General features: G+C 39.8%; 1 protein-coding gene across 2 annotated transcripts; it reads right to left on the bottom strand.

Annotated features, from left to right (window-relative positions):
• Positions 1 to 3679: 3679 nt before the first annotated feature.
• On the bottom strand, positions 3680 to 40119 carry Gm51425 (predicted gene, 51425). Of its 2 annotated transcripts, NM_001374000.1 has the most exons (5): positions 39959 to 40119; positions 39541 to 39619; positions 7833 to 7959; positions 7530 to 7590; positions 3680 to 6238 (listed from the first exon to the last, which is right to left on the bottom strand). In NM_001374000.1, the coding sequence occupies exons 3-5, from the start codon at positions 7864 to 7866 to the stop codon at positions 4453 to 4455; spliced, it is 1881 nt and encodes a 626-aa protein (NP_001360929.1). In that variant the 5' UTR covers positions 7867 to 7959; positions 39541 to 39619; positions 39959 to 40119; the 3' UTR covers positions 3680 to 4452. The 2 variants fall into 2 exon arrangements, with proteins under 2 accessions (NP_001360929.1, NP_001360931.1); NM_001374002.1 differs by lacking the exon at positions 39541 to 39619.
• Positions 40120 to 64159: the final 24040 nt, after the last annotated feature.

Below are 64159 nucleotides of genomic sequence, written 5' to 3'. Positions count from 1 at the left end.
AATAAAAATACATGTGTAAGGTTACCCAGCATTGATGCATTACTTATATATCAAACATTAAGTGCTATTTAAAAGTCGTTCAGTGTTTAAAAACATTCTCCAAATCAAAAATGAATGGGTTACCATCTAAGACTGGCTATGTACTCTGAAGAAAATAAAGAGGTGAGTCATATGCCTAAATCTATTGCATTGTTGTTCATCTATCATTTACAGTCATTATTTAGGTTAATTTAGGTAAAAAGCTTAATATCTACATTTTCTTCCTCACATACAAAATAAACGAATATTATAAGAAAGCTATGATGTAAATGCTTCAGCTAGATTCTGTGCTTCCTCCCCTTCATTTTCTATTTCAACCTGTAATGCAGACAAGTCGGATGAAGACTCACTTTCATCTGAGAGTGCAATGAGAGTACCATTAGAGATATAAGATGAGAGAGTCAGCTTGACAATGCTTAAGCTGTCATTGTGTTATGAAGTTTCATGACCAATAGGGCATAGAATGTAGGGATCCTTTTTTAAGTGTATATTTCTTAAAATGTGAACTTGATAAATTTTAAATATCTGTATGTACATAGGAATCAAACAAACAGAAACCTAAAAACTCCCGCAAAAATAACTCAGTGACCTTGAAATTGTTACACTTCTGTCTTTATATTACTTATCTCTTGTCCCAGTACAGAGGTCCCAGTGTACACAAATCATTGCGGTAGCAGAAATTGTAAAATGTTTCTAAGAAAATATTGTTGACGTTAGATCCCTATCATCATTTTTCTAACAGTTTTTAAACACTTACTAAAATGTATCATACAAAACTGATTTTGGCCTTGTAGTGGTAGTGCATGCCCTTAATGACAGCATTTGGTAGGCAGGGGCAGGAGGATTTCTGAGTTTGAGACCAGCCTGGTGTATGGTGTAAAGAGAGAGTTCCAGAACAGCCAGGGCTATACAGAGAATCCCAGTCTTGACAAACAAAACAAAAAGTCCAAAAAACCCTAAAACAAGAAAAATATTGTGGAATGCAATATTAAAGAACTTCTAGAAAACACACATTCAATTTTTAAATCTTTCTTCTCAGGTTGTTTTGTTCCCAATTCTAAGAAGGGGCGAAGTGTCCACACTTTGGTCTTCATTCTTCTTCAGTTTCATGTGTTTTGCAAATTGTATCTTGGGCATTCCCAGTTTCTGGGCTAATATCCACTAATCAGTGAGTACATATCATGTGAGTTCCTTTGTGACTGGGTTACCTCACTCAAGATGATACCCTCCAGATCCATCCATCTGCCTAGGAATTTCATAAATTCATTGTTTTTAATAGCTGAGTAGTAGTCCATTGTGTCAATGTACCACATTTTCTGTATCCATTCCTCTGTTGAGGGACACCTGGGTTCTTTCCAGCTTCTAGCTATTATAAATAAGGCTGCTATGAACATAGTGGAGCATGTGTTATTACCCGTTGGAGCTGAGATGAAAGGATGGACCATCTAGAGACTGCTGCACCCGGGGATCCATCCCACAATCAGCCTCCAAATGCAGACACCATTGCATACGCCAGCAAGATTTTGCTGAACGGACAGTGATATAGCTGTCCCTTGTGAGGCTATGCCGGTGCCTGGCAAACACAAAAGTGGATGCTCACAGTCAGCTATTGGATGGAACACAGGACCCCCAATGGAGGAGCTAGAGAAAGTACCCAAGGAGCTAAAGGGTTCCGCAACCTTATAGTTGGTAAAACAATATGACCTAACCAGTACCCCCAGAGCTTGTGTCTCTAGGTGCCTATGTAGCAGAAGATGGCCTAGTCGGCCATCATTGGGAAGAGCGGCCACTTGGTCTTTCAAATTGTATATGCCCCAGCACAGGGAACACCAGGGCCAAGAAGTGGGAGTGGGTGGGTACAAGAGCAGGGGTCGGGGGAGGGTATGGACTTTCATGATAACATTTGAAATGTAAATGAAGAAAATACCTAATAAAAAATTGAAAAAAAAAAAAAACCTTTCTTCCCAATGAATAGCAAAAGTTACACCTGTCATGTATACTGAGCAGTGATATTATAAGCAACACAGCTTTCTATGATCAGAGCTGTAGAGTCTCTTTTTCTCCAGGGGAACTCCACATTAAATGACCCTCAATGCCTAAGGCCATGTTTGTACATCTACCAACAGAACCACAGTGATGGTCAAGCTAAGTCCTGTCAGAAGGAACTCTGAGAGTTTAGACATCCTGTGTTTCCTGGTGCTGCTCCCCAACACATGGCACAGCTTATGGCCTACCTAACCCTTCCCTCCAAGTGGATCAGAGGAGAATTATGGAAAGAACCTGTGAGCTACATGCCCTGGTGCTCCTAATTTCTATATCCTTTCAGAACCTTCTCTACCTGTGACCATCCAGCTTGGAAACAGCACAATATCCCCTCAACTACTGGAGGATTAGAACCAAATGAGTCAGACAGAACAGGCCTCCACAGATCTGCCCTTCCACATTATGGGCAGATACAGCCCTTTTCTTGTAAAGTTTTAGTTTCATAGAACATCCAAGTATTCATCATCCAATGAGCAGGAGTCCTCTGCATTCACAAAATTGAGCAAGTGCCCTTGCAGTAAGATGTAGTATCTGTTGGATTTGTGCCTAAGAATGGATTAGTTGGGTCTTGAGGTAGATATATTAACAGACTTCTGAGAAAGCAATAAATAGTACCTCATATACAAAATTTATCTGCCCCTCATTTTAAAAGTACTTATGTCTAAGATATTGCTATTTAATAGTCTTGAAATATTTACCTCTAAAATGCCTGTGGTCTTCAACAAATATGTCTTCCGAGTATGCTGAAAACTATGTTCACATTTGTAAGTTTATTACATATGGTGAAAATCTGTCAAAATTAGGCTAAAACTTATAACCCAATATTTATACTTAAATGTGGGGAAACTCTGCTTATTAAGGTTACAGTCCACCAATGTCTAACTAGCCTTTTCTGTCAACACATAATGGAAAATGGCCTTCATTTTCAGGGCTTCTACTTTTCTGACCATGTCTGGGGAATTTAAAGCCCTTGCACAGAATTCACCCTGAGGAAAGTCACAGTGACTTAACTGGAATATAGGATGAACTAACTTCATCCTGATTTAGAAACCCATACTCCTAGATTCTCAGATTCCTGAAATGCTTGCCCCTGCCAATGAGGCATTTTGGTATTCTCAGCATTCAGCTTTACCCATTCTGGAAGTTCCTATCCCCAGTCCTGCAAATTATATAAGCCTCCAATCACCAAAAAGGTGTTCAGACTCCCTGCCGCTGGTACTGCATTGATCATTCGTTGTCCATTTGCACTGGGCTTGTGAACCTCAAGTTTGCTGTGTGCTCCCATTGACCCGATGAACCAATATCGCCTTATGATCCTTGAGGCCATGGAGACATACACTGAAAATTCTATACCTAGGTTATTTTAGTTTGCTACAACTTATTATATACTTAATTCATACCTTATTGAAAAGGTTGTGTGTGTGCGTGTAAATATGTACAGTTACATTCTTTTCATTTTTTTTTACCTTGTTCTCATCTCCCACTTTATATCTGGACCACAGTACACATCCCTCCACTTCTCTATAGCCCTCCCAAACTAACATCACACCCATATATTCTACCATTTCCCCTGAAAAAAGAGCAGCATACTCGGAGATAGCAAATGAACAAGGCATACCATATTTTAATAAAAATAGGCACAAACCTTCATATCAAACCTCGCAAAGCAAATAATTAAGACAAGAACCATCTCGAGAGTAGGCAAAAGAATCAGACACACCCATCCACTATATTCCCATAAATTATGTTGCATCCCTTAGAAGGTGACTGTTAACAAATGGCTTTATTAGATTGATTACATTTATAGGGTTCTCACAAGAATTTGTTTTTAAAATTCCTTTTCAGACTACAATAACAAAGCCTTTACTACATTCACTACATTATCAGGGTTTCTCTTCAGTATGTATTCTTTTATGTTTGAAGCTGACTGTGTCGTGCAAAGGTTTTACCACACTAGTTATATTCATAGGGTTTCTCTTCAGTATGTGTTCTTTTATGATTTCATGGAGTACTGTGACATGACAATGCTTCGTCGCATTTACATACACAGGGTTTTTCTCCAGTATGTGTTCTTGTATGGATTTGAAGATAGCTGTGACATACAAAGGCTTTGCCACATTGGTTACATTCATAGGGTTTCTCTCCAGTATGTGTTCTTTTATGGACTTGAAGAGTACTATGACATGTAAAGGCTTTGACACAGTGTTTACATTCATAGGGTTTCTCTCCAGAATGTATCCTTTGATGACACTGAAGATGAACAAATTGTGTAAAAGCTTTGGTACACTGGTTACATTCATAGGGTTTTTCTCTAGTATGTATTCTTTTATGATTTCGAAGAGTACTGTGACCTGTAAAGGCTTTGCCACATTAGTTACATTCATAGGGTTTCTTTTCAGTATGTGTTATTTCATGACGTTGAAGATGAACAAATTGTGTAAAGGCTTTGCCACACTGGTTACATTCATAGGGTTTCTCTCCAGTATGTGTTCTTTTATGGATTTGAAGATTTCTGCGACATGCAAAGGCCTTGCCACATTGATTACATTCATAAGGTTTCTCTCCAGTATGTGTTCTTTTATGGACTTGAAGAGTTCTGTGATATGCAAAGGCTTTGCCACATTGTTTACATTCATAGGGTTTCTCTCCAGTATGTGTTCTTTTATGGATTTGAAGGTATCTGGGACATGCAAAGGCTTTGCCACATTGATTACATTCATAGGGTTTCTCTCCAGTATGTGTTCTTTTATGGATTTGAAGAGATCTGTAACATGCAAAGGCTTTGCCACATTGTTTACATTCATAGGGTTTCTCTCCAGTATGTCTCCTTTCATGGATTTTAAGATAACTGTGACATGTAAAGGCTTTGCCACATTGTTTACATTCATAGAGTTTCTCCCCAGTATGTGTTCTTTTATGAGTTTGAAGATTGCTGTGACGTGCAAAGGCTTTGCCACATTGATTACATTCATAGGGTTTCTCTCCAGTATGTGTTCTTTTATGGATTTGAAGATATCTGTGACATGTAAAGGCTTTGCCACATTGGTTACATTCATAGGGTTTCTCTCCAGTATGTATCCTTTGATGACACTGAAGATGAACATATTGTTTAAAGGCTTTGCCACACTGGTTACATTCATAGGGTTTCTCTCCAGTATGTGTTGTTTTATGTGTTTGAAGATATCTGCGACATGCAAAGGCTTTGCCACATTGATTACATTCATAGAGTTTCTCTCCAGTATGTGTTCTTTCATGGATTTGAAGAGTTCTGTGATATGCAAAGGCTTTGCCACATTGGTTACATTGATAGAGTTTCTCTCCAGTATGTGTTCTTTCATGGACTTGAAGAGTTTTGTGATATGTAAAGGCTTTGCCACATTGGTTACATTCATAGGGTTTCTCTCCAGTATGTTTTGTTTTATGGATCTGAAGAGTTCTGTGATATGCAAAGGCTTTGCCACATTGGTTACATTCAAAGGGTTTCTCTCCAGTATGTGTTTTTTTATGGATTCGAAGATATCTACGACATGCAAAGGCTTTGCCACATTGATTACATTCATAGGGTTTCTCTCCAGTATGTGTTTCTTCTTTATGGATTTTAAGAGTTTTGTGATATGCAAAGGCTTTCCCACATTGGTTACATTGATAGAGTTTCTCTCCAGTATGTGTTATTTTATGACATTGAAGATGACCAAATTGGGCAAAGGTTCTGCCACACTGGTTACATTTATAGGGTTTCTCTCCTGTATGTATTCTTTTATGGATATGAAGAGAACCGTGATGTCTAAAGGCTTTTCCACATTGTTTACATTCATAGGGTTTCTCTCCAGTATGTATTCTTTTATGGATTTGAAGATTGCTGTGACTTGCAAAGGTTTTTCCACATTGATTACATTCATAGGGTTTTTCTCCAGTATATGTTCCTTTACGGATTTCAAAATGGCTGTGACATGAAAAGGTTTTACCACATTGGTTACCATCATAGACTTTTTCTTCAGTGTGTGGTCTTCTATGTGTTTGATGATCAGTATAAGACATGAAAGATCCAGTGCTCTTATATAACTGATGATAACTGTTTCTTGCAAAGGCTCCATCATATTGAATACATCCAAAGGGTTTCTCTCCAGTATTACTTGGTCCATCCCTTTGAAGATGCCTGTGATATAAATAGAATTTAACACATTAGATATTTTCAGAGTGTTTCTCTATAGTAAGATTTTATTTAAGACTGTGCATGCAATTGGTACATGTATAAGTTTTACCCCATTTATTATACTAATGAATCATTTATCTGTATAGATTAGGTTAACAATGTATTCTAATTGTAAAGAGGAATCAGATATAATAAGGTTCTGTCATGTTGTTTTTATCCATGTTGGTTTGATTCATTATGGTTATTATTTACATCTTTAAAACTACCAGTGATGGAAAGAGCATTTATCACATGGCCCAAAGTTACAATATCTTTTTCCTTTATGAGGTTTTTCATATATTTGACAAAATGTGCAAGCATTCACAGCTTTACCACAATGATTGGATTCATGAATTTTCCTATAATATGAGCCATACAACATTTGGGAAGTTAAACAGGAGAAACAGAACATTTCTACATTACTAATACTCATAGGAATTTTCTGCAGTCTGAGGTTTTTGATGTATTCACAAAGAAGTTGTGAATTCAATTAATTGTACGCCTTCATAATTTACAACAAATTTATTCTAGGCAGGAAAATTAACCAATCTTCTAATTGTCCTGAGCGAGCTATATCGGGTTTAGCTCGCCTTAGGCAGAGTATTGTATCATTTATGTTCAATGAATAGATGATAGACAGATTAAAAAGACAGATACATAGACAGACAGACATATAGACAGACAGAGATATATCTGTCCCATATAATACAACTACGTAAGGAAGAATAACAAAATATATATACCTTGTATTCACTTAGTTTTAATTTTTGTTCCTCCTAGACATGTGGCATTTAGATTAAGGTTTCACAACAAACTTTTTCACTTCCGTGAACTTCTTCACTCAATAATAGAAGCAACGTTGACACATGTATATGAGTAACATCAGTATACTATGGACTGTTTGCATATGAGACAGTTTTGGATATAAACTGATTTCATACTCAGTGTGTACAGTTTTTATACTAGCTGAGTGGTATGAGACTAAACAGACTGGCACATCTACACCGTAGAATGAATGGGGCTGTGCTTGATAAGGTAGTGTCTGTTAAGGCAGTGTTTCCGTGTTTTCTGTCTTAAAGGAAAGCCTTGCAAACACAATCAAATACCTGACACTGAGTTGTCCTTTTTGTGAGTATTTAATAATCAGTATCCATAAAACTGTGCTTATTTACACCCCTGATTTTAACTAAAGCTTCAAGAACGAACTAAGATTTCTTCAAAGGCATATTTGGATCAGCATGCACAAGAAAATTACCTTCTGGGTCTTCCAGAATTTTCACAATCTTCTTCAATATTGTCATCTTCCCAGTTATACCCTATGAGACAGTACAAGGAAATACATGATATATTTGTGGAATTCAGGCAAAATTTAAGAAACTATCTTCAGTGATCCTTACAAACAAGCCTAATTTATTCTCATCATTCTTCCTCCTTCTCAAATGAAAGTGTAGCTGTACATCAATAACAACAAGAAAAACAAGCAACCACACATACAACCACACGACTAAAATACAGTTGCCCCCTCTTTCAAAAAGAGAAACAACATTCACCATCTTACCTATGGCAGTGAGGTTCTTATAGGTTTCGAGCATCACATCTTTGTAGAGACTCTTCTGGGAAGGATCCAGCAAAGCCCATTCTTCCTGAGTAAAGCTCACCAGGACATCATAGTACGTCACTGCGTTCTAAAACATCCCATGTATACATACAAAATTAGCATGAGAATGAAATATTAGACTTGTACATTTCATTGACAATATTTTCAAATAATGTTGATAGTTCGCCCATTTGTTTCCTGACACAGAAGTTATAATGTACTCATGATCACCAAGTCATTTTTGAAGGAAACCGAATAATGAGTTCTGATCTGTCATTTCTTCACCCTTTGAGTTGGAGAAAAGTCTTGGAAGACAAAAGCCAATGAATACACATAAAGAGACAAGGAAAAAGATCAATAGTAGTAAGCACACAGAGATATTCTATGAAATATTCTCATTACAAAAGTAATGAACAAGATGCTTAGATTCGTGAATGCATTTAATTACAGCACTGAGGACACAAAGGCACAAATATCTAATTGTTCTTAATGCCAGCTTGGTATAGGCAATGAGTTCTAGGATAGTCAGAGTTGTATACTATTATACAGTATCCCTTACCAAAACCAAAACAAAACAAAACAAAAATAAACAAAAAAGAAAAAAAAATACAATTAAAGAATCAAACCACCTCTAACCTAGAGACACAGGTCAGTGAAAAAATGTAAGTATCAATGGATTTTTGACTAAGAATAGGTCAGATTAACTTAGAAGATGTAAATATAAGAAATCTGCTTAGTTATTGTTCCCTGAAAACTTGATAAATAAATAAATACAATGGTCCAGTTTCAATTATTTAGGAGCTAGCTTTGTTACTACAGGCACTGACATTTGGCATACCAATGACTGACAAGAATTCCCTTAGAGTAGAAACTCTAAGGGGAGGCTCTGAGGGCCAAACGTGAGTAACCTTAGTCAAATGTGTAACAGAGTGAATATGGAATCTGAAGAGACCACCTGCAGTACATGGACAGGGCCCCAGTGGAGGCTCTCACATCCAACATTTTCACCTCAAAGTTGTTCCTTACTAAAAGGAATGTGGGGACAATCATGGAGCTGAGCATGAACAAATGGCTGAACATTGACTGAGCCAACTTGGAATCCATCCCCTGGGTGGTCACCAAACCCTAACATTATTACTGATGCTGTGTTGTAACTGCAGACGTGAGCTTAGCATGGGTGTTCTCTGAGAGGCTCTACCAATAGCTGAATGAGACAGTTGCAGATGCTCACAGGCAAGCACTGGATAGATAGGATTAACATAGTAAAAATGACCACACCCAGATACCCATTCTCTCAGAACATCTCTGTAAGCCCACCCTGGTCTTTTGGCACCTATGAACACATACCTGTAACATATACCATAAAACCCACATGAGACAACAGATATTGAAGAAAAATATCAGATCCTATTACAAAACACTATACTCAACAAAACTTGAGGAAATGTAGATGAAATGGACGGTTTTCTAGACAGTTACCAATACCAAAGTTAAATCAGAATTAGATAAACCTTCTAAACAGTTGTATAACCCACTAAAAAATAGAACCAGTCATTAAAAGTCTGTTAGCACCCGGACATTCCAAACCCAGGTGGTAAAGATGTGACCCATGTCCTGTGTTGCCAAGCCAACAACCTCAATCCCAGAATCTACTCAGTTCACCTCCCAACCTTACTTGTGTGATGTCATTTTCCATATAAATTAGGAGATCACCCCCTCACTCTCTTTCTTCTCCACCCCTCTACTTGCCTTGCTGTCCCCTTTGTCTCTACACAATAAACCTCTCTCATGTGGAACCCCTTGGAGTGGTGTGCTTTTTGGTATATCTGGTAAATATATATATTAATATCAATAATATATGAGTCTCCCAACCAAAAAAAAAAACAATAAAACAAACAAAAAAACAAACAAAAACCCCAGGAAAAGATGGTTTTAATGAAGAATTCTATCAGATCTTCAAAGAAGAATATCAATACTCTTCAAACTATGCCACAAACTAGAAACAGAAGGAACACAACCCAGTTCATTCTAGGAAGCCACAGTTACATTGAGTACTCCCCCTTGGAGATGGAGTGGTTTCTGTGTAATCAGGAACTTTTCTCAATTTCTTTTCATAGAGGATTCATAAGAGATTTTTCTTTTTCTTTTTTGTTTAAGGCACTTTTTTATTAGCTATTTTCTTCATTTACATTTCAGATGCTATCTATCAAGCCCCCTACTATACCCTCCCTCCACCGTGCTCCACAATCCACCCACTCCCTCTTCCTGTCCCTGGAATTCCACTGTACAGGGGCACATGATCTTCGCATGAACAAGGTAGAAATTTTTTTCTCCTTTGTATTTCTATCATGTTTAATGTTCAAAATAGATTTTAAAAACTGAAAAAAAAAGATGCTACTAATCTCTCCTACAAACAGAAAGTTCTAATGCTCTACAGATCTCTTAGTGAAATCAGGTGATCAAAATGGTTTATATGTCTCTGCAGATGCTCATAGTTCTTTATGATTTCAGGATAACAACTGCAGTCCCCACAAAAACAATATTGAAGAACAATTTAATGTCTGCTTAGTGCCAAGAACCATACACACCTGAAAAATCTCTAAAACTCAAAACTCAGCTGGGCAGTAGTAGTGTACACCTATAATCCCAGCAAGAGGCAGAGGCAGAGGAGGCAGAGGCAGGCAGATTTCTGAGTTCTAGGCTAGCCTGGTATACAAAGTGAGTTCTAGGACAGCTAGCACTATACCAAGAAATCCTGTCTGAAACAAACAAACAATCCTAAAAACTTCCCATGTGCCTTGGAATTTAATTTCCATGAAACACAACCATGTTGCTGGTAATTCAATTAAATTCAAAAAATTAAAATCAAATCAAATTTAATATTCAAAAGAAATGAAATTAAAAATGTTGCAACAATTGAAGGTAGACGTGGCCATAAATGTGAAAACAAGGAATTGATACTGGGAGGTGAAAGGAAAAAGAAATAAAAAGGAAAGAAACATAGCTGTTCTTAGACATGGTGGAATAGAAAGTTTATTGCTGATGCATGGGAGAGTAAAGAGAAAGACACATCTTAGAGAGTGACCAGGATCAAGTGGAACCTAAGCTATATGAAGAGAGGAAGGAGAGGAGAGGGAAACAAGACTAAGAGATGAAGTGGGTAAATGATAGATGAAAAAGATATTCTAACAAATTTGGGTGGATTACATAAGGAAGGGGAGCAGGGAGAGTTGCAGACCAATTCCTGGGATCCAGGGTAGGTTATGTGAGCCATATACTATAAAAGGTAGAGACTGGGGGATTTGGGGAGAAACTGACATACTGGCGTGCTATGATTTTTTAAATAGGCACCTAAGCCATTTGTGCTGGGCCTTGAGATGTAACAACAGTGAGAAAGGATAAGCCTAAAGGATTCAAATATAATTTTTTTCCTTTTCTTCCTTTTTTTTTTTTTTTTGAGACAGAGTTTCTCTGTATAGCCCTGGCTGTCCTGGAACTCACTTTGCACTGATCTGTGTCTCTAGGCTAGGGGTGTTTTATCCTGATGAATCCAGGACTGTCTCCAGACTGCATCCCCACTCCCATTATCCTTCTCCATGTTTTGTCTAGAGGAGGTCTTGCATTAGTCTATCACCTGCTTAGTCACGGACTTAATAGGTTTATTGAAAAAATTCAGAAGGAGAAAACACCCCTAGTCTAGAGACACAGATCAGTGTGAAAATGCAATATCACAGGAGTTTTGACTGGGAATTGGTCAGATAAACTCAGAAGATGAAAATAGAAGAAAACTGCTTATTGTTCCCTTAAAGCTTAATAAATAAATGAATATAATGGTCCAGTTTCAATTATTTGGAAGATAGATTTGTTACTACAAGGCACTAATATTTGGCATACCAATGACTGACAAGAATTCCCTTAGAGTAGAAACTCTAAGGGGAGGCTCTGAGGACACAATGGGGTAACCTTAGTCAAAAGTGCAATAGAGGGAGTAAGGAACCTGAGGAGACCACCTCCACCCCAGTGGAGGCCCTCACATTCAAAATTTTCCGTTCAAAATTGTTCCTTTCTAAAAAGAATGTGAGGACAAAAATGGAGCAGAGCACGAACAAATGGCTGAATATTTTCTGGCCCAACTTGGGATTCATCTCCTGGGTGGTCACCAAACCCTAACATTATTACTGATGCTATGCTATGCCTGCAGACAGGAGCTTAGCATGGGTGTTCTCTGAGAGGCTCTACCAGTAACTGAATGAGAGATGGAGATATTCACAGCCAAGCATTGGATAGGTAGGATTAATATAGTGAAAATATGCAAGTTACCAAGTGCAATCTACAGGTTCAGTGTAACCCCATTAACATTCTAACACAACTTTTTTTTTTTACAAATATTGAAAGAGAAATTCTCAACTTCATAGGGGGAAAACAAAACAAATCAACAAAACAAAACAAAACAAGGAAAGTCAAAACAATCCTAAACAGCAAAAGAACTTCAATAGGAATCACCATCCCTCAACTTAAGCTGCACTATTGCTCAAGCAATAGCGATGAAAACTGCATGATATTGGTACAAAAACAGATATGTGGACCAATGGAATCGACCCAAAGACCTACAAACAAACCAATTTGATTTTTTGATAAGGAAAGAAAAGCAAACAATGGAAAAAAGAGGACATCTTCAAGAAATGGTACTGGTCTAACTGGATATCTGCATGTGTAAAAATGAAAATAGATTCATATTTATCACTCTGCACAGAATTCAAGTCTGAGTGGATCAAGGACCTCAACATAAAACTGGATGCAATGAATCTCATAGAATAGAAAGTAGGAATGAAAAGGTCAGCTCAGGAACTTTGGGAAGGTCATGAAGCACATGTGCCTCAGGAAGGGAGAGGCTAGGTACCATTTTTCAGACCACAGGGAGGGAACAGACCTGTGGGTGGGGACACATTCCACAGGATGTACCATTGCCCACCTCAGACAAGGGAAGTCCTTTTCACCTTATTTCCTAAAGACTAATCAGTTTAAGGGTGCACTGTTCAGTCAATCATATTGTGCCTAGTCACTGATGTTCTTCTATTCTGCCCCTGGAAACCATATACAAAACCCGCCAAATCTGTGCTGGGGGGTCGCTGCCTCTTCTTTGGGTCTCTGATGACCCCAATGCACTGTAACAATAAAATCCTATTGCTTTTTGCATCGATCCTGGCTCCACATGGTTCACTCAGGGGGTCCCTGGTAAGCTAAGGCTCCCCAGAGTCTTACAGGAAAAAGACTTGAACTATTTGAACAGGAGACAATATTCTGAGCATAACACCAAAGGCTCATGCTCTTGCTCTAGTCTCAACAATAAATGGAACCTCAGGAAATTGCAAAGCATCTGAAAAGCAAAGGGCACTGTCAATAGAACAAAAAGGCAGCAGACAGATTGGGAAAGATATTCACCAACTCTACATCCTACAGAGGGTTACTATATAAAATTCATAAAAGACATGAGAAGTTAAACACCAATAACCCAACAAACCCGATTCACAAAAGGGTACAGAGCTAAACAGAGAATTAACAACAGAGAAATCTTGAATGGCTGAGATGAAACTAAAAAATTGTTCAAAGTCCTTAGTCATCAGGAAAATGGAAATCAAAACAATTTTTTAAGTGTTTTTTTTCATGTATTTTTTTTCATGTATTTTTTAATTGGGTATTTATTTCATTTACATTTCCAATGCTATCCCAAAAATTCCCCACATGCTCCCCCACCCACCCACTCCAACTTCTTGGCCCTGGCATTCCCCTGTACTGAGGCATATAAAGTTTGCATGACCAATGGGCCTCTCTTTCCACTGATGGCTGACTAGGCCATTTTCTGATTCATATGCAGCTAGAGAAATGAGCTCCAGGGAGTTACTGGTTAGTTCATATTGTTGTTCCACCTATATGATTGCAGATCCCTTTAGCTACTTGGTACTTTCTCTAGCTCCTCCATTGGGGGCCCTGTGATCCATCCAATAGCTGACTGTGGGAATCCACTTCTGTGTTTGTTAGGCCCCGGCATAGTCTCACAAGAGACAGCTTTATCTGGGTCCTTTCAGCAAAATCTTGCTAGTGTATGCAATGGTGTCAGTGTTTGGAAGCTGATTATGGGATGGATCCCCGGATATGGCAGTCTCTAGATGATCCATCCTTTCGCCACAGCTCCAACCTTTGTCTCTGTAACTCCATCCATGGGTGTTTTGTTCCCAATTCTAAGAAGGGGCAAAGTGTCTTCGTTCTTGCGTTTAGCAAATTGTCTTATATCTTGGGTATCCTAAGTTTCTGGGCTAATATCCACTTATCAGTGAGTACATATTGTGTGAGTTCCTTTGTGATTGGGTTACCTCACTCAGGATGATGCCCTCCAGGTCCATCCATTTGCCTAGGAATTTCATAAATTCATTCTTTTTAATAGCTGAGTAGAACTCCATTGTGTAAATGTACCACATTTTCTGTATCCATTTTTCTGTTGAGGGGCATCAGGGTTCTTTCCACCTTCTGGCTATTATAAATAAGGCTGCTATGAACATAGTGGAGCATGTGTCCTTCATACCGGTTGGTACATCTTCTGGATATATGCCCAGGAGAGGTATTGCTGGATCCTCTGGTAGTACTATGTCCAATTTTCTGAGGAACCTCCAGACTAATTTCCAGAGTAGTTGTACAAGCTTTCAATCTCACCAACAATGGAGGAGTGTTCCTCTTTCTCCACATCCTCGCCAGCATGTGCTGTCACCTGAATTTTTGATCTTAGCCATTCTGACTGGTGTGAGGTAGAATCTCAGGGTTGTTTTGATTTGCATTTCCCTGATGATTAAGGATGATGAACATTTTTTCAGGTGCTTCTCAGGTATACCATAAGCTGGCAAGAATGTGGAATAAGGGGAATAGTCCTCCATTTTAGGAGGGAGGGCAAACTTGTACAAGCAATTTGGAAATCCACTGGGTAGTTAGTTGTTCAGAAAACTGGAAATAGTTCTACCTCAGGAGCCAGTTATATGCCCAACCCAAGATCATGTACCCAAAAGAGGCTTCAACATTCCACAAAGACATATGCTGAACTGAAAAAGTGTAATACAAAAACAAAAAAGAAAACTAGGCCTTTAGGCCCAGGCTTGAGAATGTGACCTTTGTGACTCAATGCTCCAAGGTATGCTAATCATAAAACAGATACTGACATTCCTCCACCCACCCGCTTTCTGGGTTCAGGGAGTATTTGTTCAAAAAGGACCACCCTGACAATCCATGGAACCCGCTATGCAAATGTGCTATTGTTAGAGGTTCATAGAAACTGTGTTGAGAAATAACTGTAAAATTACCAGGTATTCCTTGTGACTTGTGATTTCCTTGTGACTCTTAAATAGTATTTTGGTATTTTTCAACAATGCCCTTCCCACCCACTTGAGTTGTGGTTTCTTCCTTTAAATACCCCCTCTTCCAGCTACTTGGGGCCCACGGTCCTCCACCCATGCATAGTGTACAATTGTGGGTCCCAGAGTGCTCTTGGAATAAAAATCCTTTTTCAGTTTGCATCAAGACCATTTCTCGTGAGTGATTTGGGGTGTCGCCTCTCCTGAGTCAGAACGTGGGGGAGTCCTCACGTCGTGGGCCTTTCAGAACTATGTTCATAACAGCTTTCTTCATAATAGCCAGAAACTGGAACAACCTAGTTGTTCTTCAAATAAAGTGTGGATGAAGTAAATGTGTTACACCTAGGCAACAGAATACTAATCACCTATTAAAAGTAAAGGCATCAATAATTTTACATGCAAGTGGATGGATGTTGAAATTATTATCTTGAGTGTGGTAACCCAATCGCAAAAGGACATGCATGGTATGTACTCACTTATCAGTGGATATTAGCCATAAAATGCAAGATACACAGGCTATACTCCACAGGCACAAAAGAGGTAAAGAAGACATAATGCACAAGATCTCACTTAGAATGCAGAATTAAATAGTTATGATTGGCAGATGGATCAAAGGAACTGGGTGGGAGAGGAGACAAAGAGAAAATTGGGAGGGTTCAGGATCAGGTTTAGGGAGGCAGAGGACAGATAGCCAGATGGTCATGAGAATGTATGCAACCAAAGGAAGTTGGGAGGTGACAAATGTCTGAAATTAACTTCTGCAATGGAAGATCAAGCCTTGCTTGGACCTAATGAGACTGAGTGACAGTTTCTGCACCTGGCAGATGGCCCTGGTGTCAGCTTCCTAGAGTGTTGTGGGTTGCTATGGGCAATAAGGTACATATTTCACAATCCTGCAAGGAATGTCCTCAGTGTTAAGGTTAAGGACTCCATGATAATTAGAAACAGCTGGAGTCCAGGAGTTAAGGGTGTAGCTATGTTTGCAAAATGGTAAATATTAGGACCTCCAGGACAGCATTTAAGGGAAAGAACACTCTATACATGAGTTTGAATACATATTTTCTCAACTATGTAAAAGTAATGATTTAATATGAATTATGTGAGGGTCTTCACGATTCTGAATCAACAAAAGCAGTACACCATGAGTCAACTTGTTAGAAAGTTACATCTATTTGTTTGCTTGTTTGATTGATTGCTTAAGCTTAGGAAGACAAGACAGGTTCCTGAGTTCAGGATCAAACTAGGATAGAGCAAGGATACCCTCTGGCTTGCTGGAAATGATAAGTTCAGGGCAGGGTCACACCCAACTAGCCTATCATCTGTGTTTAACAAAGGCAGACAGAGCTTAGAGCTATTTTGCAATGCTAAGAAAAAATATACTCCTCAGTTTCCTAAGAATCAAAGGCTTTGGAGTCATGGAATGTTGATTCCTAAGATAAACAAAACTAAAACCTGGAGTAAATGACTAGGAAGATAGGTAAAATTAAAAAAAAATTGTACTTGTATTCTGTTGGAGATGAGCTTACCAGAGAAATGTTTAAACTGAAGAGAAAACTGCTAGGAGAATGTGCACACATTCATACAGACACACACACACACACACACACACACACACACACACACAGAGAGAGAGAGAGAGAGAGAGAGAGAGAGAGAGAGGGGGGGGGAGACAGAGAGGGGAGAGGGGAGAGCGGAGAGGGGAGAGGGGAGAAGGATAGGGGAGAGGGGAGAGGGGAGAGAGAGAGAGGGGAGAGGGGAGAGAGAGAGAGGGAAGAGGGGAGAGGGAACAGAGGGAAGAGGGAAGAGGGAAGAGGGAGAGGGAAGAGGGGAGAGGGGAGAGGGAAGAGGGGAGAGGGGAGAGGGAAGAGGGAAGAGGGAAGAGGGAGAGGGAGAGGGAGAGGGAGAGGGAAGAGGGAAGAGGGAGAGGGAAGAGGGAAGAGGGAGAGGGAGAGGGAGAGGGAGAGGGAGAGGGAGAGGGAGAGGGAGAGGGAGAGGGAGAGGGAGAGGGAGAGGGAGAGGGAGAGGGAGAGGGAGAGGGAGAGGGAGAGGGAGAGGGAGAGGGAGAGAAGCAAGATAGCAGGACATGGACATAGAGGTCTCTCAGAATAGCAATCGGGCAGAATATAGACAAGGAAATCTCCAGTGATCCACAGAGCAGCACAAAAACATTAGAGAAGGAAAATCCATATCCAAAAAAATTAATGTCATCTACTTTGAATCCATGCTTTTTCTTTCAAAACTACCAAAAACCCCTTCTCTCAGATCATCTCTGAAGCCAAGACTGGTCTATTGCCACATATGAACACATACCTGTAACATATACCATATAACCCACATGAGACCCCAGGCTTTCTCAGTCATAGGAATACCACCCTATCTCCCACATTATTCCCACTTCTACACTCACTCCCACTGCAAATTTACCCCCTCAAATCTTCCAAGGCTTTCCTCAAGTTTTGCTATTTTTGTATCCAAGAGAGACAGCCTGAGAAATATGTATATACATATCTTTTTGCAATCACAGAGCGGTCTTATTCAGTGGTTTTGCAGTGTCCTTGATTATACTCACAATACACAATATAAATTCCAAATTTATCCATTATATATATGTGTGTGATATATATACATACATACATACATATATGCATATATATATACACATACATATATATATATATATATCTATGTTAGCATTACTAATATTTTTATACTATTGACCTGGAGATATGGACTTGGAGGATTGGAGGATTAATTTGTATTCCTGGAGGACTGAAAATCTGTCAAAGTAGATTATATTTGTCACAAAATTGCGAGAAATGACACAACCATGTATTCATATTTATTACTAGTTGTGCAAATAAAAGTTTAAATTCTTCATAATGGAAGCTTTACCTTTATGACATGCTACTCTAAATGGGGACACTCCTACCACAACTCATGCATTGCATACCCCTCCTTTATTCAATATGTATCTTGACTGTTAACTGGACTTCCAATTATTGCTGAAGCTATTACAGAAGTCATCACATTCCTGCTGAGTGATGGCAGCAGGATATCCAGTCCAAATATTCATAGTCTTCTTCAACTCTTCTGATCAACCTATTAATTTTTATTTTTGTTTTTGTGTGTTTTCCTTTCTGTTCATCTTTATCTATACCTGCATCTTTTTTGTTGTTGTTTTTTTGAGACAGGGTTTCTCTGTATAGCACATGCTGTCCTGGAACTCACTTTGTAGACCAGGCTGGCCTCGACCTCAGAAATCTGCCTGCCTCTGCCTTCCAAGTGCTGGGATTAAAGGTGTATGCCACCATGCCCGGTCTATACCTACATCTTAAGTCTTATGTTTTTCTTCATTTTTTCAACCATATTTTTGTCATTTATTTATTTATTCATTTTAATCATTTACTTTATAAGTATTGAAAGTGGATTTATTAGAGTGGGTCTCATGCTGTGGGCCAATTAGTCCAAACAGAGGTGTAAATCAATGGGAATTTGAAGAATCCAGTAGTGCTTCAGTACTTGTGCCTGAGTATCAATATCTCAGCTGGTCTTCAGTATATACTGGAACCCATATAGGAAAAAAAATACAAGTTAAAAGAATGTACAAAGTATTTTACCAATACCTCACATATTCAAATTCACCTCAAAATCCATACTGGGGAGAAACCTTAAGCATGTAAAGAATGTATGACAGTCTTCATTACTATCTCTCATTTTCAAGACAAAATCATTGATAGTATTTTTGAAGAACAAGATATTCTCTTCTGTGTGAAATGATCATACATTTTGTAGCCACTATAGTATTGACATTATGGTATGTTCTTGAGACAATAGTAAAGATTGTTTTCAATTTCAAATTTATTCATTCTTTGTCTCAATCCACAGTAAAAGTATTATTCCAATGCCTTCTTTAATTTCTTTCTGCCTTCTGATCATGAAGATCTGACTATTAGGATGGCATGATGAAATTTATATATTCCATGAATAACTGCTAATAAAATACATAATGAAATTACTAATAGGAGTATTTTAGAACAGTCATATGGATGGTATCAGAAGGTCAATATATCTCAAACTTTGTATACTTCAATTAAATTATGTTCCTGTGTTCTCATCAAAAGCAGAAACTGCCAACATGTTGAGAATTGAGTTTCACAGTACATTCTCCACAATATAATTTTTCCATGGAGAAATAATCATGAAAACCCAGCAGCAAGATTTGTCCTATATTTAGAAACGTAGAACACTGAATTATAACATATATACCACACAGGTTAATAGCTTTGATTGAGAGAGTCTTAAAAGTTGTCAAAGGCTCACACTAGGCAACATGGAAAGTGGGTTTTCTGCCTATCTTGCGATATATTTTATACATGTAAACATGAATTTAATGTGGTTAGAGGTATAGGAAATTCAAGTTGTGGTAATGAATAAAAATTAATTATTCTTAATGATATAAAGCAAAATATCTATATGAGTGCAAGATGACTGATAACATTAACCTATATCAATCTGTTTCTATGTAACCACTGTAATGTTAATTCTCTCTCAGATCCAATGTAATTGAGAGAAATTAGCTGCTTTCTTTAGGAATTTATTTCAAATACAATGCAACCTGAAATTATTTGTACAATATCATTGTCAATGGCTGTATCACATATTTTAGTCACTGTATCATAGCTAATCATGTAGAATATTAATTTGATGTATATATCGCTTTTATAAAATACATTTTTAATCATTATTTCAAAAATATTATTTCCTATCTTATATCATAGAATAGATCTTGATGCTTTCATAAATAAGTCAGTGTATGGAAGGTGTACAGAGCACTTCTCACACTAGAACAAATGTTGATTTATTACTTGTACTGAAAAATAAATCCACCAGTTGAAATCACATAAACTTTGAGATGAATTTATAATACACGCCCCATTTGCTCTAATAACAATGGTGGCAAACTTCCAAATTTTACAAGAGTACATCGGTTTTTTTTTAGGGTAGGACAGGTAGATTTACTTTTTAATCTTATGGTATAGGGTCTAATTTTTTTTTCAATACATATGTGCAGTATTTTCCAAGGGCTATGTAACCCTCAAAACACAATTGAGAACACTGATTGAGAACAGTGTAAGCAATGAAAGATGATTTAAACAAACAATTTCAGACAATGAAGTGTACAGGGGTCTGTGTTAGTAAGAATGATATTTTTATGCCATTCTATAAAGTAATATAGAAGCAAATCACAGAAGTTCCTAAGACATTGGGAAAATGAAATGCAAAAAAGAAAGGCCTATTGTGGCCCCCATGACTGGTATCACTGTCCAAATCATGTTAGCTCCATAGCTATAGGTCTGCCTTGATTCACAATTGTTGATTTTAGGTGCCAGCAGTGGAGAAGGGAGCTCAACAAATTGCTAAGCCTTCATTTTGCCAAAGGTGCAGAGAGGTTCATCCTCCTTGGAAACACTGACACCCAGCTAGCTGATTCAGTCCTTTTTTTCAAATATTATACAAGGTTACTTGGAGCTGGGAAAGTTCAAACTGCTAAAGTTTTATTGCCCTTTCTGTCTGTGAGAACACACAAGCCACACAAGTCTCAAGGCAAAACCAAAAGTGAGAACTTCAGGATTGCCCACGAGTGTCTTAGAAACAAATTCTGTGCGAGTTCCACCTATCACCAAGTGTGTATTTCTATGCAGACAACATTTCCTCAAAGTTCAAACAGTCTCAAAACCATTTCTCAGCCTATACTTATTAAACCAAACTTACTGATTAAGCAAATGCTTCACCAAAACATTTCACTCATCCAAACACAACGGATTTACTCTGCATTTCATTTAAAGCCAGACATAAAAGCTTTCCTTTACATATCATTACACACAATTGAATGTTGATGAGAGCATATGGACTAATTCATAAGTCTTTGAAATGGCAGGTCCATTCAATGGTTTCTCCAGTTGTGGAGGTAATTTCAGATTTAACATGAATTTGATACACTTGATGGCAAATTCAATGCATAAACACCAAAATTAATTGTAACATTCTACAGTCAGGTTTTCATAATTACTTAGCTATTATAAAATTGTATACGTCATCTCCAAGAAGCTGTTAAGTATGATGGGAGGACAAGGCCTTTAAATGCCCTGTGTTCTTGATCCTCAAGAGTACACCAAGACCTCCAAATACTTGGGTGTTGGCTTAACCTGCTGGTCTGAAGATTTTATATTGGTAATAAACTGTGTGGAGTATTTAGGTCTTATGAGCTATCCAAAACAGCATTATTTGCTTCACCTATATGGACTCCATCTCTTAATTGATGGTTATTTTTCACAGGTAACTACCAAATCTCAGAGTCACAGAAAGCCAGAAGTAAGAGTTGGATACCATACCCTAAAGACAGATGCCAAAGGACTTGAATGCTAGGTATTCAATTTGGGTCATCAGTAAAAGCAGGGAGCATTCTCGAATGCTCTGGAAATTTTACTTTTCACGTTTTACTTTTATATATGTGGAATTCTTGAAAGGGCATGAACTTGCATGCCTGTGTGCACACTCATACTCACACACACACACAAAGTCATTTTCATAAGTACAGTAAACACCCATTAGAAACAGTGACATAAGACTGTGTGCTCCAGCAACCCCTTCCCTACCATGCACACATCTCACAGCATGACTCCCAGAAGTTCTGACATTACCAGACTCACAGGTGAGTCTTCCACACCTGACCTAACTGGGATCCCCATCCTGGGCCCCAGAAGACACAGTAACTCCCACCCTGCGAGAGATACACACTTCTAGTCTGAAACAGTGCCCTAGAACAGCACCAGTGCCCTAATCCGTCTAGACCCAGAGTCAGCTTGACTCCCAGGATGTCTGGCACAGTCAGGCTTATAGATCAAGTGCTCCAGAACCCCCCTTCCCACACCCAGAGACAATGTGAACCAAGGAGGCCCAACATAATCAGGTTCTCAGGAGGGACAAGCAACAGTCAGAGACAACAACTTCACATAACAATAGAGATAACAGGATGGTGTGAGGCAAACACAAGAACATAAGTTACAGAAACCAATGGTACTTGGCAACATCACAACCCAATTCTCCCAACACAGTAAACGCTGGATACTGTAACCCATTTGAAAAGCAAGATTATGATCTAAATATCCCACCTCATGGAAATGATAGAGGATCTTAAGGAGGAAATAAATATCTCCCTTAAAGAAATACAGGAGATTATTAGAATTGGGTCAAACCACCCATGGAAGGAGTTACAGAGACAAAGTTTGGAGCTAAGACGAAAGGATGGACCGTCTAGAGACTGTCATACCCGGGGATCCATCCCATGATCAGCCTCCAATCGCTGATACCATTGCATACACTAGCAAGATTTTGCTGAAAGGACCCAGATATAGCTGTGTCTTGTGAGGCTATGCCGGGGCCTAGCAAACACAGAAGTGGAGGCTCACAGTCAGCTACTTGATGGATAACAGGGCCCCCAATGGAGGAGCTAGAGAAAGTACCCAAGGAGCTAAAGGGATCTGCAACCCTATAGGTGGAACAACAATATGAACTAACCAGTACCCCTTGGAGATCGTGACTCTAGCTGCATATGTATCAAAAGATGGCCTAGTCCGCCATCAGTGGAAAGAGAGGCCCCTAGGTCTTGCAAACTTTATATGCCCCAGTACAGGGGAACACCAGGGCCATTAAGTGGAAGTAGATGGGTAGGGGAGTGAGGGGGGAGGGTATGCGGGACTTTTGGGATAGCACTAGAAATGTAAATCAAGAAAATACCTAATATAAAAAAATAATAAAAAAAGATAGATATAATGAAAAAATGTAATATAGGAGAATATAGCAAAATAGATACAAGCCCTTAAACAGGTAACACATAAATCCATTAAAGAAATGGAGAAAACCACAATCTGAAATATAATTTGGAAAGTAAGAAGTCAAAATATCATAATTAGAATTCATCGTATAATAATACACATTAGTGACCCTAAAAATTCCAGTACCAACTTTATTCATTTATTTATTTATTTTTGTACATGATGGGTTTAAAAATAACAACAAAAATTTAGGTGGCTGTTTATGGGTCTCGTTGGGGGTGAATGTGGTCAACTACATTGTGCAAAATGCTCAAAGGTGACTAATTATAAAAACCAACACACCAGGAAGTTAAAGTTGCTTAAAGGATGAATTAATTTCCATTTTCTTACCTTGAGTATTGTCTATGTTTTGTTTACTTTAATCAAACATTTCTCCCCTGCTCATGATTAGGGGTGTACTGTGATCTGATTAGCTGATACATGACAAATGTGTCCAAAGTTTCCTTTATTATTAATTGGGGATTACAAAAGAATCTCAGACTTCTTTTTTTTTTTTAGGTATTTTCCTCGTTTACATTTTCAATGCTATCCCAAAGGTCCCGCATACCCACCCCAACTCCCCTACCCACCCACTCCCCCTTTTTGGCCCTGGTGTTCCCCTGTACTGGGGCATATAAAGTTTGCAAGTCCAATGGGCCTCTCTTTGCAGTGATGGCCGACTAGGCCATCTTTTGATACCAAAGTACCAACTTTATATAGGTGACAAATACTCTCAGGAAAATGGCTTGATACAATGTTAACTAATAAATAAATGAATAAATAAATATATAAATAAATAAATATATCAGTAGTCCTCTCCTATGCCTCCTATATACAAAGGACAAGTAGAGAAAAATCAGAGAAACAAAACAGCTTCAAATAATGTAAAAAGGTTACAGTAACTTTAAAACAGAAATTGAAGTACATGCATGATAAAAAGTTCAACTATGCCAGCCAGTGGTGGCACACACCTTTAATCCCAGTGCTTGGCAGGTAGAGGCAGGTAGATTTCTGAGATCGAGGCCAGCCTGGGGTAGAGAGTGAGTTCCAGGACAGCCAGGACTGCACAGATGAACCCTGTCTTCAAAATAAATAAAAATAAAAAAATCTGTGCAATATATTGGCACCCAAATAGACAGTTGATTATGGAATAGAGATCTAGACACAGATATAATTCCTATGACATACACACACCTGGTGATTGCTAAGGAATCAAGAAACATACAAAAAAGCCAACAACAATAAACAAAGAAACAAACAAAACATACCAAAAACCCCATAGCTCCTTAAACAAGAGGTGCTTGTTAAACTATAACATGCTCTACATGCAGAAGAATGCAAACGAGTCTATATTCTTTATCCTGAACAAAATAGAAGTCCAAGTGGATTAAACACTTAAAACCAGACACACAGGCCCTGATAGAAGAGAAAGCGGGCAATGGCCTTGAGTGCACTGTCACAGGAGACACATTACTGTTCTTATGGGAAGAACACGAATAGTTCAGGCAATAAGATCAGTAATTAGTAAATTGGACATCATGCAACTGTGATGTTTCTGGAAGGCAAAATCCAGTCAATGGGACAAGAGACAGTCTACAAAATGGGAAAAGATTTTTGCCATATCCATATCTCATAGTGTTATATAAGAGAAAAATATGAGACATAACATACAAAAATATATACAGACCACAAAAATCGAGATAGTCTAAAAATAAAAACAAACAAAAGCAGATAAAAATCAGGGTTCATATATAAACAGAGACTTCTCAACAGAGGAATCTTCAATGGCTTAGAAACAAGTATTCAACATTATAGAAATGGAAAGGAAACCTTCTATGTCATTAAACATGTCAGAATAGTTAAGATCAATAACAGAAGTGAAGTGTTCACATTACAGAGAGTATACCTCTGCAGCTTGTGAGAGACTGCAAGCTAAAACAGACACTGTGTAAATCAATATCATGGTTGTCAGAAAAAGGGGAATCCATCTACCTCAATACCCAGATATACCACTCTCTTGGGCATTGTGGTGGTTTGCATATTCTTGGCTCAGATAGTGGCCTTATAAGGAGGTGTGGCATTGTTGGAGTAGGTGTGGCCTTGTTGGAGCAGGTGTGCCACTGTCTGGCTTGGGCTTTAAAATCCTCATGCTAGCTGCCTGGGAGACAATCTTCTCCTAGGAGCCTTCAGAGGAAGATGTAGGTACTCTCAGGTCCTCCTGCACCATGCCTGCGAGAACGCTGGTGCTCCTGCCTTGATGATGACGGAGAGAATCTCTGAATCTGTAAGCCAGCCTCAATTAAATGTTGTCCTTATAAGAGCTGCCTTGGCAGGCTGGAGAGATGGCTCAGCGGTTAAGATCACTGACTGCTCTTCTGAAGGTCCTAGGTTCAAATCCCAGCAACCGTGTGGTGGCTCACAACCATCAATAACAAGATCTGACTCCCTCTTCTGGAGTGTCTGAAGACAGCTACAGTGTACATACATATAATAAATAAATAAAAATCTAAAAAAGAGCTGCCTTGGTCATCGTGTCTCTTCACAGCAATAAACACCTAAGACAGGCATACATGCAAAAGTTTCTCCATCGACAATAGACTTGATCAACTCTGTTGATAGATTTATTTGTAGTATCCAGATACTAAAAACAAGATTATATGTCCCACAGCTGAAGAATGCATAAAAAAAAAAAAGGTACATTTACACCATGGACTATCACTCAGCTGCTACCTTCTACAGACCCTGATAGGTTAGAGGAAGAGGAGAGATAGAGAGGGAAGCATGCACCTTTCTGGAAAGGGGAAAAAGAACAGACTCCATGGTAAGATTGGGGTGAATGTGAAAAGAAGTGGGAGGGATCATTTAGATGGGAATGTAGGAAGAGAGCAGGAGATGCAAGAAGAAAGAGCTGGAATTAGGGGGAATTTCCAGGTTAGTATAGGAACCCAGTGTACTGAAAACCTTCAGGAAACAATGAGGGCGATCCTATTGACCACGACTAAAGGAGTTTCTGAACTGGCCATCTTTATAGCCAGCACTGTGACGAAAGGTTTGCATTTCCTTGAGGTTTTGGCCAAAGAGGTCTCTAACGATCTCATGCTGACTTTAGGGGGAAAATTACTCACTGAAAACTCACCTCAGGGACTCATTCTTGAAGACAACTTTGACACAGCCAAATCAAACTGAAAATCAAGTGTGTAAAGGCTTGGGTCTTTCACCCCTATGTTCTAGTCTCTATAGAGAGAGGGTACTTCCCGGGCCACAAAAAGAAAATCCTGGACATAATAAAAGCTACAAAACCCTCCACCTGCAATCACTCCAGCCTGAATATAGTGCTGAGCTAAGGGTGTGGAACTTTATTGAGTGCCCAACCAATATTTGGATTAACTTGAAGAGCTGGACATCAGAGGGAACCCATGGCTTACACTGTCTGGATTTGTAGGAATCCTCACGTGGACTTATTAGGAAAAAATGGGCCTGGCATGTGTGTTAGCTAGGCCTTATTCCTCTATGTCGTGGCTATTAGCATGGGCATTTGAATAATTTCACTCACTGGGATCAGGTGTATCTCTGCTTTTCTTGCTTGGTCTTGACCCTCTTTTCTTCCCATTTGCTTGCCAAGTCCAGGCTCAAAAGGAGAGCTTTCATCATGGCTTTTCTATCTTGTTTTGAGAGAACAGAAGAAGGGGAGGGGATCTATGGAGGAGTGTGGGAAGCAGGTGCAGCTGCAGGCCCCTTGAAACCCACTTGCCCTAGCATGCGCAGGAAGGCTGCATGCCTGGGCTGCCTGTCAGGCTGGACAGTTCCTTGTGATCCAGACCTGTCAGCCTATCTGTGAACAATCTAAGCAAGAGCCTGGAGCTTGTATGAATTCTGATTGGATGAGGTGGGGTGGAGCTAGAAGGAGGTGAGTTGGTGCGAGTAGTTAGTAGTGAGTTGTTGTTTAGCCTTTGCCCTAGGTAGAAGCCAGAAGTAGAATAGGAGTAGTTTAGCCCTTGCCCTAGGTAAAAGCCAGAATAGGAGTAGTTTAGCCCTTGTCCTAAGAAAAAGCTGCTGGGGAAGAGAGCTGTAAAAGAAAAAGCCTGAAGTAAAGTTGCTGCATGAACCCAAGCTGTGTCAGTGTTGTTCGTGTTGCCGCCCACCCAGGGACGCCAAAGACAGAGGAGGAGGATAGAAGAGGGTGAGGGTAAGTGAATGGAGTGGAGGGAGGAAAACAGTGGCCTTGGTACACTGTATGAGAGAAGAATCTAGTTCCAATTAAATGAGTCCAACATTTCCTAAGTGAAAATTCATGGAAGAAGGGAAACAACAATAAACAAAGAAAAGCATAAAATGGAGACAAGGGAAGCATTATTTTGACAGATACAGTTCTCATTCTGTTTGGGTACAAGATGAACATCATGCAGGAGTTCATGACAAGCACATTCCTAGGCCCTAACTTAATGTAGGAAATCAGAAGTTGTGCCCACCTCAAAGTGAGAAATACACACACACACACACTCACACACACACACACACACACACACACACACACACACAACACAAAACTCACTCATGTCATTTTCTTGTGTTATTTTTCAATAGTTGGAATAGTGGAATTACAGAGGTAACTGCTCTGTGAATTCTAAAAATATTCTTGCTTCCCTTTAAGAAAACCTAATGTTTGAATTAATATTCAAATAAAAAATACATCTTTATGGCCGGGCAGTGGTGGTGTACGCCTTCAATCCCACCACTTGGGAGGCAGAGGCAGGCAGATTTCTGACTTCCAGGTGAGCCTGGTCTACAGAGTGAGTTCCAGGACAGCTAGGGCTACACACACACACACACACACACACACAAAAAAAAAAAAAAAAAAAAAAAAACCTGTGTACCAAAAAACAAGAAAATAAAAACAAACAAAAAATAATCTTTAATGTTACAGAGTATTGATGATACATTCATTTAATAATACATTAAGTCTTTCTAGTCTGAGCCAGTCCCTGAGCAGACCTTGGCTGCTAGCTGTGCACCCAATCCCACAACACCTAGAGGAAGGTGCACTCCCAGGTGCTCTAACACACCCAGGATTGTAGGATAATAGAATCACAGGATGGCAGAACTTGGTCACACCAGGATTTCAGGATCCCAAAGGCATCTTGACTCCCAGGAGCTCTTACACACAGGATCTCAGGATCACAGACAAAGCTGGACTCTGAGTTCTGACACAACCACAATAAGAGGAGAGACAGGCTCCAGTCAGAGACAGTGAGCGCAAGTAGCAATAGAGATAATCAGATGGGGAGAGGCAAGAACAAGAACATAAGCCATAGAAACTAAGGCTATCTGGCATCATCTGCACCCAGCTCTCCCAGCAAAGCAAGTCCTCGATACCCCATCACACTGGAAAAGCAAGGTTTAGATTTAAAATCACTTCTCATGATAATAGAGGACATTTTTTATTGGATATTTTCTTTTTTTTTTTTATTTTCACTTGACATTTATTTTATTATTTTTTTTCCATTTTTTATTAGGTATTTAACTCATTTACATTTCCAATGCTATACCAAAAGTCCCCCATATCCACCCACCCCCACTCCCCTGCCCACCCACTCCCCCTTTTTGGCCCTGGTGTTCCCCTGTACTGGGGCATATAAAGTTTGCAAGTCCAATGGGCCTCTCTTTCCAGTGATGGCCGACTAGGCCATCTTTTGATATATATGCAGCTAGAGTCAAGAGCTCCGGGGTACTGGTTAGCTCATAATGTTGTTCCACCTATAGGGTTGCAGATCCCTTTAGCTCCTTGGCTACTTTCTCTAGCTCCTCCATTGGGAGCCCTATGATCCATCCATTAGCTGACTGTGAGCATCCACTTCTGTGTTTGCTGGGCCCCGGCATAGTCTCACAAGAGACAGCTACATCTGCGTCCTTTCAATAAAATCTTGCTAGTGTATGCAATGGTGTCAGCGTTTGGATGCTGATTATGGGGTGGATCCCTGGATATGGCAGTCTCTACATGGTCCATCCTTTCATCTCAGCTCCAAACTCCGTCTCTGTAACTCCTTCCATGGGTGTTTTGTTCCCAAATCTAAGGAGGGGCATAGTGTCCACACTTCAGTCTTCATTCTTCTTGAGTTTCATGTGTTTAGCAAATTATATCTTATATCTTGGGTATCCTAGGTTTGGGGCTAATATCCACTTATCAGTGAATACATATTGTGTGAGTTTCTTTGTGAATGTGTTACCTCACTCAGGATGATGCCCTCCAGGTCCATCCATTTGGCTAGGAATTTCATAAATTCATTCTTTTTAATAGCTGAGTAGTACTCCATTGTGTAGATGTACCACATTTTCTGTATCCATTCCTCTGTTGAGGGGCATCTAGGTTCTTTCCAGCTTCTGGCTATTATAAATAAGGCTGCTATGAACATAGTGGAGCATGTGTCCTTCTTACCTGTTGGGGCATCTTCTGGATATATGCCCAGGAGAGGTATTGCTGGATCCTCCGGTAGTACTATGTCCAGTTTTCTGAGGAACCGCCAGACTGATTTCCAGAGTGGTTGTACAAGCCTGCACTCCCATCAACAATGGAGGAGTGTTCCTCTTTCTCCACATCCTCGCCAGCATCTGCTGTCACCTGAATTTTTGATCTTAGCCATTCTGACTGGTGTGAGGTGGAATCTCAGGGTTGTTTTGATTTGCATTTCCCTGATGATTACGGATGTTGAACATTTTTTCAAGTGCTTCTCTGCCATTTGGTATTCCTCAGGTGAGAATTCTTTGTTCAGTTCTGAGCCCCATTTTTTAATGGGGTTATTTGATTTTCTGAAGTCCACCTTCTTGAGTTCTTTATATATGTTGGATATTAGTCCCCTATCTGATTTAGGATAGGTAAAGATCCTTTCCCAATCTGTTGGTGGTCTTTTTGTCTTATTGACGGTGTCTTTTGCCTTGCAGAAACTTTGGAGTTTCATTAGGTCCCATTTGTCAATTCTCGATCTTACAGCACAAGCCATTGCTGTTCTGTTCAGGAATTTTTCCCCTGTGCCCATATCTTCAAGGCTTTTCCCCACTTTCTCCTCTATAAGTTTCAGTGTCTCTGGTTTTATGTGAAGTTCCTTGATCCACTTAGATTTGACCTTAGTACAAGGAGATAAGTATGGATCGATTCGCATTCTTCTACACGATAACAACCAGTTGTGCCAGCACCAATTGTTGAAAATGCTGTCTTTCTTCCACTGGATGGTTTTAGCTCCCTTGTCGAAGATCAAGTGACCATAGGTGTGTGGGTTCATTTCTGGGTCTTCAATTCTATTCCATTGGTCTACTTGTCTGTCTCTATACCAGTACCATGCAGTTTTTATCACAATTGCTCTGTAGTAAAGCTTTAGGTCTGGCATGGTGATTCCGCCAGAAGTTCTTTTATCCTTGAGAAGACTTTTTGCTATCCTAGGTTTTTTGTTATTCCAGACAAATTTGCAAATTGCTCCTTCCAATTCGTTGAAGAATTGAGTTGGAATTTTGATGGGGATTGCATTGAATCTGTAGATTGCTTTTGGCAAGATAGCCATTTTTACAATGTTGATCCTGCCAATCCATGAGCATGGGAGATCTTTCCATCTTCTGAGATCTTCCTTAATTTCTTTCTTCAGAGATTTGAAGTTTTTATCATACAGATCTTTCACTTCCTTAGTTAGAGTCACGCCAAGATATTTTATATTATTTGTGACTATTGAGAAGGGTGTTGTTTCCCTAATTTCTTTCTCAGCCTGTTTATTCTTTGTATAGAGAAAGGCCATTGACTTGTTTGAGTTTATTTTATATCCAGCTACTTCACCGAAGCTGTTTATCAGGTTTAGGAGTTCTCTGGTAGAATTTTTAGGGTCACTTATATATACTATCATATCATCTGCAAAAAGTGATATTTTGACTTCCTCTTTTCCAATTTGTATCCCCTTGATCTCCTTTTGTTGTCGAATTGCTCTGGCTAATACTTCAAGTACTATGTTGAAAAGGTAGGGAGAAAGTGGGCAGCCTTGTCTAGTCCCTGATTTTAGTGGGATTGCTTCCAGCTTCTCTCCATTTACTTTGATGTTGGCTACTGGTTTGCTGTAGATTGCTTTTATCATGTTTAGCTATGGGCCTTGAATTCCTGATCTTTCCAAAACTTTTATCATGAATGGGTGTTGGATCTTGTCAAATGCTTTTTCTGCATCTAACGAGATGATCATGTGGTTTTTGTCTTTGAGTTTGTTTATATAATGGATTACATTGATGGATTTTCGTATATTAAACCATCCCTGCATCCCTGGAATAAAACCTACTTGGTCAGGATGGATGATTGCTTTAATGTGTTCTTGGATTCGGTTAGCGAGAATTTTATTGAGGATTTTTGCATCGATATTCATAAGAGAAATTGGTCTGAAGTTCTCTATCTTTGTTGGATCTTTCTGTGGTTTAGGTATCAGAGTAATAGTGGCTTCATAAAATGAGTTGGGTAGAGTACCTTCTACTTCTATTTTGTGAAATAGTTTGTGCAGAACTGGAATTAGATCTTCTTTGAAGGTCTGATAGAACTCTGCACTAAACCCATCTGGTCCTGGGCTTTTTTTGGTTGGGAGACTATTAATAACTGCTTCTATTTCTTTAGGTGATATGGGACTGTTTAGATGGTCAACTTGATCCTGATTCAACTTTGGTACCTGGTATCTGTCCAGAAATTTGTCCATTTCGTCCAGGTTTTCCAGTTTTGTTGAGTATAGCCTTTTGTAGAATGATCTGATGGTGTTTTGGATTTCTTCAGGATCTGTTGTTATGTCTCCCTTTTCATTTCTGATTTTGTTAATTAGGATTTTGTCCCTGTGCCCTTTAGTGAGTCTAGCTAAGGGTTTATCTATCTTGTTGATTTTCTCAAAGAACCAACTCCTCGTTTGGTTAATTCTTTGTATAGTTCTTCTTGTTTCCACTTGGTTGATTTCACCCCTGAGTTTGATTATTTCCTGCCGTCTACTCCTCTTGGGTGAATTTGCTTCCTTTTTTTCTAGGGCTTTTAGATGTGTTGTCAAGCTGCTAGTATGTGCTGTCTCCCGTTTCTTCTTGGAGGCACTCAGCGCTATGAGTTTCCCTCTTAGAAATGCTTTCATTGTGTCCCATAGGTTTGGGTACGTTGTGGCTTCATTTTCATTAAACTCTAAAAAGTCTTTAATTTCTTTCTTTATTCCTTCCTTGACCAAGGTATCATTGAGAAGAGTGTTATTCAGTTTCCACGTGAATGTTGGCTTTCCATTATTTATGTTGTTATTGAAGATCAGTCTTAGGCCATGGTGGTTTGATAGGATACATGGGACAATTTCAATATTTTTGTATCTATTGAGGCCTGTTTTGTGACCAATTATATGGTCAATTTTGGAGAAGGTCCCGTGAGGTGCTGAGAAGAAGGTATATCCTTTTGTTTTAGGATAAAATGTTCTGTAGATATCTGTCAGGTCCATTTGTTTCATAACTTCTGTTAGTTTCACTGTGTCCCTGTTTAGTTTCTGTTTCCACGATCTGTCCTTTGAAGAAAGTGGTGTGTTGAAGTCTCCCACTATTATTGTGTGAGGTGCAATGTATGCTTTGAGCTTTACTAAAGTGTCTCTAATGAATGTGGCTGCCCTTGCATTTGGTGCGTAGATATTCAGAATTGAGAGTTCCTCTTGGAGGATTTTACCTTTGATGAGTATGAAGTGTCCCTCCTTGTCTTTTTTGATAACTTTGGGTTGGAAGTCGATTTTATCCGATATTAAAATGGCTACTCCAGCTTGTTTCTTCAGTCCATTTGCTTGGAAAATTGTTTTCCAGCCTTTCACTCTGAGGTAGTGTCTGCCTTTTTCCCTGAGATGGGTTTCCTGTAAGCAGCAGAATGTTGGGTCCTGTTTGTGTAGCCAGTCTGTTAGTCTATGTCTTTTTATTGGGGAATTGAGTCCATTGATATTAAGAGATATTAAGGAAAAGTAATTGTTGCTCCCTTTTATTTTTGTTGTTAGAGTTGGCATTCTGTTCTTGTGGCTGTCTTCTTTTTGGTTTGTTGAATGATTACTTTCTTGGTTGTTCTAGGGCGTGATTTCCGTCCTTGTATTGCTTCTTTTCTGTTATTATCCTTTGAAGGGCTGGATTCGTGGAAAGATATTGTGTGAACTTGGTTTTGTCGTGGAATACTTTGGTTTCTCCATCTATGGTAATTGAGAGTTTGGCCGGGTATAGTAGCCTGGGCTGGCATTTGTGTTCTCTTAGTGTCTGTATAACATCTGTCCAGGCTCTTCTGGCTTTCATAGTCTCTGGTGAAAAGTCTGGTGTAATTCTGATAGGCCTTCCTTTATATGTTACTTGACCTTTCTCCCTTACTGCTTTTAATATTCTATCTTTATTTAGTGCATTTGTTGTTCTGATTATTATGTGTCGGGAGGAATTTCTTTTCTGGTCCAGTCTATTTGGAGTTCTGTATGCTTCTTGTATGATCATGGGCATCTCTTTTTTTATGTTTGGGAAGTTTTCTTCTATTATTTTGTTGAAGATATTAGCTGGCCCTTTAAGTTGAAAATCTTCATTCTCATCAATTCCTATTATCCGTAGGTTTGGTCTTCTCATTGTGTCCTGGATTACCTGGATGTTTTGAGTTAGGATCCTTTTGCATTTTGTATTTTCTTTGACTGTTGTGTCGATGTTCTCTATGGAATCTTCTGCACCTGAGATTCTCTCTTCCATTTCTTGTATTCTGTTGCTGATGCTCGCATCTATGGTTCCAGATCTCTTTCCTAGGGTTTCTATCTCCAGCGTTGCCTCGCTTTGGGTTTTCTTTATTGTGTCTACTTCCCCTTTTAGTTCTAGTATGGTTTTGTTCATTTCCATCACCTGTTTGGCTGTGTTTTCCTGCTTTTCTTTAAGAGCCTGTAACTCTTTAGCAGTGCTCTCCTGTAATTCTTTAAGTGACTTATGAAAGTCCTTCTTGATGTCCTCTATCATCATCATGAGAAATGTTTTTAAATCTGGGTCTAGATTTTCGGTTGTGTTGGGGTGCCCAGGACTAGGTGGGGTGGGAGTGCTGCGTTCTGATGATGGTGAGTGGTCTTGATTTCTGTTAGTAGAATTCTTACGTTTGCCTTTCGCCATCTGGTAATCTCTGAAGCTAGCTGTTTTAGTTGTCACTGTTAAGAGCTTGTTCTTCAGGTGACCCTGTTAGCCTCTATGAGAAGACCTGGAGGGTAGCACTCTCCTTAGTTTCAGTGGGCAGAGTATTCTCTGCAGGCAAGCTCTCTTCTTGCAAGGCAGGTACCCAGATATTTGGTGTTCGAACCAGACTCCTGGCAGAAGTTGTGTTCCACTCACTAGAGGTCTTAGGATCACGTGTGGAATCCTGTGTGGGCCCTTGCGGGTGTCAGGCGACTCAGCTGGCAGGGTAGCCCGGGGCTCGAGTGGAGTGGAAGGGGTTTGTGCCCCAGATCAAGCCCGGGTAGCCTGCTTCCCTATGTACCGCAGTCTCAAGTTCCGCGCGATTGGATTGGGGCAGGCACTGTGGTCCACTCACCAGAGGTCTTAGGGTCCCGTGGGGAGTCCCGTGTGGGCCCTTGCGGGTGTTGGGCAAGACTCTGCTGGCAAGGTAGCCCGGGGCTCGAGTCTCGAGTTGAGCGGAAGGGACTTGTGCCCCAGATCAGGCCCGGGTAGCCTGCTTCCCTATGTACCGCAGTCTCAAGTTCCACGCGATTGGATTGGGGCAGGCGCTGTGTTCCACTCACCAGAGGTCTTAGGGTCCCGTGGGGAGTCCCGTGTGGGCCCTTGTGGGTGTTGGGCAAGACTCTGCTGGCAAGGTAGCCCGGGGCTCGAGTCTCGAGTCGAGCGGAAGGGCTTGGATATTTTCTTAATTTACATCTCAAATGTTACTCCTTTCCTGGTTTTTCCCCCTCCTAAAAGCCCCTTATCCCCTACCCCATCCCCTGCTTCGCCCTTCACCATCAATTACCATAGATGGAGAAACCAAGATATTCCGTGACAAAAACAAATGTACACCATATCTTGCCACAAAGCCAGCCTTACAAAGGATAACAGATGGAAAATATAAATCAAGGAGGGAAACTACACCCTAGAAAAAGCAACAAAGTAATCTTTCGACAAACCGAATAGAAAATAGCCACAGAAACATAAAATAATATCAAAAATAACAGGGAGCAGCAATCACTACTCCTTAATATATCTTAACATCAATGGACTCAATTCCCTAATAAAAAGATATAGGATAACAGACTGGATGCATAAACAGGACCCAACATTTTGGTGCAAACACGAAACTCACCTTAGTGTCAAAGAAAGCTACTTACCTCAGAAAAAAAGTGCTGGAAAATAATTTTCCAAGCAAATGGTCCCAAGAAACAAGCTGGGGTAGCCATTCTAATATCGAATAAAAGCAATTTTCAATCAAAAGTTATCTAAAAAGGATAAGGAAGGACACTTCATACTGCTGAAAGGGAAAATCTACCAAGAGGAACTCTCTAGTCTGAATATCTTCGCTCCAAATGCAAGGGCAACCACATTCATAAAAGAAACGCTACTAAGCCTCTACACACACAACTAAGCCTCTACACATAGGTTGCACGTCAACAATAATAGTGGGAGAAGTCAAAACTGCACTCTTATCAGAGAACTGATCATGAAAACACAAAATAAACAGAGACACACTGAAACTAAGAGAAGTTATGGACCAAATGGATTTAATAGATAGCTATAGAAGATTTCATCCTAAAACAAAAATACCTTCTTCTCAGTACCTCATGGTATCATCACCAAAATTGACCATAGAATCAGTCACAAAACAGGCCTCAACAGATACAAGAAGACTGAAATAATTCCATGCATCCTGTCAGATCACCAAGGACTAAGGGTGGTAACCTTAAAGAGTGGTAACCCTTTGTAGAATTTAATGAAAATGAAGGCACAACATACCAAAACTTACATGACACAGTGAAAGCAATGCTAAGAGGAAAACTCAGCTCCGAGTACCTCCAAAAAGAAACTGGAGAGAGCATACACTAGCATCTTAATAGTACACCTGAAAGCTCTAGAACAAAAAGAAGAAAATAAACCCAAGAGAAGTAGACAGCAGGAAATAATCAAACTCGGGGCTGAAATAAACCGAACAGAAAGAAAAGGAACTATGCAAATAATCAACAAAACTGGGTCAAAGAAGCTGGTGCTTTGAGAAAATGAACAAGATAGGTAAACCCTTAGCCACACCAAGTAGAGGGCACAGAGACAGTGTCCAAATTAACAAAATCAGAAATGAAAAGGGAGACATAACAACAGAAACTAAAGAAATTAAAAAAATCATCAGATCCTACTACCAAAGCCATATCTTACACAAAACTGGAAAATCCGGATGTAATGGACAAGTTTTTAGACAAATAATAAAAACCAAAGTTAAATCAGGATCAGATAAATCATGAAACCGTACCTTAAGCCCCTAAAGAAATACATGCAGTCATGAAAAGTCTCCTAAACAAACAAACAAACAAGCAAACCACCCAGGACAGATGGTTTTAGTGCAGAATTCTATCAGACCTTCAACAAAGACGCACTACCAATACTATTCAATCTAGTTCACAAAGTAGAAACAGAAGGAACACAACCAATTCCTTCTATGAAGCCACAGTTACACTGAGTATTCTCACTTGGAGATGGAGCGGTTTCTGTCTCTTCAGGAACTTTTCACAATTTTCATTCAGAAAACTTCATAAGAGATTTTTTTCCACTTGTACCATGTTTAGTGGTGTTTCAACCAGATTTTAAAAACTGGAAAAAAAAAAAAAGATACTACTGATCTCTCCTCCAAATAGAGCAGCTCAATATTTTACAGCTCTCTTTGTGAATTCAGATGAGCAAAAGGGTTTGTATGTCTCTGCAGCCACTCATACTTCTTTGTAATTTCAGGACAACAACTGAAGCCCACATGCAAAACAATGGTAAAGAACAATTTAATGTCTGCTTTGTGCCAAGCACCATGCACACCTGAAAAACCCCTGAAACTCAAAACTCCTTATATGGCCTGGAATTTAATTTCCATGAAACACAACCATGTGGCTGGTAATTCAATTAAATTCAAAAAATTAAAATCAAATCAAATTAAATATTCAAAAGAAATGAAATTAAAAATGTTGCAACAATTGAAGGTAGATGTGGCCATAAATGTGAAAACAAGGAGTGGTTAACGGGAGGTGAAAGGAAAAGGAAATAAAAAGGAAAGAAATATGGTTGTTCCTAGACATGGTGGAACAGAAAGTTTATTGCTGATACATGGGAGAGTGGAGTTAGAGACAGGCACATCTTAGAGAGTGACCAGAGTCAAGTGGAACCAAAGCCATGTGAAGAGAGGAAGGAGAGGAGAGGAAAACCAGACAAAGTGATGAGGTGGGTAAATGATAGATGAAAAAGATATTCTAACAAATTTGGGTGGATTACATAAGGAAGGGGAGCAGGGAGATGTATACCCCAATCCCTAAGATCCAGGGTGTGCTTTGTTAGGCATACACTGTAAAGGGTAACTGGGGGATTTGGGGAGAAAATGAGATTCTGGCCTGCTTTGATTTGTTAAATAGGCACCTAAGCCATTTGTGCTGGGCCATAAGACTTAACAATAGTGAGAAAGGATAAACCTAAAGGATTTAATTATAATATCAAAATTTATTTTTAAAAGTTGAAATAGGCTTTATTATTGAAAAGTTATCCAAGTATTAGACAAGCCAGGTATTACTCATACTTTTCTCTCCCAATGCACACTGTAAAATTGGAATAGTAAAATTCCTACTAGGTGCAGAAACAGAAATTTGTCAAGCACTTAAGTGTTGGTTGAATTCATGCACATACAGATATTTAGTTTCTAAAAATTAATTCATTTCCTTCTCTAGATTCTTGATTGTCTCGTTCTGTGAACCACCTAAATTTTCAAGTTTGGACTTTTGTTGATCATCTAACATTGATAACATCAGTATTCACTGATAATAGAAGGTATTTTCAAAGAAAGCTCCCTCCATCATTCTTCCCACTCCCTTTGGTTTCAAAGTTGGTCAGTGAAATCAATTGTTACCAATGTCCCTCTTGATCTATAATTTCCCCTAGAAAGTCCTGGAGGTAGGAGAACATTCATTCATTCCTTCCTTCCTTCATTCATTCATTCATATCTCTCTGTCTTTTTCCCTCATTGACCAGTCAGGGCTTATCCTGGAAGAATTTATATGCTTCTCTTCAGGCATTGGACAGCAGAAGCAGGATTAGGTGTTCAATCAAATTACATAGCAAAAGGCAAGCCTGGGCTATAGAAGAAATTCCTCTAAAGAGAAACAAATAATCATAGCAGTTGAGAAAACGGATAAAATACTTAAATTCTCCAGAAACACTAAAGAGAAAAAAAAAATCTAGATGTTCAGAGAAATTCTAAGAAAATGAAACTTAAAAAGTGTTATCAAGAATTGACTTCTTTAAAAGATAGATATTATTGAAAGTATGAATAGGTACAGTGTCTTTCAACAAGAGCAGGCCATTACCTCATAGGCAAATACAGCAAACCAGTAGCCAACATCAAATTAAATGGAGAGAAACTTAAAGCAATCCCACTAAAATCAGGGAGTAGACAAGGTGGCACACTTTCTCCATAACTATTGAAGTCCTAGCCAGAGCAATTCCACAACAAAAGAAGATCAAGAGGATACAAATTGGAAAAGAAAAAGTCAAAATATCATTATTTGCAGAGGATATGATAGTATCTATAAGTGACCCTAAAAATTCTACCAGAGAACTCCTAAACCTGATAAACAACTTCAGTGCAGTAGCTGGATATAAAATGAACTCAAATAAATCAGAGGCCTTTCTCTACAGAAATGATAAACAGGAGGAGAAAGAAATAGGGAAACAACACCCTTCACAATAGTCACAAATAATATAAAATACCTTGGTGTGACTCTAACTAAGGAAGTGAAAGATCTGTATAAGAACTTCAAGTCTCTGAAGAAAGAAATCAAAGAAGATCTCAGGAGATGGAAAGGTCTCCCATGCTCATGGATTGGAAGGATTAGTACAGTAAAAGTGACTATCTTGCTGAAAGCAATCTACAGATTTACTGCAATCCCCATCAAAATTGGAACTCAATTCTTCACAGAATTAGAAAGGGCAATTTGCAAATAAATCTAGAATAACAAAAATCCTAGGATATCAAAAACTATCTCAACAATAAAAGAACCTTTGTTGGAATCACCATTCTGAAACTCAAGCTGTAGTACAGAGAGAGCAATTGTGATAAAAACAAAACAAAAACAAACAAACAAACAACCCCCTGCATGTTACTGGTACAGTGACAGTCAGATCAATGGAACCGAATTTAAGACCCAGAAATAAACTCACACATGCATGCTCACTTGATCTTTGACAAAGGAGCTCAAACCATCCACTGGAAAGAGGACAGCATCTTCAACAAATGGTGCTGGCTCAATTGGCGGTTAGCATGTAGAAGAATGAGAATTGATCCATTCTTATTGCCTTATACAAAGCTCAACGCTAAATGCCTAGAGAACAACTTGTAGAATACACGAAAGAAACTTAGCCTGTCTGACTTTGGCATCCTGCCAAAGGGTGTTTCTATACACAGGATCCTGCTCGAAAGGTTTTGTGAATATTCAGCCCAAATAGCGAAGTTATGCAGGTGCCACCATTGGGTTCAGAAGCGGCTAAAACCACGAGGCAACTCACAGGTGCCTGCATGTAGCTGCTGGTTCCGACCCAGCCTTCCGTAGGACCCAGCACACCCGATCCCGCTCCTCACCTCTGTGGGAAGTGACAATATCCTCATCATGTCGCACTTTCAGAACTTGCCTGAGCTTCCTTCACTGTACCCAGCAGCACACAGGACAAATCACTTAAGCCTGCTTAATTACAGGGAACCAGCGAAATGGATTCCGGAAGAAACACCCACCTCTTATGACTGGCAGATCCCACAGAGAACCAGGAAAATGCGTTCCGGTAGAACCACCCCCCGCTTTTGACTGGCAGATCTCACGGGGAACCAGCAAAATGCATCCGGAAAAACCACCCTCCTCTTACGACTGGCAGATCCTCCTCAATGCCGTGATTGGCCAGTAAATCCTGAGTGACAGGAGCAACTCTCTCAGGGTGAGAGTGTGCGAAAGCAACTCGGAATAGTGGTTCAGTGGTTCAGTGCACAGACTTCCAATGTAGACGCAAACCTATTCCAGATCAACAGAAATTTGTATTTTGGTAGCAATTGTCACAGGATTCCGATAACCTACACCGCAGCCTTTGCCGCCCCATCTCTCCAGCTCACCTCTGATTGGCTGCCTGCTCCTCCCCTTTGTGGGCTGTGACCTTGTTCTCAAGAGCCAGGACTCAAATTCTTGCCTGTGTGTCCACTGCCCTCAGAAGGTGCTTCCTCTTATTGCTAGTGGAATGAAGCATATTACTAAAGTTGCAGTGGAGTGAAAAATCTGTCTCACAAGTGGAAGGGTGCCCAGTTTAACTGCTAATTAAAGAATGACTTTAAGAACCAACGATTTGTATTGTGGCTTCTTACTGGGTTCAGGTAAATTGCACAAACTTTCCAGCTGGAGCTCTATTGTTATTCTATAATCTACTATTCTATTGTCTATTCCTCAGTAGGAAAGTGCCAATAAAATAAAATAAAATCTTAAAATAAACTAAAAACACAGGTGTACTAGAAAAATGCTCTAGGGTCTGTCTATGTATGTGGAAAGTGGATTTATTAGTATGGCTCACAAGCTGATAGCCAACTCTTCCAACTATAACTCTATACCAATGGGAAGTTGAGCAATCCAGTGGTTGTTCAGTCCATGTGGCTGAATGTCTCAGCTGGTTTTCAGTATATATCATAATATGTATAGGAATAAAACGTAACAATTGTAAAGAACCTAGAAAATATTTAACGAATACATGTAATCATAAAAGTTGCCACAAAATCCATACTGAAGGTAAACCTTAAACATTTGAAGAATGTGGGAGAGTCAACACTATAGTATCCCTGACTGAAGACATAAGAAGATGTATGCCAGCCAGGTGTGGTGGCACACGCCTTTATTCCCATCACTGCGGAGGCAGAGGCAGGCAGATTTCTAGCTAGCCTGGTCTACATCCAGAGCAGTTCTAGGGCAGCCAATGTTACAAAGAGAAACCCTGTCTCAAAAAAAAACCACACAAAATAAAATGAAATAAAATAAAATAAAGAAGAAGAAGGAGAAGGAGAACACAAAGATGATGACAAAGAAGGGAAATATAAGACTTAAATAGTTGAAAAAAGAAAAAGAGAAGCATAAGACTTAAGATGTAGGAATAGATGAAAAGGAACAGAGAGGAACACCCCCTCCACCACCACGCCTACATAAAATACAGAAATAAAAATGAATAAGTTGATCAGAATAGTTCATTAAGACTATGACTATTTTGAATGGATACAGGTCTGCCATTGCTCAGGAGGAATGTGATGACTTCTGCAATAGCATCACCAATAATTGGAAGGCCAGTCAACAGTCAATGTGCATTCTGAGTAAAGAAGAAGGGTGTGTAATGCATCACTTGTGGAAGGAGTATCTACTTTAGGGTAGTGTGTCATGAAATTAAAGTTTCCACTATGAAGAATTTAAACTTTTATTAGCATAGCTAGTAACAAATAAAACAAATACTTGTATCCTTTCTTGGAATTTTGAGATAAATATATTCTACATTGATAGAGATTTTTAAAAATGTTCTTCTTTTTTTTTATTACTTATTTTCTTCAATTACATTTCCAATGCTATCCCAAAAGTCCCCCCCCCCACTCCCCTACCCACCCATTCCCATTTTTTGGCCCTGGTATTCCCCTGTACTGGGGCATATAACGTTTGCCTGAACAATGGGCCTCTCTTTCCAGTGATGGCCGACTAGGTCATCTTTTGATACATATGCAGCTAGAGTCAAGAGCTCTGGGGTACTGGTTAGTTCATAATGTTGTTCCTCCGATAGGGTTGCAGATCTCTTTAGCTCCTTGGATACTTTCTCTAGCTCCTCCATTGGGGACCCTGTGATCCATCCAATAGTTGACTGTGAGCATCCACTTCTGTGTTTGCTAGGCCCCGGCCTAGTCTCACAAGGGAAAGCTATATCACCGTCCTTGCAACAAAGGCTTGCTAGTGTATGCAATGGTGTCATCGCTTGGAAGCTAATTATGGGATGAATCCCTGGATATGGCACTCTCTAGATGGACCATCCTATTGTCTCAGCTCCAAACTTTGTCTCTGTAACTCCTTCCATGGGTGATTGTTTCCAATTCTAAGAAGGGGCAAAGTGTCCACACTTTGGTCTTCTTTTTCAGTTTCATGTGTTTTGCAAATTGTACCTTATATCTCACTATACTAAGTTTCTGGGTTAATATCCACTTATCGGTGAGTACATTTCATTTGAGTTCTTTTGTGATTGGGTTACCTCACTCAGGATGATGCCCTCCAGGTCGAACCATTTGCCTAGGAATTTCGTGAATTCATTCTTTTTAATAGCTGAGTAGTACTCCATTGTGTAAATGTACCACATTTTCGGTATCCATTCCTCTGTTGAGGGACATCTGGGTTCTTTCCAGCTTCTGGCTATTATAAATAAGGCTGCTATGAACATAGTGGAGCATGTGTCCTTCTTACCGGTTGGGAAATCTTCTGGATATATGCCCAGGAGAGGTATTGCTGGATCCTCCGGTAGTACTATGTCCAATTTTTGGAGGAAACGCCAGACTGATTTCCAGAGTGGTTGTACAAGTTTGCAATCCCACCAACAATAGAGGAGTGTTCCTTTTTCTCCACATCCTTGCCAGCATCTGCTGTCACCTGAATTTTTGATCTTAGCCATTCTGACTGGTGTGAGATGAAATCTCAGGGTTGTTTTGATTTGCATTTCTCTGATGATTAAGGATGTTGAACATTTTTTCAGGTGTTTCTCAGCCTTTTGGTATTCCTCGGGTGAGAATTCTTTGTTCAGCTCTGAGCCCCATCTTTTAAGGGGGCTATTTGACTTTCTGGAGTCCACCCTCTTGAGTTCTTTATATATATTGGATATTAGTCCCCTATCTGATTTATGATAGGTAAAGATCCTTTCCCAATCTGTTGGTGGTCTTTTTGTCTTATTGACGGTTTCTTTTGCCTTGCAGAAGCTTTGGAGTTTCATGAGGTCCCATTTGTCAATCCTCGATCTTAAAGCACAAGCCATTGCTGTTCTATTCAGGAATTTTTTCCCTGTGCCCATATCTTCGAGACTTTTCCCCACTTTCTCCTCTATAAGTTTCAGTGTCTCTGGTTTTATGTGGAGTTCCTTGATCTACTTAGATTTGACCTTAGTACAAGGAGAGAGGAATGGGTCTATTCGCATTCTTCTACATGATAACAACCAGTTGTGCCAGCACCATTTGTTGAAAATGCTGTCTTTTTTCCACTGGATGGTTTTAGCTCCCTTGTCAAAGATCAAGTGACCATAGGTGTGTGGGTTCATTTCTGGGTCTTGAATTCTATTCCATTGGTCTACTTGTCTGTCACTATACCAGTACCATGCACTTTTTATCACAATTGCTTTGTAGTAAAGCTTTAGGTCAGGCATGGTGATTCCACCAGAGGTACTTTTATCCTTGAGAAGAGCTTTTGCTATCCTAGGTTTTTTGTTATTCCAGATGAATTTGCAGATTGCTCTTTCTAATTTGTTGAATAATTGAGTTGGAATTTTGATGGGGATTGCATTGAATCTGTAGATTGCTTTTGGCAAGATAGCCATTTTTACAATGTTGATCCTGCCAATCCATGAGCATGGGAGATCTTTCCATTTTCTGAGATCTTCTTTAATTTCTTTCTTCAGGGACTTGAAGTTTTTATCATACAGATCTTTCACTTCCTTAGTTAGAGTCACGCCAAGATATTTTATATTATTTGTGACTATTGAGAAGGGTGTTGTTTCCCTAATTTCTTTCTCAGCCTGATTATTCTTTGTGTAGAGAAAGGCCATTGACTTGAGTTAATTTTATATCCAGCTACTTTACCGAAGCTGTTTATCAGGTTTAGGAGTTCTCTGGTGGAATTTTTAGGGTCACTTATATATACTATCATATCATCTGCAAAAAGTGATATTTTGACTTCATCTTTTCTAATTTGTATCCCCGTGATCTCCTTTTGTTGTCGAATTGCTCTGGCTAGGACTTCAAGTACTATGTTGAAGAGGTAGGGAGAAAGTGGGCAGCCTTGTCTAGTCCCTGATTTTAGTGGGATTGCTTCCAGCTTCTCTCCATTTACTTTGATGTTGGCTACTGGTTTGCTGTAGATTGCTTTTATCATGTTTAGGTATGGGCCTTGAATTCCTGATCTTTCCAAGACTTTTATCATGAATGGGTGTTGGATCTTGTCGAATGCTTTCTCCGCATCTAACGAGATGATCATGTGGTTTTTGTCTTTGAGTTTGTTTATATAATGGATTACATTGATGGATTTTCATATATTAAACCATCCCTGCATCCCTGGAATAAAACATACTTGGTCAGGATGGATGGTTGCTTTAATGTGTTCTTGGATTCGGTTAGCAAGAATTTTATTGACGATTTTTGCATCGATATTCATAAGGGAAATTGGTCTGAAGTTCTCTATCTTTGTTGGATCTTTCTGTGGTTTAGGTATCAGAGTAATTGTGGCTTCATAGAATGAGTTGGGTAGAGTTCCCTCTACTTCTATTTTGTGGAATAGTTTGTGCAGAACTGGGATTAGATCTTCTTTGAAGGTCTGGTAGAACTGTGCACTAAACCCATCTGGTCCTGGGCTTTTTTTGGTTGAGGGACTATTAATGACTGCTTCTATTTCCTTAGGGGATATGGGACTGTTTAGATCGTTAACTTGATCCTGATTTAACTTTGGTACCTGGTATCTGTCTAGAAATTTGTCCATTTCATCCAGGATTTCCAGTTTTGTTGAGTATAGCCTTTTGTAGAAGGATCTGATGGTGTTTTGGGTTTCTTCAGGATCTGTTGTTATGTCTCCCTTTTCATTTCTGATTTTGTTAATTAGGATGTTGTCCCTGTGCCCTCTAGTGAGTCTAGCTAAGGGTTTATCTATCTTGTTGATTTTCTCAAAGAACCAACTCCTCGTTTGGTTAATTCTTTGAATAGTTCTTCTTGTTTCCACTTGGTAGATTTCACCCCTGAGTTTGATTATTTCCTGCCGTCTACTCCTCTTGGGTGAATTTGCTTCCTTTTTTTCGAGAGCTTTTAGATGTGTTGTCAAGCTGCTAGTATGTGCTCTCTCCCGTTTCTTCTTGGAGGCACTCAGAGCTATGAGTTTCCCTCTTAGAAATGCTTTCATTGTGTCCCATAGGTTTGGGTATGTTGTGGCTTCATTTTCATTAAACTCTAAAAAGTCTTTAATTTCTTTCTTTATTCCTTCCTTGACCAAGGTATCATTGAGAAGAGTGTTGTTCAGTTTCCACGTGAATGTTGGCTTTCCATTATTTATATTGTTATTGAAGATCAGCCTTAGGCCATGGTGGTCTGATAGGATACATGGGACAATTTCAATATTTTTGTATCTGTTGAGGCCTGTTTTGTGGCCAATTATATGGTCAATTTTGGAGAAGGTCCCGTGAGGTGCTGAGAAGAAGGTATATCCTTTTGTTTTAGGATAAAATGTTCTGTAGATATCTGTCAGATCCTTTTGTTTCATAACTTCTGTTAGTTTCACTGTGTCCCTGTTTAGTTTCTGTTTCCACGATCATCCATTGATGAAAGTGGTGTGTTGAAGTCTCCCACTATTATTGTGTGAGGTGCAATGTGTGCTTTGAGCTTTACTAAAGTGTCTTTAATGAATGTGGCTGCCCTTGCATTTGGTGCGTAGATATTCAGAACTGAGAGTTCCTCTTGGAGGATTTTACCTTTGATGAGTATGAAGTGTCCCTCCTTGTCTTTTTTGATAACTTTGGGTTGGAAGTCGATTTTATCCGATATTAAAATGGCTACTCCAGCTTGTTTCTTCAGTCCATTTGCTTGGAAAATTGTTTTCCAGCCTTTCACTCTGAGGTAGTGTCTGCCTTTTTCCCTGAGATGGGTTTCCTGTAAGCAGCAGAATGTTGGGTCCTGTTTGTGTAGCCAGTCTGTTAGTCTATGTCTTTTTATTGGGGAATTGAGTCCATTGATATTAAGAGATATTAAGGAAAAGTAATTGTTGCTTCCTTTTATTTTTGTTGTTAGAGTTGGCATTCTGTTCTTGTGGCTGTCTTCTTTTTGGTTTGTTGAGGGATTACTTTCTTGATTGTTCTAGGGCTTGATTTCCTTCCTTGTATTGCTTCTTTTCTGTTATTATCCTTTGAAGGGCTGGATTCGTTGAAAGATAATGTGTGAATTTGGTTTTGTCGTGGAATACTTTGGTTTCTCCATCTATGGTAATTGAGAATTTGGCCGGGTATAGTAGCCTGGGCTGGCATTTGTGTTCTCTTAGTGTCTGTATAACATCTGTCCAGGCTCTTCTGGCTTTCATAGTCTCTGGTGAAAAGTCTGGTGTAATTCTGATAGGTCTGCCTTTATATGTTACTTGACCTTTCTCCCTTACTGCTTTTAATATTCTCTCTTTATTTAGTGCATTTGATGTTCTGATTATTATGTGTCGGGAGGAATTTCTTTTCTGGTCCAGTCTATTTAGAGTTCTGTAGGCTTCTTGTATGTTCATGGGCATGTCATTCTTTAGGTTTGGGAAGTTTTCTTCTATAATTTTGTTGAATATATTTGCTGGCCCTTTAAGTTGAAAATCTTCATTCTCATCAACTCCTATTATCCGTAGGTTCGGTATTCTCATTGTGTCCTGGATTTCCTGGATGTTTTGAGTTAGGATCTTTTTGCGTTTTGTATTATCTTTGATTGTTGTGCTGATGTTCTCTATGGAATCTTTTGCACCTGAGATTCTCTCTTCCATCTCTTGTATTCTGTTGCTGATGCTCGAGTCTATGGTTGCAGATTTCTTTCCTAGGGTTTCTATCTCCAGCGTTGCCTCACTTTGGGTTTTCTTTATTGTGCCTACTTCCCTTTTTAGGTCTAGTATGGTTTTGTTCATTTCCATCACCTGTTTAGATGTGTTTTCCTGTTTTTCTATAAGGACTTCTACCTGTTTGGTTGTGTTTTCCTGCTTTTCTTTAAGGACTTGTAACTCTTTAGCAGTGTTCTCCTGTATGTCTTTAAGTGAGTTATTAATGCTCTTGTTGATGTCCTCTACCATCATCATGAGATATGCTTTTAAATCTGGGTCTAGCTTTTAGGTTGTGTTGGGGTGCCCAGGACTAGGTGGCGTGGGAGTGCTGTGTTCTGATGATGGTGAGTGGTCTTGATTTCTGTTAGTAGGATTCTTACGTTTGCCTTTCGCCATCTGGTATTCTTTGGAGCTGTGCAGGATACACTCGGCGGGGTCCTGGAACCAAGATGTCTGTGCAGGGTACACTCAGCAGGGTCACGGAACTAAGATGTCTGCTGCCAATGCACAGGCAAAACGCTCCGGCGCCGGGCAGGTCCCTATCCTCTGCCCGGGAAAATGGTCACCTGCCTGTACAGGATACACTCGGCCGGATCCCGGAACCAAGATGTCTGCTGCTGATGCTCAGGCAAAGAGCTCCAGGGCCGGGCAGATCCCAATCCTCAGAATTCTTAAGATCGAGTGGCTGGTGTTTTGGGTATCTGGTGGTAGTTAGCCGACTGTGCGCCCTAGCTACCCCGGTACTGCTCGGATTGTAAGGGGCTTGTGCCCCTACTCAGACCGGGTTTTTGCTTCCCTGACTAATGCAGTCTCAAGTCCCGCGCGATTGGATTGGAGCAGATGCTGTGTTCCACTCACCAGAAGTCTTAAGATCGCTTGGCGGGTGTTGTGGGTAGCTGGGCCCTAGCTACCCCGGTGCTGCTCAGACCGGAAGGGGCCAATAGAGATTTTTTAAGTACTTCAGGAATACAAAATAATCCTCGAAGTCTATATTTCCTGATCAATTTAAAAGAAACCTTAGTAATAGTAACATTGCTTTATGTAAAATGTATTAATTGGGAATAATGTATCATGAGTATAAGCAAGGATACTGCAAAACCACTGAACTTGACTGCTCTGGAATTGGAAAAATATATGTGTTTTCATACTTTTCAGGCTGCCTCTTTGGGATAGAAAGATGGGCAAAACTTGAGGAAAGCCTTGCAGGGTTTGAAGAGGTAAATTTGCAGTGGCAATGAGTGTATAATTGGGGATAGTGTGGGTGACAGGGTGTTATTCATGTGTCTCAAAGAGCCCAGAATCTCTTCTGGGAAACATGGAATATGTTACCAGTATTTGGGTATGTGTTTATAGGTGACAAAGAACAGGATTGGCTTAGAGAGAGGTTCTGAGAGAAAAAGAAGTAGTGTCTGGATCAGAAAAATGGTGATTCCAAGCTGTTGACCTGTGTTCTGCTTGATACAGCTTTTCCAGTCTGCTTTCTGTTGTGTTTCCTCTCTGGAGATTTCTCTGTCTATATTCTGCTTGCTTGCCATTCTTAGAGATGTCTCTGTCAAAGTCCTGCATTCCTGCTTGCCCCCCCCTCTGTGTGTGTGTGTGTGTGTGTGTGTGTGTGTGTGTGGTGTGTGTGTGTGTGTGTTCATTCTCCAAGCAGTTCTATTTGTCCTAAAATTTTTCTGCATGGATCTTCTCAAGGAGAAGACAGGTGCAGTCTTTTATTTTACTATCAATCCAGTCATTTAGTCCAGTTTTTCCCTTTGATTAGTTCATGAATCAGCATCCCATGACCCCAATGCTTGGATTCTTAGAATTTAGGAGGCATATTCTTTTTCTTAAAATTCCAAAATAACTCAAAGATCTCTCTGTCTTTGTTAAGCACGGATGATAGGCTAGTTGAGCAGGACTCTGCTCTGAAACTACTATTTTCACCAGGTCTTAGGGAAACCTTGATCTGTCTTTGGCTGATCCTGAACTCAGGAATTTATTCGTCTTTGTCAGCTTAAACAGACAAACAAACAAGTAAACAAACAAGCAAAAACCTGGGTGAAATCTCCTTCAATTACCACTCCCTAAATCTCTTTACCTCCTTCCTTCGTAATTTTCTGACATGTTGGTTCACAGTGCAGCTGCTTTTGTTCCTTCAGATTCATGAAGATCCTCATATAATTCGAACTGAATCATTATTTTTGTGTGTTTGAAAAATTATACATTTTCAAACTCATGTATTTAGAACTCTTTCCCTTAAGTGCTTGTCTGAGGTTCTAGTGTTTACCATTTTGCTGAGAGGTAGCCACACCCTTAACTCCTGGATTTCAACTTTTAATTAATGTAGAGTCATTAATCTTAACAGGGAGGAGTTTCCTCAGAGGAATGTGAAATATTTACATTATTATGCAAGTAAGCATCTTGGCCACAGCTTTCCTGAACTCTCTAGGAAGCACACATCAGGGCCCTGTTCTAGGGGCAAGCAATATTTCACTCTGTCCCAGCAGAGCCAAGCCAGGCTTGGCACATAGGGAACTTGATGCTCCATTGCAGAAGGTAGATCGAGATGTTTGCCACCTCCCCACCTCCTTCAGTTACAGATTTCCATACATTCTCATGGCCATCTGGCTATCTGTCCTCTCCCTCCCCACACCTGATCCTGAACCCTCCCATTGTCCTCCTGTTGTCTCTTCTCCCACCCAGTTCCTTCCCTCTACCTACCAACCGGGACTAGTGGTGGTCTCTTTTATTTCCATATTCCCACTATTTCAGCTAAGGTTACCCATATTGAGTCCTGAGAGCCTAGCCCATGCCAGGTCTCTGTAACTTTCTAAGTGTTCCTTTTTCCCTCACCCATCAGATGCATGCTTCCTTTCATATTGCTAGCCATCTGGGCTTCTCTCCTGTCTCTCCCATACCTGACCATGTCCTTTTTCCAGCTTCTTTTATCCTGTCCTACAGAACTTCCTCCTTCTCCTTCCCATGTCAATTCTGTTCCTCCTTCTAAGTGGGATTGAAGCATCCCCACTTGGGACTTCTTTCTTTAACTTCTTGGATTCTGTGGCCGGTATTATGGGTATTTTGTAACTTTTGGATACTATCGTTTTCTGTGACTATATACTTTGTACTTGGTCTGGGGTACCTCACTCAGGCTAAAATTTTCTACTTTCACCCATTTGCTCCAAAATTGATGATGTCTGTTTTTTTGGAAGCTGAAAAGCCTTCTGGTGTGTAATTGTGTTCTTCAGATAAGGTACAATCTGTTTGCTTCTAGTTTCTAGCGATTACTAAGACTATGAACATAGTGGAGCACATGTCCTTGTGATATTGTGGAGAATCTTTTGGGTACACGTCCAGGAGCAATATAGTAAGGTCTTCAGGTAGAACTAATTCCAATTTTCTGATTAACTTGCAGATTGTTTTCCAGAGCGTTTGTACCAGTTTGGAAACTCACCTGCTTTGGAGGAGTACAACCCTTGTTCCACGTCCCCACCAGCATGCACTGTCCCTTGTGGTTTTTCTTATCTACTTTCTGATGGAAGTAAGATGAACTCTCAGTGTTGTTTTGATTTGAATTTCTGTCATTATTGACAATGGTGTCTATTTATTTAAGTGCTTCTCAGCCATTTAGATTTCTTGGTTGAGAGTTCTCTATCACTGTAACACAGTTTTTATTTTTTTATTTTTAAACTTTTCTTCTTCTTGTTGTTTTTTTTTAATATCTATTTATTTCTTTCATGCATGTGGGTATACTGTAGCTGTCTTTAGATACACCAGAAAAGGGCATCAGATACCCATTAAAGACGGTTGTAAGAGCCACGATGTGGTTGCTCAGAATTGAACTCAATAACTCTGAATACACTCAATACACTAAAACTGGCTTTGTTGGTTTTTTTGGGGGGGGGGACTTTAATAAGGGTTTGTATGTCCTTAGGAATTAATAGAGTTTTTAAAATAGTTTCCACCACTCTGCTCTGAGGAAATGTATTTCTTTATGCATGTGATATGATCCTTGTATGTGGCCAATTGATGGATCCTGCTTTAGTGTAGAGTCTGTTAGCCTGTGTCTTTTAATTGGGGAATTAAGTCCATTGCTGTTGAGAGATATTAATGACCAGTAATTGTTAGTGTTATTTCCTCTCCTTTGATGTTGAAGGTGTTAGTTTTATTGTGTGGGCTTTCCTTGTTTTTGCTTGCATGGAATTAAATATTTTTGTGTTTCTTTTAGGTCCAGTTCTCCTTCTTGCATTGGAGTTTTCTTCCAGTATTGTCTGTAGGATTGGGTTTGTGGAAAGATATTGTGTGAACTTGTTTCTGTCTTACTAACCCCAGAACCTGCCTGACAGAGAGGAACAAAGGCTGAGCAACATGAGCAGTTATGGACCAAGTAGGCTGGTAGGGGAGAGGGGGAGAGTATAAAGACACTCTCCACTATAACAATAAAGTTAAAAAAAAAAAGGCCAGGCAGTGGTATGGCGCACCTTGAATGCCAGCACATGGGAGGGAGAGGCAGGTGGATTTCTGAGTTAGAGGCTAACATGGTCTACAGAGGGAGTTCCAGGACAGCCAGGGCTACACAGAGAAACCATGTCTAAAAAAACCAAAGAGAAAGAATGAGAGAGAGAGAGAGAGAGAGAGAGAGAGAGAGAGAGAGAGAGAGAGAGAAGAAGAAGAAGAAGAAGAAGAAGAAGAAGAAGAGGAGGAAGAGGAAGAGGAAGAGGAAGAGGAAGAGGAAGAAGAAGAAGAAGAAGAAGAAGAAGAAGAAAGAGAGGAAGAGAGAAAGAGAAAGAAAGAAAGAAAGAAAGAAAGAAAGAAAGAGAGGGGAAGGGAGGGAGGGAGGGAGGGAGGGAGGGAGGGAGAGAGAGAGAGAGAGAGAGAGAGAGAGAGAAAGAAAGAGAGAAAGAAAGAAGATAGTCCATCAGGATGGTCATAAGTAGGGTAATAACAATGTGAATTAATTTTTTTTCTTTTTTTTTTTGAGACAGGGTTTCTCTGTGTAGCCCTGGCTGTCCTGGAACTCACTCTGTAGAACAGGCTGGCCTCGAACTCAAAAATCCGCCTGCCTCTGCCTCCCAAGTGCTGGGATTAAAGGCATGTGCCACCACCGCCCGGCTGAATTCATTTTTTTAATAAATGTTTTTAATATTTTTTTAAAAAAATTTTATTTGTAATCCATTTTTTATACTCCATATTCCATTCCTGCTCCTCCCCATCCACCCTTCGACTGCTCCCCATCCACCCTTCGACTGCTCCCCATCCAACACCTCCTCACCATCCCACCCCAATTCCACTTGACCTCTAAACTCCCTGGGGCCTCCAGTCTCTTGATGGTTAGGTGCTTCATCCCTGAATGAACACAGACCTGGAAGTCCTCTACTATATGTGTGTTAGGGGCATCATATCAACTGGCTTATGCTGTCTGTTTGGTGGTCCAGTGTTTAGAAGTTCTCAGAGTCCAGATTTACCAAGACCACTGATCCTCCTATAGAATTGCCCTTCTTTTCAGTTTCTTTCAGCCTTCCCCAACACAACTACAGGGGTCAGCTTCTTCTGTCCTTTGGTTGGGTGCAAATAACTGCATGTGACTTTTTCAGGTGCTTGCTGGGTCCCTCGGAGGGCAGTCATGATAGGTCCCTTTTTGTGATCATTCCATTCGTGATCATTTCATGAGACTACAAGCCTCTTTGAAGCAAATGGCAAAATCAATAAGAAGAAACAGCGGCCTATAGATTAGGGAAAGTCCTGTTTAAAAATATGATATTTTTTACAAAAGTTACACATACAAAGTGAAAGATATTTTATGCAACATATTGAAGGAACAAATAGTGGAATTGTATTTGTATGCCTTTGCATATTCAGACCATTTGAAAGCTATGAGATTCCTAAGTTTTGGGAAACTTATATCAATTTTATATTTGTCGGTATATGGATTTGGGGAAGGTGGATTTGGGGAGCCCTGGAATGATTTAAATGGGGTTCAATGGATCATCAACAGCAACATGGAAACATTGCTGCTGAGGATGATTTGATATGTGCAGAACCAAAATCTTTTAGTGAAATAGAATTCTACTATGTCACCTAGAGAGTTCTGTTTTGATATCTTGGTGAAGAATGGGGCTGTTTTTCCCCTTCATGTGTGTATACCTAGGGTTAAGACAAATTACAATTAATTATTTTTACAAAAGAAGTCTCAGAAAAGCCCAGCATAGAGTAGTTTACTCTCACAAAAAACATTCTGATCAAGTATAGCAAATATGAAATGTGTGATTCAAATAATAAAAGGGCATGGAGAAGTGCAATAAATCTAAGTTCCTTGATGAACAGAACATTCTAGTCTGCTTGGGGATCCAACTGTAGTTGAGGGTGTCCCTTTAGATTAGTTAGGGAAGTGAACCACGCTAAGAGATAAGCATGAAAACTTGGTACATAAGACTTTGTCAATCTGGGGCAGACATGGGGAGTATAATTCCACACAAATCATTGCCAGTATAATTAAAATACAGTACAGTTTATGGAACAATTTCCAGGAAACAATCAGTCCAATCACTATATCTAAGTGCATGATATAGTTTAAGTATGCACTACATATGGGGTGGACTTTTGGGATAGCATTGGAAATGTGAATGAAGAAAATACTTAATTAAACAAATTAAAAAAAAGAAAGCCACAGTAACCATATTATTAAAATTTCTGATGTCTATGTCCTGACTGGATCCAGCTGAAAATCAATGAGATGAGAAGTTTAACTGGGTCATGTTTGACATTGGATCTCACCAAAGCTGTAATTCTGTAATATATAAATTTGGAAACCAAATTATAGTATCATTAAGATAACTTTTTTGTTGATTTTGTAGAATCTAGTTTTCAGGGGGATCCCTCTATCAAATCTGATCTATATAACTCTGGAAGATGTCCAGAGCCTAATCATCTTTTCTAAAAACACAAACAGAAGACCTTTCTCCCAAATCAGCATATCCTTGAGACACTAACTAGAAAACCCTTTATTTTGACCTCTCTCCCAGAGGAATAATATATCCACCAAATTAAAAAAATCACATCAATTTTGAATATTAAAACAATCCAAAACAAATTAAGGAAACTAAAACATTGTATGTGACTATTCTTAGGCTTTTTCTATTTATTCATGTCAGATAATTAACCCACAATTTCCATGGAACCCACCTTCAAAGAATATGATTTGCTCCAGACTATTTTTTTTTTCGTTGTTTTTCGAGACAGGGTTTTTCTGTATAGCCCTGGCTGTCTTGGAACTCAGTTTTTAGACCAGGCTGGTCTCTAACTTAGAAATCCGCCTGACTCTGCCTCCTGAGTGCTGGGATTAAAGGCATGCACCACCAAGCCCGGCTCCTGCAGACTTTTTAATAAACCATTTATCTGTTATGCTCTCTATCTGGAGACACAAATTTCAATCAGTAACTGTTCATTCCAGGAAATTATCACTGCCCTCTCTACTTGGAGGCAGTGATTAATTTTCCCTATCCTAGTAATGCAAGGCAGGTGAAATTCTCCACAGTGGAATACTAGTCAGGTATTAAGAACGAGGACATACTGAGTTTTGTTGGCGAACGGGTAGAATAAAAAAATATCATCCTGAGTGAGTTTACTCAGACCCAAAGAACATGCATGATATGTACTACCTAATATGTGGATATCAGCCAAAAACAAACAAACAAAAAGTACAGAATGCCCAAGATATTCTCCACAGAACTAAAAAAGGTTAGCAAGCTGAAGGGCCCAAATGAAGACCCCACTCAGTTTCACTTGGAAGAGAAAAGAAAGCAATCACAAGTGTGGAGGGATGGAGGGATCTGGGAAAGAAAATGGACTTGGAGGATACTTGGGGGTCGGGGGAAGAAGGGAACCTGATTTGGTATTGGATGAGGGAAAAGAACAGAAGCCCTGAGGACCAGCAGAAAAACTGGAAAAAGGCAGCCTCTGGACATAGGAGGTTGGGGACCCTCCAAAATTCACCAGAGACTTCGGAAGTGAGCAACTCACAGGACCCAAAGGGATGGACCTTAGATGAAATGCCAGACAGTAGGGAAGGGACCTGATAGAGCCCACCTCAAGCAGGAAGACAGGGCATCAAATAAGCAAGAGGGGGCCATCCCACAGTCACAACTCTGATTCACAATTGTTCCTGTCTGAAAAAATTACAGGGATGGAAATAGAGAGGAGCCTGAGGAAAAGAAGGCCCAGCAAACAGACCCAAAGAGAGATCCAGTTCAAGGGGATATGCGAAGGTCTGACACTATTAATGAGGCTAATGAGCACTCACAAAGGGACCTAGCATGACTGCACTCTGAAAGACCCAACAAATAGCTGAAAGAGTCAGAGGCAGATAGTTGCACCCATCTAATGGAGAAACGCAGCTGACACCTGTTGTTAAATTAGGGAAAGACTGAAAGAAGCATAGGAGGGCATCCCTTTAGGACCAGCAGTCTCAATTAATCTGGACCCCTTAGATCTCTCACACCCTGGACCAGCAAACATGCAGCATACAACAGATGAGGTGAGGCCACAGACACATACAGCAGAGGACTGCCTGGTCTGTGCTCATTCAGAGATGAAGAACCTAACCCTCAAGAGAATGGAGGCACCAAGGAATTTAGAGGTCAGTTGGCTAGGGTGTGGGGACATTCACATGGAGATAGGGGGTTGGAAGAAGGTAAGGGGTGTGGAACCGTAGGTGGGTAGACAAGGGGGCACAACTAAAATATGGAGTGTAAAATAAATACATAAATAAGAAATACTTTATAAAATAAAGAAAATGAAACTTGGGGGCTGGAGAGATGGCTCAATGTAAAGAGCACTAACTGCTCTTCCAGAGATCCTGAGTTCAAATCCAAGCAAGCACATGGTGGCTCACAACCATCTGTAATGCGATCTGAAGCCCTCTTCTGGTGTGTCTGAAGACAGCTACAGTTTACGTATATATTATAAATAAATAAAATCTTAAAGAAAAAAAAGAAAATAAAACTCTAACTCTGGGGCTAATTAACTTAAATTTCTAGTGGATTCTTGCCCAATATGTTGGTGTTGGTTTGCTACCTGTGTTGGGAAATATTAATAAAGCTGAGGTGACAAACTCTTGCAGTCTTATATTAAGTAGGGTTCTTAAGGGAAAATAGACTCTTGAAAATTAAGTACAAAGGAGATGGAAAGACATGGGAGAGACCTATGAAGTCAACAAAAACTATCATAAAATCAAAGAATTTAGACCCTGAGATAATACCAGTCACATATGGTTATCTGGTGTTCTCTAAGATATTTACATGGATATGGAGAGAAAAAAAAAGTGGTACCAAGGACCAGTCTAGGGTCAAACAGGGGCTCTGAAAGAAGGACTGTCTGGGAGCAGCAAAAAGAACGACCTGAAGTTAAAATGTGGATTTAAGTTGACCAACTGGGTTCTGCTTGATACAGCTTTTCCAGTTTGCTTCTATGTTTTGATTTTCCCCTCTCTGTCTATATTCTGCTTGCTTACTATTCTAAGAGGTTTCTCTGTTCTTGCCCCCCTCCCCAAGCCCCTGTGTGTGTTCTTGAAACATTTCTCGGTTTTTATCCTAATATATTTTCTGGAAATCTCATCTGTTGCAGAACACTGATCCAGTTTTTAATGTTACATAAAAATCTAAACTTTTAGCAGGGCAGTGGTGGCACACGCCTTTAATCCCAGCACTTGGGAAGCAGAGGCAGGTGGATTTCTGATTTCAAGGCCAGCCTGGTCTACAAAGTGAGTTCCAGGACAGCCACGGCTACACAGAGAAACCCTATCTTGAAAAATCAAAAAGAATATTAGCCCAGAAACTTAGAATACCCAAGATATAAGATACAATTTGGGAAACACGTGAAACTCAAGAAGAACGAAGAGAAAACTGTAGACACTTTGCCCCTTCTTAGAATTGGGAACAAAACAGCTATGGAAGGAGTTACAGAGACAAAGTTTGGAGCTGAGACAAAAGGATGGACCATCTAGAGACTGCCATATCTGGGGATCCATCCCATAATCAGCTTCCAAATGCTGACACCATTGCATACACTAGCAAGATTTTGCTGAAAGGACCCAGATAGAGCTGTCTCTTGTGAGGCTATGCCGGCGCCTAGCAAACACAGAAGTGGAGGCTCACAGTCAGCTATTGGATGGATAACAGGGCCCCCAATGGAGGAGCTAGAGAAAGTACCCAAGGAGCTAAAGGCATCTGCAACCCTATAGGTGGAACAACAATATGAACTTACCAGTACCCCCTGGAGATCATGTCTCTAGCTGCATATGTACTAGAAGATGGCCTAGTCGGCCATCAGAGGAAAGAGAGGGCCCTAGGTCTTGCAAACTTTATGTGCCCCAGTACAGGGAAACACCAGTGCCAAGAAGTGGAAGTGCGTGTGTTGCCGGGTGGGGGGAGGGTATCTGGGACTTTTGGGATAGCACTGGAAATGTAAATGAAGAAAATACCTAATTAAAAAATGTATTAAAAAAAAGAAAAAACCAAAAAGAAAAAAAAATTTTTTTAAATCTAATCTTTTACTCCAGGTTTCCTTTTGAGTATGTTATTAATCAGCATCCCTTAAGATTTCAAAAGAGCTCACAGATCTGTCTGTGGGAAGCCACATGTGCTGTTGCAGGGTTGTGCTGGCTACCGCTGGCCACCAGGCATAAGTTTGGGCAAACAACCAATGTGTAAATATGCAGTAACGTTTTTTGCCAAAACACTGCCTGGCCGGGGCATGATAATGAGGTATGTTAATGAGGTTCCGTGAGGTACTGACAGAATAACCAATCAGATGTGAGACATGCAAATGAAGTATGTTAATGAGGTTCTGTGAGGTACTGAGAGAGAATAACCAATCAGATGAGGAACATGCAAATGAGGTAGAATGCATAACCAATCCGGGTGTAAGACACGCCTCTCCTAGGCCTATATAAGCAGCACCAGTTCTGGGCTCGGGGTCTCTTCACCTCTGCAATCAATCTCTCCCAATAAACGTGTGCAGAAGGATCCTTTTGCGGTGACATTCTTGCTTGGGAGTCAGGAGCGTGCAAGAAGTGGTGCCAAAACCCGGGAAAAGAAACATCTTCAGGCACGAGCAAAGACCCCCTGATACAGGGAGAATTCAGAACTGCATCACGGGGAAGGAGCGGTTAATAAAGTGTTCCCATAAAACAGACTGCTGAGAAGGATCCGGTGTGGATTCAGAACTCTTCACCTGCGGAACGGTGGTAATGAAGTGTTCCTGCAAAACAGACTGTTGAGAAGGATTCAACTGCGTGGATTCAGAACTCTTCAGCTGGGGAACGGTGGTACCAGTAAGTAAAAAGAAATTAATGTGAGTCTTTGAGAGGTATGCTTTCCTACGCAGTAGGTCCGGTAATTGTTGCTAGGGTTGTGAAGGGCAGTGAGTTTTGCAGGAGTACCAAGAAGGCATATCAGAAACAGAGAGAAATGAAAAAGAAGACACGCGCAGAAAAATAAGTAACTTAAGAAATATAGATAGAAAAATAAGGGAAGCTAAAATATAAAGATACAAAGGATACAAAGGATAATATAAAAAATGAAGAACAAAAAACTAAGTCAATTTACCCTCCTCTCGAGGACTTTGACTAAAGAGGCAGCCTTCATCAAAGGCTTAAAGATAGCTCTCAGGGAAAGAGGAGTAAACATCCACTGTGCAGATTTCCCAGAAGAAGGAGAAAAAATGAAAATAAGCTATTTCAGAGCTCTCATAGGGACAGAAGGAAAACGGGAGACGTCCTGCTTCCTCTCTGGCTCCTATGGAGATATTTTTAGCTCCGGATAGGATATCTGTGTCCCTTTGAAACATCAAGTTCTATCATCTGTTTTTGGTGCACCATATTGTCTATATGTCTGTCAATTCATGTTTGTTTTTGTTTGGATGATTGAATGATTGTTGTTCTGTGTTTCATGTTGAAAATTATAAAAGGCAGTCTCAGTCTACACAGCAGAAACTGATAAGTTAGCTGCACAGTGGCTGGGAGTCAAGTACAGCTGAAAAAGCCCCGCTGAGGGCCGATTGCAAATGGAGCTCTTAAAGGCAGCCTTTTGCTTGTAACAGAAAGTTAGCTTAAAATTGGAATCTCAAGGTTGGAGTCATTCTAAATAACATGAACGAACCCAAGGAAACAGGTCATATGCAAAAGCAGTATACAAAGGATAGAAAGTGTAGGTTTGAAAAGAAAGTACATATCTTTACAAATAGAAGGAAAACCCTTTCAAGGTATAATGGATACAGGAGCGGATAAAAGCATTCTACCCAGTAAATTATTCTCAGAAAAGCAAGGAAATGATCAAAGGAATGGGATATATACCTGGACTAGGTCTTGGAAAAAACTTACAAGGTAGAATTTCACCAGTTAAAGCCACAGAAAAAGCAGACAAGAAAGGGCTGGGTTTTTTTCTAGGGGACGCTGAGGAGCCTTTGCCCATTCCGTGGTGTACGGAGGACACGGTGTGGGTGCCTCAGTGGCCTTTACCCTCTGAGAAGTTAAAAGCAGCTAAAGAATTAGTACAAGAACAATTAGACCTGGGACATGTGGAACCCACACAATCACCCTGGAATACCTCTATTTTTGTTGTAAAGAAAAAGTCAGGTAAATGGAGATTGTTACATGACCTAAGAGCCATTAATGCACAAATGCAAGTTATGGGTCCTGTACAAAGAGGACTCCCCCTACTCTCAGCTCTACCTAAGGACTGGAGAATTATAGTAGTAGATATTAAGGATTGTTTCTTTTCCATTCCATTAAATAAGAAAGATAAACTTGGGTTTGCATTTACCTTGCCTTCTATTAATCATATGGAGCCTGATAAAATGTATCAATGGCGGGTATTACCCCAAGGAATGGCAAATAGCCATACTATATGTCAGTTATATGTAGGAAAAGCTTTGCTACTGGTTCGGGATGATTTCCTCTCCTTAAAAATTTGTCATTATATGAACGATATTGTGATTAGTGGACCTGAAGAAGAAAGTATACAGCAAGCTTATGGCTTGCTTAATGAAACTTTAAAAAATAATGGCTTGGTTATTGCACCAGAAAAAGTACAGCAGTCAAATGTTAGTCATTTCTTAGGAGCCACTATTACTTTATGGTATGTCACCCCACAAAAGATTAGTATAAGAGAAAATCATCTAAAGACACTAAATGATTTTCAAAAATTATTAGGAGATATAAATTGGATTAGACCTTATTTAAGGATCCCTACTTCGGAATTAAAACCTTTATTTCAAATTTTAGAAGGAGAATCACATATTACCTCATTGAGACAATTAACACCTGAGGCTTCTGATGTTCTTAGGAAGGTGGAAAGAGCTATCCAAAAAGCACAGTTAAATCGTATAAATGAGAAAGAACCTTTGTACCTATGTATATTAAGAACCATAAATTTGCCAATTGCTGTGTTATGGTAAGATGGTCCTTTAGTATGGATACATCCACATATATCCCCTAATAAGACTATAGAGCATTACCCCACCATGGTAGCAAATATGGCCCACAAAGGTATAAAAACTTCAATTACTCACTTTGGAAAAATGCCTGATAGCATAATTGTTCCCTATACTGCCGCACAAATGCAAATCTTGTGTGCTACTATAGATGAATAGGCCATTCTTAGATGCAGTTATTCTGGTTTAATTGATAATCATTATCCTAAACATCCTTTATTACATTTTATGCTATTGCATCCAGTGATATTTCCAAAGGTAATGGCTAATACTCCTATAAAGGGAGCCAATGATATTTATACAGATGGATACAAAACAGGAATTGGAAGTTACATAATCAATGAAAAGGCTGTAAGGTTGCAATTTACACCAGGAGCCCCTCAATTGGTAGAATGTTTGGTGGCTTTAGAAGTTTTTAAAAGATTTCTTATGCCCATAAATATTATCTCTGATTCTGTTTATGTGGTTAATGCTGTACTAGCATTAGAGACTGCCGAAAATTTTAAGCAGTCTAGTCCAGTATCTGAGATTTTGATGAAAATACAAAATTGTATGTTGATGCGTGAGCACCCCTTTTATAATCAACATATTAGAGCACATACATTATTACCTGGACCTATGGTTAAGGGAAATGCAATTGCTGATTCAGCCACCAGAGACATGGTTTTCCTATCACAAAGTTCTATAGACAGTGCAAAGAATTTTCATCAACTTTATCATGTCCCTGCTTCTACATTACGACAAAAGTTTAAACTCACACAAACAGAAGCCCGAGATATTGTCCTAAAGTGTGGTTAATGTGTAGAATTTATTAATGCACCTTCCATGGGTATTAATCCTCGCGGATTGCGACCCTTAGATGTTTGGCAAATGGATGTCACGCATATCCCATCTTTTGGGAAATTACAATATGTACATGTGTCCATCGATACCAGTTCTGGTGTCCTACATGCCTCTCCCTTGACAGGGGAAAAAGCAGTTATGTCATATCTCACTGCTTAGAGGCTTGGGCCGCATGGTGCAAGCCCCTAGTGCTAAAGACAGATAATGGTCCTGCATATACTTCTTCTAAATTTAGCCAATTTTGCAAACAAATGCAAGTGAAACATATTTCTGGATTGCCCTATAATCCACAGGGCCAAGGCATCATTGAAAGAGCCCATCGTACTTTGAAACGATATTTGCAAAAACAAAAAGGGGGGATAGAGGCTATGATGCCAAAGATGGTTCTATCCCTTACAATATTTACTTTTAATTTTTAAAAATTGGATGATGCTGGAAGATCACCAGCCAAAAGGCACGGACAATGGCCTCAATCGCCCAATGAAATGGTCAAATGAAAAAATGTCCTTGATAATAAATAGTATGGCCCAGATCCTATATTAATCAGATCCCAGGGAGCTATTTGTGTTTTTCCACAGGGTGAAGAAAATCCACTTTGGGTCTCGATGTGACTTACAAGGACCGTGAAAGAGCAAGATGAACCCCAAGATGATCCTCTTACTCCTGATGATTGAGACCAGGATAAGTATACCCTTGTGGGCCCTAGTAGGATCATGGCCAGTACCTTTACTGGTACATTCCAATTCTTCTACCTAGCCTTTTTTTTTTTTTTGCAAAGGAATGTTTTTTGGATGTGCCTTATGCACCACAAACTCCTCAAGAGCCATGGGTACTAGTTTTCATTTGAATTATACACTATGCTTTGTGTATAATGTGGATAAACCTTTTACACCCTGTATATTTTTAAAGAAAAAGATTATCTCTAATTGGGCAGATCCCATTAGCCAAAATAAGGTGAGCTCTGGAGTGTTGTTTAATGCTTTAATGCAAGTTGCTCAAGGAGCGCAATCAGGTTCAGGTGATGTTGGAAATAATATAACTTCACCTATAAACATCACCACTATTATGATAAAGGGAAAGGTGACCATTCCCAAAAGATCACAATGGCCTGTTGGCAATGCGACTGCTATACGCAGCATGCCTTGGTGTCATCTGGACCTCGCATTTCCTATAGTTTTTTCACCTTGTCAATCAAAAATTTTTCCTTGGAAAGAAATAGCAAAGGGTTTTGTTTTGTCACCTCCACTAGATTTTGCTGTAATGAACGATAAAGGAGATGCTACAGGGAAAGAAAATATTTGGCCATATTATCAATGGATTTTAAGTAATGAGGCAGGTGCTAGTACCAGTTTGTCAGCCTTTGCATTGCTGACTGGAACCTTTCATTAGAGATTGAATGTTTCTGCCACACTTTCCAATACCTCTGCTCGTTTAGATAATGTGACAACTAATAGAATTATCAGAAATATGACTACTTCTCTAGTAGAAGTTTGTGTCAATCCTCCATTTTTCTTTATATTGGCTGAATTTCAAAATAATACACAATGGTTAGACTGTATAAATGTCAATTATACTGTATAATTGTTTTTTGACGCAATGCTGGAATGGAACTAAATTCTTAGCCTTAGTGGTACATTTGCCAACCTTTGTCCCTGTGCCTGTTAAGGCAGATACAGAGAAGTTCCCAATAATGAGTCTTGTTCGGAAAAAGAGAGGTTTTGGAATCACAGCTGCCATTGTTACAGCCATTGTGGTGTCCGCGGCATCAGCAGTTACCGCAGGAACTGCTATGGCCCATCAAATTAATACTGCTGACACCATAAGTCAGATAGCAGAAAAATCGTCTGAAGCATTGCTTACCCTGCAAAGGGTGGATTCTCATATCACCTCAGGGTTAATGTTAGTGAATCAGAGAGTGGATATTTTACAACATAACATGGAACAGATGATGGATGTCATACAAATGAGTTGTGTAGCATCCACTTCGCATGTGTGCATTACTCCCAATAGGTATATTAACTATTCTTTTATTAAAAGTACAGACCTATCAAATTATCTGAAGGGGAACTGATCGCAGGAGCTGGAAAGATTGCAGACGAGGCTGCAGATACAGATCCTGAACCTTAATGGGACCGGAGTGGAACCAGTGACCCTCAGAGACTTTACCTCTTGGCTTACCTCTGCTTTTTCTTACTTTAAGGAATGGGTGGGAGTGATTTTGTTTGGTGCTGCCATATGCTGTGGACTGGTGTTCATGCTTTGGTTGGTATGCAAATTCAGAACCCAACAAAAACATGACAAGGTGATTATAACTCAGGCACTTTTAGCTATTGAAAACGGCGCCTCCCCTGAAGTTTGGTTATCTATGCTCAAGAATTAGTCGGCAACTGAGTTCTCTGCTCTTGCACCCCATGGATTTATGGATCCATTGCACTGGGATGAGAGAGACTCGACAATCATTGATCAGCCCTTGCACATCGCTGAGGTTTTCTCATTGCACGCGATAGGGTGATCATGATTTCCCCACTAATTCATTTTTTGGCTGGCCTCTTTTGTAGAGTTTGCCCTAGGTCATTTAGCAGTTACGGTCACACAGCACTGAGGTTTCCAGAGATGGGCAACTTTCCTCGTGCACAGACCAACCTAAGACACGGGGCCCGGTGGCGATAGGGCTA

The sequence above is a fragment of the Mus musculus genome, chromosome 17, assembly GCF_000001635.26.
Source record: "Mus musculus strain C57BL/6J chromosome 17, GRCm38.p6 C57BL/6J".
Lineage (NCBI taxonomy): Eukaryota > Metazoa > Chordata > Mammalia > Rodentia > Muridae > Mus > Mus musculus.
Note: the sequence above shows the minus strand (reverse complement) of the source record. Positions and strands in the feature narration are given on the sequence as shown.

Bases quoted from the DNA above. Each gene is read 5' to 3' on its own strand.
- Gm51425 (NM_001374002.1), bottom strand. From the start codon at position 39,988: ATGATGAGGATATTGTCACTTCCCACAGAG. The intron at 7,960-39,958 runs GTGAGGAGCGGG...GGGATGTTTTAG, and splicing joins TATTGTCACTTCCCACAGAG to AACGCAGTGACGTACTATGA. The intron at 6,239-7,529 runs GTAATTTTCTTG...TTTATATCACAG, and splicing joins AATTCTGGAAGACCCAGAAG to GCATCTTCAAAGGGATGGAC.